This window comes from Cryptomeria japonica, chromosome 3 (genome assembly GCF_030272615.1).
Source record: "Cryptomeria japonica chromosome 3, Sugi_1.0, whole genome shotgun sequence".
Taxonomy (NCBI): Eukaryota; Viridiplantae; Streptophyta; class Pinopsida; order Cupressales; family Cupressaceae; genus Cryptomeria; species Cryptomeria japonica.
This window is the reverse complement of record NC_081407.1, coordinates 759,722,281-759,794,369: the sequence shown is the minus strand read 5'-3', so window position 1 is coordinate 759,794,369 and position 72,089 is coordinate 759,722,281. Positions and strand designations below refer to the sequence as shown.

Genomic DNA, 72,089 nt, shown 5'->3' with positions numbered 1-72,089 from the left:
ATAATGGTAAATAATTTATTTATAAATAAAATTTGATAGATTCAATAGAAAGGAATGATATTAAATGTAATATTACAGCTCCATAGACTTCTGAAAACATAGAGTTGTAGAGGAAATGAGTAATTTGCTAAGGGAAAGGATGATAAGTATGTTTAGTGGGGGCTAGTTTAGAATAGGGAGAGGTGATTAGTACTACATGCTACTTTATTAGTGGGTCCCATATATTAGCAATTATTAATGAAACCAACATTGTGGTTTGGATAAGAGGAAGGAGAACAATTAAATATCCTTTAGTATTTGGTTGTGATGCATATGTACTTGTGTGCTAATAAAGAAGAGGTCAAAATTGTAATATAAAGTAGTAAAGTGTATATTTTTTAGTTATGGTAAAGATAAAATAATACAAGTTATAATTGACATAATGTGAAATTTATTATATAGCTAGAATATGATCTTGAGAGAGATTGGGTATTCTTCTATAGTTGAGCAACTAGATGGGAGTGTTAATTCTACAATGCAATGATAACCAAAGGCCAAGATAATTATACTTGAAGGTGAAACAAAAGGTTTGGATGTAATTTATGAGAATGGTAGTATAAAGAGATTAAAGAAATTAAAATATAAAAATAAAATATTAATTATGGTGAAAATATTTTATAACTATATTCCTTTATAAGGGGACAACCACCTAAAACAACTTGGATTTGGATAGCTCCAACATGCTTTAACAAGAACATACTACTTCACATGATGATAATAAGTAACCTATACCTCCTATATGCACCTTACTTATGTCTTGGATGACATCCAAGATAACTTTGATATGTTCTTATAACCCATAGGACAATCTAAATAGCTATATATGATTATAATAATGATTATATAAATTTGAAGAGCTAAAGTAGCTACAAGATAAATATTCATAACCTAATACATGCTATAAGGAGAGAAGAGTTATGGGAAGGACAAATAGAAGATACAAAGTATAAGGAGTTATAATGGACTGCAATTAATGCATTGAGATATAAATATAGGATACTTGGTTGTCAAGCCCAATATTGTGTATTATGTTTTCTTTCTATTCAAGTACCTAAAATAGATCCAAAATAAATTTCAAAATTACTTCTATAGAAGTAACTTTAGGGTTATTAGACTACAATTGTAGTCTAAACCCTTTGAGAAAAAAACTCTAGCCTATCTCCTTTAGATTTCTTGCTACTATTAGTTTCATTGCTAGAAAATTGGTTAGGTTGTGTTAGGGTTTCTTCTAGGAATAAAGTTTTCAAATTCTAACCATTACCAATCAAAAAGAGAGCAAGAGATAAAGGACGACAAACAAGGGTGCGTGTTAAGGAAATTAGGCCAAAGCAACATCCATAAATATTTAAAGAGTTAAGGGAAAAGATGGATGAAGAGATGAAAGACATCACCCTTGATAAGGGAAGAAGATTTCTGCAAGGGGAAGGGGTTTCAATTTTACCTGGATGGATAACTAATGCAGCCATAGTATTTGATAATTTGAGATCCAAATGGAATATCTGGGTCAAACTAAATGCATATGTTGCTGATTAAATTTTGACTAGATCAAGATTTAATATTGATGATAAATCTCTATTTGTATGTCCTTTATACCAAATACGAAAAAGGCCACTAACAATATATGATCCAAGTAATATTTATGGACAACTTCTTGTCCAAATAATTAAGGACACAAATCTAGTGGATGCAGATAACTTGATAATTAATGCAACAAATTTTACTAAAGCTCATGTGGAAAAATTAATAAAGTAAAACACATGGTGCAAGGCAAATAATTAATATTTGAGAGAAGAAAATATGTAGCTAAGGGATAAGTTAGGATCTTCTTCAAGGCCTCTCCCATTGCCATCAGTTGATGCATCCAATTATTCTAGAGATCACTCTTAGAAGTCTCTATAGAAAAAAATCATTTGAAAAGAGAGACTGAGAAGCTTAGAGAAAGAGAAAAACAACTAAGCATGGAGTTAAAGACATCTAAATCTAACATGGTCATAGAATTAGTGAAATTGAGATTTAAAAAAATGTTGGCAAATGTCAAGAACTTTTGGATAATATATGTTGGGACTAGGAAGGATTTTGATGAGTAGAAGAGGTAAGAAATGAAATTAAGGTGCTTAACAAAAAAGTTGAAATAAAAAATGAGACCTTTGACTATTTTAGATGTAATGCTCAAAACAAAGGGAAGAAACAATAAAGAGGTGCATGAAAAGATTACAAATGTAACTATCAGTAGCATGAAGAAGATAGACAAATAGATGCAACAACAAAAAAGTTTCATGATAAGCCTGTAAGGAGCTCAAAAGATATGACCAGATAAAGGATTCATTGATCCCTTCATTCCTCAAGAAAGACACAAGACTACTAAAAGAAACCGGAGCTTGTAGCTGAGATTGTAGAATGGCAAGCATGTTGTGTTTTAGATGCTTTAGATAATTTATTAAACATGGTATGGAAATGAAATGTGATGTCTTACTCCATTTAGTACATTAATATGAAATGCTAAATTGCAAAGTTTATTATATTACGTTCTATTCATTCTTATGTTGCTGCTCGAAATTTCTTTACTGTATGTTCTATACTATTATTCATTTATCTATACTTGGCATGTAGCTGTTATAGACAAAATTTATTTTCGCCATATCATCATGTCATCGGATAGTTAATAATTGACGTTGTTGAGATAGATTCAATATAAGATAAATTCACCAAAGGAAATATATTTAAGTCAGTTCAATTAATAAAACTTCAAAGTTCTAGCATTTTTTATAGCTAGCATATGTTCCAGACACTTGAGATTATTTACAAATTTCAAGAACTACTAAGCTCGTGCAGAATGGGGAACCCCATTGGCGATTGTTGGCATTGTGATCCCTACTGGGTTAATAACAGAAAGAGACTAGCCAACTGTACTATCAGATTCGACAAAAATGCCATCAGAGGTAAGAATGGGAGATTTAATATAGTTATGGATCCAAACAACGATGACCCGGTCAATCCTCGACCTGGCACTCTGCAACACACTGTTATTCAAACCGAGCCTCGCTAGATTATTTTCCAAAGAGATATGGTTATTTAGCTCAAGGAGGAGCTTATCATGAACAATTACAAGACAATCGATGGTAGAGGCGCCAATATTTAGATAGCAAATGGACCTTGCATTACAATACAATATGTGACCAATATCATCATACATGGCATCCATATCCATGACTATAAGCCTGCAGGAAAGAAAAATGTGAGGAGCTCCCCGACTCATTATGGGTACAAAATCAGGAGTGATGGAGATGGAATTTATATCTTTGGAGGAAGTGCAATTTGGGTTGATCACTGTTCGCTGTCAAGCTATGCAGATGGACTGATCAATGCCATAATGGGTGCCACTGCTATAACCATTTCAAACAACTTTTTCACTCACCATAACAAGGTGATTTAAACTGCTTGTTTGGTCTGCCATAAATTTACTTTATTTATAAAAGGTTTCACTATTATACTTTTATGACATGGATCTTAGAGTAGGGTACTAAAAGGCAAGTATTAGACAGAAACATAAACAAATGTTAGTATTAATAAACTTGTTGATAGAGTGCTATTTCTCAAGTCAGCTATATATATTATTTTTGTAGGTGATGCTTCTTGGACACAACGATGCCTATACCCAAGACATCAAAATGCAAGTAACAATTGCATTCAACCACTTTGGAGAAGGGCTTGTTTAGTGTATGCCCAGGTTTGAATAAAATTTTATAACTACTGTGTATTCCTTTTACGAAGAACACGATACAACTTGCTGACGTTTATTTGTTTAAGTTTAAGAAATGGATGTTATGATGCAGATGCAGATGCCGACATGGATACTTCCATGTGGTGAACAATGATTACACCCACTAGGAAATGTATGCAATTGGAAGAAGTGCAAACCCCACCATTAACAACCAAGGCAATAGATTCCTTGCTCCTCATAATCGATTCCAGAAGGAGGTAAAAGATCCTTACAACTCATGTCTCTTATGTATTTGGTATTCAAAGGATGTAGAATAGTTATGGTATGGGTAATGTGCAAGTGACAAAGCAAAAAGATTCAACAAAAGGTAATTGGAGATCAGTGGGAGATCTGATGTTAAATGGGGCATTCTTCACAGCATCAGGGGTTGGAGCATCCTTAAACTATGCCAAAGCTTTGAGTATGGAAGCAAGACCTTCCTCTATTGTGGGCTCTATAACTGCAAATTCAGGTGTTCTCACCTGCACTCCGATCACTAATTACTAAAGGGGAATATATTAGTAATCTTATTCTGAAATTTGAACCATAGTGGTGGAACGTTAAGTGAATATAGTTTTTATTATTTTGATTGCCACTAAAAATAATTTTTAAGCTATGATTCACAAGGATTGCGGTATATAGACGTGAATAGTTGAATTTATGTCTATACCAGTATTTCAGAAAACTAATTTGTGTGAGTTTATTTTTTAACTATTAACACGCCTTGTACAATTGCACACGACACAACTAAATAAATTCACTCTAATGAGACTTGTATTGACCTTTCGAGTTTCATTTCTCTATTACTATTTTATTCAATATAAAATAGAGTATAATTAACTCATAGAAAGTGAGATATTTTAGAGTAGAGGCGCCTTTCCATTTTGGTTAATTAAAAAATAAATATAATTAATTTTTAATATATTAATTTAGATTAAACAGATTGAAAGTTGACAAAAATAAATGGTGTAAATTGATTTTTTTAAAGAAACCTAAGGGTATGGATATTTACTTATTACGCTAATGTAGAAGATAATATTCATGCAGTGTATAGTCCACTCACTTCTATATCAAAAATAGATGATTTGAAAATTTTCATTGTCAAAGATTGTATACAAAATTTTAATTGAACTTAAGTTAATTATGTGATTGAAGATTAATTTTATATTATGCATGTCTAATTTGTAACTCTAAACCTTATCTATCACAATATATACTTTTTCTCTTTGATTTGCTAGATTCTATACTCCTCATCGATTGTTAAGGACTTGGAGGAAACTCTCAATTCAGAAAAACGTCGGAGTAAACATTCTAAGAAACGTGCATTACCACCGTAGTAATCGCACTGAGATAACGTGCATACAACCATATTTTCAAACGGCGGGGTCAAGATTCCCCCTTCGCTACAGATTTTGCACATGATGATTTTGTATATAATACTATTCTTGTAACTGTAGTTGGTATGTAGCAGTTATAGAACAAATTTCTATCACCCATATCATCATGCCATTGGATAATTAACAATTGTCGTCGTTGAGACAGATTCAATGAAAGAAAATTCACTACAGAAAAGATATTTAAGTCAGTTCAATTAAGAGAATTTCGAAGTCCTAGCATTTTTTTATAGCTAGCATATATTACAGACAGTTGAGATTATTTACTTCAAGAACTATTGTGCAGGAGTTTAAATAATTCGAAAAGAAAGCTGAGCTCGTGCGAAACGGGGAACCCCATCGATGACTGTTGGCGTTGTGATCCTAACTGGGTTAACAACCGAAAGAGACTGGCTGATTGTGCCATCGGATTTGGCAAAAACGCCATTGGAGGTAAGAATGGAAGATATTATATAGTTACAGATCCAAATGACGATGACCCGGTCAATCCTCGACCTGGCACTCTGCGGCACGCTGTTATTCAAACCGAACCTCTCTGGATTATTCAGCTCAAGGAGGAGCTTATCATGAACAGTTATAAGACTATTGATGGTAGAGGTGCCAATGTTCATATAGCAAATGGAGCTTGCATTACAATTCAGTATGTGACCAATATTATCATTCATGGAGTTCATATCCACGACTGTAAACCTGCGGGAAATACAAATGTTAGGAGCTCCCCGACACATTATGGGTTTAGAGCCAAGAGTGATGGAGATGGGATTTCCATCTTTGGATCAAGCGCGATTTGGGTTGACCACTGTTCATTGTCAAGTTGCGCAGATGGATTGATCGACGCCATCATGGGTTCCACTGCTATAACCATTTCAAACAGCTTTTTCACTCACCATGACAAGGTGCTCAAAACTGCTTTTTTGGTCTACCATAAATATACTTTTCTTTGAAATTAGGTTTCACAATTGTATTTTTTATCCGAGGATTTTAGGGTAGGGTATTAAAAGCCTATTACTAGACTTGAACGAAAAAAATGTGAGTATTTATTAAATTGTCGATAGAATGCTGTTTCTCAAGTCCAATATTTATTGGCTTTTTCCAGGTGATGCTCCTAGGACACAGCAACGCCTACATCAAGGACGTCAAAATGCAAGTAACAGTTGCTTTCAACCACTTTGGATAAGGGCTTGTTCAATGTATGCCCAGGTGTGAATAAAATTTTGTAACAAATTGTATTCCTTGCACAAAGACCACGAATATACAACTTGCTGAAGTTTATTTGCTCAAGTCTTTAAGATATTATCGTTATGATGCAGATGTCGACATAGATACTTTCATGTGGTGAACAATGATTACACCCATTGGGAAATGTATGCAATCTGGGGAAGTGCAAACCCCACCATTAACAGCCAAGGCAACAGATTCCTTGCTCCTGATTATCGTTTCCACAAGGAGGTAAAAGACCTGTACAAGTCATGTCTCTTATATCTTTGGTATTCAATGGTTGTTGTATAGTTATAGTATGGGTAATGTGCAAGTTACAAAGCACCAAGATTCAACAGAAGGCAACTGGAGATCAGTGGGAGATCTTATGTTAAATGGAGCATTCTTCACAACATTAGGGGCTAAAGCATCGAGTATGGCGGCAAGACCTTCCTCTATTGTGGGCTCTATCACTGCAAGTTCGAGTGTTCTCACCTGCAGAAAAGGTTCCAGCTGTTAGACCAAATGTGTGCATTATAGACAATTTTTTAGGATTCCCTCAATTTTGTTACTTTGCAAGCATGAGCACACGGAATGAGGCTTCTTAGTTATCACTAAAGACGAATATATGGAAAATATCAAATAATATTTTTCTCAAATTTGAAGCGTAGTGTTAGAACATCAAGCCAGTGTTTGTTTATATTTTCTTGATTGTAACTTAAAAGCATTTCTTAGGTAAATCTCACAAGAACTGCAATATATAGATAGGAAATAGTTGAATTTATGTTCATACCAGTAATTCAAAAAACTAATTTATGCGAATGTTTCTTGAAACTATGAACACACCTGGTGTAATTGCATACGACGCAACTAAATATATTCACTTGCATGGGGAATTATTAACCTTTTACATTTGACTGCTCCTATAAGAATTTTATTTAATATAAAATAGAGTATAACAAACTCACAAGAATGTGAGACATTGTAACGTAGAATAGCCTTTCAATTTAGAGTAATTAAATAAATTTAAACAATTTATTATATATTAGTTTATATTAAATAAATTTAAATTAGTAGTTGAAAAAAAAAATGTGTGTAAATTTATGCTATTTTAGGAAATTAAATGTATAAGTGTATGGATATTTTATTAATATACTTAATGATTCAGATAATATTGCTGCACTGTAGATTCTACTCACTTTCATATCAAAAAATACATAATTTGGAAACAGTCAATGTCAAAAATTGTATACAAAATCTTAATTGATCTTAGGTTTATTATGTGATTGTAGATTGATTTTACTCTACACATATCTAATCTGTAATCCTGCACCTTTTCTATTATTATGTAGACTTTTTCTCTCCAATTTTACTATATTCTCTACTCCTCATTGATTGTTTTGATTAGATAAAGTAGGAGAGGGCCCGAACCTTTACATATAAACCTACCAAGCAACACAGAGGGATCTCATGAGTGAGAAAACCAACCAAATTGAGAAGGTCTAAATCCAACACATGCTGCCCAAAAAAGAAAAGCTAAAAACTATAAAAAGGCAAACTAAAAAGCGTAAGAAGGGACATAAGGGGAACAAGGCTACAAGCAACCTTAAGGAGATGGGAAAGTCCCAGACGTTTGAATCCAAACTCAATTCACGACCCCATGAGAGGAGTAGGTTGAGAAGAAGTAACAGAATTTTGCAAAGAATGTCTCCAATGATCCACAACAAGATTTCTCTTACCCTTACAAGATGAACCCAAGACAAAGGGAAAAATGTCAATCTTTTTCCTAATGATGCCTATCAAAGAGAACCCAATAGTAGGAGACAACAAAGGGCCTTGCACCATAAAGGGGAAATAAAAATAATTAAGATCCTTGGAGAAAGATGAAGAAATCTACACCAAACTAGCTAGTTGAGGAAGAACATTCACTAACTTCTAAACTGCATTATAGGGATTGATCTCATGAGAATTGATGAAATTCATAGAGAAAACTCCCATATAGTGGAAATGACACAAATGAGAGTGATCAAAAAGAAAATATTAATCTCAAACTCTCAATCTAGAAGACAGCTTTATGGAATTAGGCAACCTAAAACCCTCCTCCACACAAACACAAAATCTAGCAGAGCAATATCCTGATTTAGATTTAGTGATCTCATCCATAAAACTGAGCTAACCAAAATCTTTAGTATTTCCATGAAAAATATAGTCATCCTAGTACTCCAAAGGGAATTCTGGGAGCTTGATCCAAATAGGAAGTGAATTGAACATGGAAGGATCAAACCCAACAACCCATCTTTTCAAATTTAGGAACACCTTGTAAGAGAACCAAGGACCTCCTAGAAGAACCCTCTTACTATCCTCCAAATAATTTATGAAAATAATAGACAACCATGTGAAAGACCCATTACCACATGAACAATAATAGACTAATGAATAGAAACCCATTCACATATAGTCTCTATGTTAGGTCTTGGCCTCAAGAACTTACCAATGAGAGTAACCTGCAACCTATAAAAAGCCTTATCCACCCATTGACTAGGGATAGAAGGGAAAAGGCATTGTGGGACTAGAGGAAGAGGCTTCAAACATTGAGTATAGTTAGCGGAGAGAGCCATCCTCTAAAGATCTACCTGACAAAATTTGTGGAGAAAAACTTAATCTTTAGCAATGGTAGCATCAAAAGGGGATAATTGAAGGGCACCTAAAGTCCTCCACCAACAAAGAGAGAGAGAGGAAGTAGGGGGAATAAAACCATCTAGAGGAGAGGTGGTTGGAGGGACATTAAAGACAAGCACAGCATCTAGAGGAGAGTTGGAAGGAAGGACATCAAAGACACTCACATGCATAGTGACATTAGCCACAACAGGACTAGAAAAAAGTCCCTACGTAGTCAAAGATTAGAGGAGGGAGCATCACAGTAGGAGCCTGGCATAGGCTCAGGGAAAGAGCCAGCACCAAGGAGCCAATTATCATATGGATGGAAATTTATTGTTGTATACACCTAAAAATGGTCTGAAGATAATTAATTAAATAAGCAATTATTTAATTAATCCTCCTTCCTAATTTAATTGAATTCAATAAGTAATTTGATTAAATTTTCACTTTCATCTACTTATTAATAAATCTAAAAATTTATTAAATAGGTTCATTTCACCCCTTTAATTAATTAATTCCCTCCATCCAAATTCATTTCTTCTAAATCCTAATTAATTAAAACAAATCAAATCCATGAGCTGTTGAAATTAATTATCCCTTTTCATATTATTTGAATTTTTAAATTCAAATTCTCCTAACTTCTACCACTCCTAAACCTAACCACGCCTAAACCTAACCCATTCTACCTACCACCATGTCCCTTTTCATCCAACATCTTCTAGAACGTTGCAACACTTGTCACTAAGTGTTCCCTTTCATCCAACCCTTCTAGAAGCCTGTTGACACTTGTCACCATAGAGATGACAAATGTTCCCTTTAATCCAACCACCTTTTCCATCCTCCTCCAATTTAACCATTGATATCTTCAGATCAGTCTTGACCGTTGATTCTTGCCACATCACCCCTAGCCTTGAAAATTCTATAAATATAGCTCATTTTGGAGCTCAAAGGGTCCCAATATCGATGGTCCCAATTTCATATCATTTGATCCCATCTCATTCTCATCTTATGCATTGTTACTATAGGCATCTATCTTATAGTTTATCCATTTTTGCAATGTTATCATGCTCAATTTTAGCTTAAATCTTAGCTTAATCATGCTAGATCAATCATTCATGTAGCTTAATCATGCTATTCTTGCTAGATCATGCATTTTCAGCATTCAAATCCTCCATCTAAGTGTAGTCAAAACACTGGAATTTGCATAATCAGATTTGAGAGCATTTTCATACTCACATTTACTAGGAGGCAATAAGTCGATTAGCTATGGTTTTGTCTTTCTTTGATTTAAATCTTCTAACCATGCTTGTAACGATTTATTGAGTGCATTGTGTTTGCAGGTACAACTACACTTCACAGAGCATGACAATTGTTTACAACTTTCTTTCAAGTATTATTTTGCCAAATTCTAACACTCAAGGAAAAAATTATGCATTTTTCTTAAAATTGCAAATTTGTCATACGAGAACAACTCTTCTGACAAATATATCTACTTTTGATGTAATTTATACAAAATTTGTGAAATATATGCAAATATACTAGATAGGTTTTTTTTAGTGTAGGAATTAAACGTAGATTTTTTTTTTCTTTCCATTGAGAGGAAGATGAGTTTCTAATACAAAATTAAAAAATAGTTCCATAAAAGATTTCAAATTTTAAACTTTCATTTGTAACTTTGTCCCCTAATCTTTGATTTTGGTGAAATAAAAGTCAATTATGACTTTTGCAGACCATTTGGATGCTTTGGAAATGCTAAAAAAACTTCCAATATTACCAAAATGCTACAATCAACCAAATCTCATAGGAACATAAATATGCAAACTAGAGTACATAGATGCTTAGTTTTCCTTTAAATTGTCCCGATTCTCTAAGTCATTCATGGATATAGTAGAAGAGAATACTAGATTTTGTAAAAAATATAGCTACCTATTAGTCTAAAATCTCTCAAAAAATCATATAATAAAATGAACTATAGTAGACACCAAGCTTTGATACCATGTTTATGATTATGCGAAAACAGGTTTTCAGGGGACCTGAAACCCCTTACAACAAGGTTTGAAGGGACCCAAAACCCTCAGATTTTACTAGGATCTGGAACCCACAAAACAACGCTTCCCCAGAAATCAAACCTTGAAACCATCAACCCTTACACAGTTGAGCTGACAAAAGCCAGTCCAACACCAGCATTGCCATAGGCAGAAAGATCTAGCCAGACACTTAAGATATGATCAAGACAAAAAAAAATTGCCACACCGAAAAGGCTACAACCTTAACCTTAAGTAATAGTGATGAGGGTTAACAAGCACCCTTAGCTAAACAACAGTGATATTCACGGCTCCCTTAACCTGAGATAAAGACTCCAGACACAAAAAAACCAACCTAGGCCATAACCAAAAACAACCACTGCCTAAACTGGGCCCTTGAAAACTATCAGCTTCCAGCCAAACAAAATTAAACATAAAAGACAAAACATGCTGAAAAGAAACACGGACATTTTCAAAGGCTTCCTTAACCTTAGACTTGGGTTTTAAAATGGTTCCCAAAAAGACAAAAAATGGTTTTGAAGTGTCTCCCTCAACCACCTTGGATCGAAATAGAGGCCTTAAAATAACAACATCCAATCAAACAAGCAACACCAAAAACTCCACATCTATAGGAGAAGACAAAATAGAGCTTAAAAGCGTGGATCCATCAACCAAAAAATTGTCTGCCTCAAGAAAAAGCAGGGTTCCACAACCTAAAGAGATGCATTTAGTAGTAGCACTCATAACCACCAGCGTGAACCCAGTAAGAAGAACAATTTCCTATTGAAGAACAAAGTCCAAAAACTTAAGAAAAAACCCATTTCGCTTAGCTGGAACAAAGGGTTTTGGCAGGCCCCCATAACCAAAAGATCCAAGAGAAAGATCTCCTTTAGAACCTCAGTAATCTAGAAAGAGGACAACACCAACCATTTGCTAGCACCACCCAACCTCCATGGAGGCACTCAACTCCATCTCTATAGGAGAGAAGTTTTCTCCAACACCGTCCTTCTTCGCCTCTGAATAAGGAAGGGCCACCTCAATAAGGCAAGCTGGAGAAAAACCCAGGTTGCACAGAGAGGGTGTACCAATAGAATTTGTAAACAAAAGCATGCCTAGGCTGAAGAGAACAACCCCTCAACAAATCTTCAACAAAGATTAAGGGAGCATAAAACACTCCCACCCTCAGGGCCTTGAGCCAAAGTTCCAAAAAGAACATCTCCCGCTTGGCAGAAAAAAGAGCAGCACTGGGAAAAAAAACACTAAGTCCCAAAACATTAGAAGCCAAAACCTCATCAAGGAGGAGAGAACAAAAAGAGAAGGGGGCTTCCCTAGCCTCGAGATCGTCTGGGGACACATCATTGTAGGGAACCCTAGAAACACTGCGGGGAGCCACCATCACCACAATCCACCAAATGACAAAATGATTATGGCTGACGACAGGCAAAGAATGGCAGGCAAACACCATTTCCACGAAACCCTCACAGCACCCTCTCCGGTTTGAAACCACCAACCACTCTGCCAAAGCATAGAGCAGAGAAAGGGGAAAAGGTACGACAGTAGGCTCGTGAAGGAACCCACAACATCCTTCCCACCATCTAGGTCGCCTTCTTCCTCCTCCCCTGTAGCTTTGATACCATGTTAAATTCTTCCAAAAGTGCCAATTAGGTTAGGATTGTATGTCAATTATATATCACATGCAAATCCTTTCAACAGATGATCAAAGATCAAAATTTCAGAGTAGAGATAAAATATAAAATATAAAATGAAAGGACAATAGAGATAATGCAATATAATTTGAGAATACTCTTGATACTCTCATTGAGCTATCACCAATTAGTGAAGGTGAGAAAAGAGTGTTGTATACATAGAAAAATAACGGCATATATAACCAATAGTTAAATTAACTTCTAAGAACCATAAAAGATGGAAACTTTTACCTACTTGATAAATGCCATTTAAACATGTGGCGTAGACTCCTTAAGTGTAGATAGAGAAGAAGTTATGAGAGGTGGCACATTAAGCTAAAATAGGGTGAGAAACCCAAGTACCTCAGAACCTACTCATGTAAGGACAAATTCATGGTTATAAGAGGTGGTACAGCAAAGAAAAAGAGGGTGTGTGACACAGTTACCCATTTGTGGGAGAGAGTGACACATCTAGCTTATATATTTTACCATATGCCTTCATATTAACCACTCCTAATAAACCTAAACAAACTTAAATAATATGTGTAAGAAAAATAAATACCCCCTAATATAAGGAAATGAAAAACTCACAATAACAAGCGCTATGTGGTAAATTGTAAGGATTCATTTGTGTATAAATTGAAGAAATATCTTTATGGTCTCAAGCAATCTCAAAAAATTTGGTGTCAAAAGTTTGATTCATTTTGAAGTCAGAATCTATACTTGCTACAAACCATATCATTTTATATAGTTTAACTGTATGGTAATCAATTTCTTGTTACCAATTTATGTATAAATTATATGTTGATATTTGGTGACAATAAATGGATGACTAGAAATATAATATATCAATGTTCACTAAAATTCCACATAGAAAATTTGGGGTTGCTAAGTGCATCTTGGGTATTGAAAAAGGAGAGAAAATAGAAAGCTTCGGTTCAGATAGGCTAAGAATGTGAATTTATGTTAGAATATTTAAGTATGAAAAAATATATACTAGTAAATATTCCTATTTTGGTGGGGACTATGTTATTAGTTAAATAATGTATTTGTCTTCAGCTATAATGATGGAGTATAGAATTCATGTTGCTTACACTAGTTTTGTTCACAGTCTAATGTATGCTATGTTTTACATAAAGCTAGACATTGCCAATATAGTAGGAGCCCAAATTTATTATATGGCTAATATTGGTATAAAGAAATGCACACCACTGAATAGAGACTTTATGTGAATGTGAAACACTACAAACTATTATATTTTCTACTTTTGGGATTACTCACAAACCTTCGAGATCCAAGGTTTTGTCAACTTAGATTGGATAGTAGATCTCAATCAAAAAATATCTACTAGTGGCTATTTCTTTAAATTATTTAATGTTGTTATTAGTTGAATGAGCAAGTGATAGGTTTTAGTCATTTATCCATTATAGAGGCAAAGCACGTGACAATTATTAAAAATTTATAAGGAGACAATTTAGTTTAGATTTTTTTTTTCAATTATTAGGCTAACTCAAGGTGTAGTTTAGATTGGATGTGAGAGTCAAAGTGTCATTATCTTCGAAAAACCCAACTTTTCATATGTAGGTGGTGCATATAGATGCACAATATCATTATTCTCATGACATGGTGGAGGATAGTGGATGATGATTGAAAACACTAACTCTTTGGTGAGTATTTTAGATGATTTGATGAAGCATGTGAGCATAAATAACTTTAGATTGTGTAGTAAATATAATGGCCTCGTAGTCCTTAATAGCTAGATTGATCATTTTGGAAGGTGTTTTAAATAAGTGTGAGAACATTGGAAAATTATTCTCTTAAACTCTTTTTTGTAATGTTCATGTCTAATTATTCAATGGTTAATCTTCACATCTATTTCTCTCATCACTGGTTAGTGTAGGGCATGCTTCTACTATCTTCTTCCTTTGAGACAGGTGCTAGCCACCTCGAATTGGATATGATCTCACCTTAAAGTCCTATATCTATGAGAAAATCAGCTAAATTAAATCATCCCAATGAAAATTCTAAATTGTAGACAACTAGGTAACCTTGATTCATTGGCAAATAATCTTAATGAAGTAGTACCATTATTTAAGTTTTCACTTGAAGAATGTGCCATCATGCTCACCAATTTTTTCTCATTTAATTCAACTACAACCATTTGGTATGTGTTCTCTTTAGCTACCTTTTTAATCCATTCCCTCTTAATCTTAATAAATAAATGAAATAATTTGACATAATTAATCTTATTAAATAAATAAATATAAAAAATAATTACTAAATAGAGACTACTTCTCTAAACTAACTATCGATGGGCGTATCATATCTAAAACCAGACGTATATCTTCAAAACTAAGAGTTGCTTTTGCACATGTTCACGAGGAATTTATATCCATTTGCAATATTGAATTTCTATTCTAGTTGTCAAATCATGAACACAAATTATGCCAGTTGCTTTGCACAGAGGGTATATTAACTTCAATGGCCTTCAGACTAGTCCCTAATTTTGAACTTTTACCAAATAAGGGAGTACCAACAATCAAAATTTTACAAACTTGGGCATCTTGATTATTTCATTGCGCACGCCCGCCTTCCATCCCCACAAAAGAACTAACAACTATATGCAAATTGGAGGGCGTACATGAATTTATTCATGAGATATCATGGGCTACATTTTTTGATACTCGTCGTGCATTTGACTATTATTTTTACTCCTTTCTTCTCACATACTTTGGTCAGTATTTTATCTTGTTTTGAAAACAATGCCGTAGTAGCCTTTCAGCTTAGAAATGATGTAATGGCCCTGTGTATATTTGTTTGGCTGCAAAACCTTTTTTTGGTTTTTATTTAAAACCTATATTTAGATTTGAGATTAAAAAATAATAATTTTCGTTTATTAGTAATGGATCAGGAGGCCACCAGCTATAAGGAAAAGTGGATCCAACATCCCACAAAGAGCCATGACTTCTAAAAGAAGTCAAGAGCTATGCTACATAAACATCGAATCCCGCGGGTGGGTTCTTGTCAAAATCTGCTGGCTACCCCATGTGATATATGAATTTCATTTTGATCTTGTATCGTCAGATAATATAGGAAAAATGACCACGAGGAGAGATCGTTGGAAAATCCATGTGCATTTTTTCTATACGAGAGAGAAATTTGTTGCGTATCTATGAAAATCATGCATATAATCTTCAGGTTCTCACACATAGTGGAGAATCAGCTTCAGTCTAAGATTGACATAGATGAATGGTGTCTTATACCCATCTTAATTACAATGACTTGGATTATTGGCCACAACGTCGGGAGTTCGGTATTGAATTTACTTGTAGTTTATCCAATTCAATAAATAGAGATTAGACTTGAATTTAATTTAGTTGACGCATTATAGTTCACACAGGTTGTAGTTGAGCTAGTGATGCCTGGCAGAATCTTGAGCCCAGCGGTAGTAATGGGACTGCTTATCTATTTGAGAGGCATGATATCCATGCAATTCTTATGGTTCCTAGGAGAGGGAGATTGTTTCAATTGGCTTTGCAAACGTAACCGGCTTTTCAGTTATTTTCAGACTGGTTATGGGAATGGAACCTCTATGCTATTTGGCACAATTGGTTAGAGATTTATGGAAAGCATTCCTTAAAAGTAAAACATTACCTATGTAGGACGAATATTGGGTTGTGTTAGATAGGAAATTTAGTAGTCTTGTTTGGTTTTGTTTGGGGAATTTAGTGCTCCTAAATGTTGTAGATGAATCTTCTGCCAACCTTTTGAGAAATGATTAGAAAGTTGTACCAGACCAAATCATTGGTGAACAAGCATCTTCTATGGAAGTAGTATTTTTTTAGGGTAGGTGATAAGGATTAGGTTATTGAACAATGCATTTAATACTATTGTATACTAACTATAATTTTTCTTGTAAAGATGGAGGAAGAAGATATATGCATGGTCCTGTTATGGTTTTTATTGGTAGACTTATGAGACAATCTAGCAATGGCCATTTGATGCACTAATTCAATTTTTTTTCTTTTGTTTGCATGATGAGGTAGTGGACTCTCTTGTCCCAAATGATGTAAGTTGGAAAGATTATAAATTGGATGGTCTAAGGAAAAGAAAAGAAGGATAAGAAAACAAGACTAGATCTAAGTCTCAAGGGAGATCCGAGTCTGCTAGAAAATAAAAGGAAGTATGTTGGAGATGTTGTAAGAAAGCTAGAAACAAGAAGGAATGCAAGTAGAACTAGAAATGAAAGAATGAATTAAATGGGGAATTATATTTTAAATCCTTTTAGGCTGAATTAAAAATGTGTTATAGATTTTCTTACACATGCATGTGAGGATGAATGGAAGATTTTTTTTGGGTGCTTCTTTCTACATGACTTCTCCCAACGAGTGATTTTATAACTATGAGAAATTTGATGGTAGAAATATCTTTCTCAGTGTCAAAGTGTTTCTAAGTATTGTTGTGCATAGTTAAGTCAATATTAGATCTTTTGATAGGAGGATACAATTTATTTTGGGAGCTTTGCACATTCCAAGTTTGGCACAAGACGTATTAGCTAGTAGTAATATAAATGATGTGAGTGTGTAATTAGTGTTCATTGAGTGATGTTTTTGGCAAAGGGACTTTTGTTTAGAACTCTTTTCCACCTTTAAGTTAGCACCCATATTAGTTTAGTGATACCTCTTAATATATGCTTACAAGATCATGAATTATAGAAAAGGGAATTTAGGAATTGTAGTAAAGGCACACATGTCAAAGACCTGTGGTAATGTTGAATGTTGCATGGGTTCACATGTTCTCACCTTAGAAGCCAAGCTACTAGCTAAGAGGAATATGTTGTGGCATGGCCACAGGGGCCACATTAGTGTAAAGGATCTTAGGAATTAAAACACAAATCTTTTATAAGAGTTAACTAATTGTTTTCTTGATTAAACTATTGTGAATATAAAATTTATTGAAAAAAAATAATGTTCAACTTTATTCAAGTTACTTAAGTCTAGTGTGATTTTTGATGTTATTCATAGTGATGTGTCAAGTCTTGTAGACATGCTTGATTGGAAAAGACCATGTATTGTTTTACTTTAATTGATGATATCTCAATCAAGATGTGGGTCTATTTTATAAAGAATCAATCCAAGGTCTTCATTAAATTTGAAGAGTGTAAAGATCCTTTAGAAAATTAGGCAAGTAAAACGATCAAACCATTGAAAATAAATAATGGTAAATAATTTATTTATAAGTAAAATTTCATAGATTCAATAAAAAGGAACGATATTAAATGTAATATTACAACTCCATAGACTTCTAAAAAAATAGAGCTGTAGAGGACATGAGTAATTTGCTAAGGGAAAGGATGATAAGTATGTTTAGTGGGGGCTAGTTTAGAATAGGGAGAGGTGATTAGTACTACATGTTACTTAATCAGTGGGTCCCATTCATTAGCAATTATCGATGAAACCAACATTGTGGTTTGGATAAGAAGAAAGAGCACAATTAAATATCCTTTAGTATTTGGTTGTGATGCATATGTACTTGTGTGCTCGTAAAGAAGAGGTCAAATATGTAATATAAAGTAGTAAAGTGTATATTTTTTAGTTATGGTAAAGATAAAATAATACAAGTTATGATTGACATAATGTGAAATTTATTATATAGCTAGAATATGATCTTGAGAGAGATTGGGTATTCTTCTATAGTGGAGCAACTAGATGGGAGTGTTAATTCTACAATGCAATGATAACCAAAGGCCAATTACGCTTGAAGGTGAGACAAAAGGTTTGGATGTAATTTATGAGGATGCTAGTATAAAGAGATTAAAGAAATTAAAATATAAAAATAAAATATTAATTATGGTGAAAATATTTTATAACAATATTGCTTTATAAGGGGACAACCACCTAAAACAACTTGGATTTCGATAGCTCCAACAGGATTTAACAAGAACATACTACTTCACATGATGATAATAACTAACATAGACCTCCTATATGCACCTTAATTATTTCTTGGATGACATCCAAGCTAACTTTGATATGTACTTATAACCCATACGACAATCTAAATAGCTATATATGATTATAATAATGATTATATAATTTTGAAGAGCTAAAGTAGCTACAAGATAAATATTCATAACCTAATATATGCTATAAGGAGAGAAGAGTTATGGGAAGGATAAATAGAAGATACAAAGTATAAGGAGTTACAATGGACTGAAATTAATGCATTGAGATATAAATATAGGATACATGGTTATCAAGCCCAATATTGTGTATTATGTTTTCTTTCTATTTAAGTACCTAAAATAGATCCAAAATAAATTTTAAAATTACTTCTATAGAACTAAGTTTGGGGTTATTAGACTAGAATTGTAGTCTAAACCCTTTGAGAAAAAAATTCTAGCCTATCTACTTTCAATTTCCTACTACTATTAGTTTCATTGCTAGGAAATTGGTTAGGTTGTGTTGGTGTTTCTTCTAGGAATAAATTTTTCAAATTCTAAACATTACCAATCAAGAAGAGAGAAAGAGATAAAGGAAGACAAACAAGGGTGCGTGTTAAGGAAATTAGGCCAAAGCAACATCCACAAATATTTAAAGAGTTAAGGGAAAAGATGGATTAAGAGATGAAAGACATCACCCTTGATAAGGGAAGAAGATTGCTAGAAGAGGAAGGGGTTTCAATTTTACCTGGATGGATAACTAATGCAGCCATAGTATTTGATAATTTGAGATCCAATTGGAATATCTAGGTCAAACTAAATGCATATGTTGCTGATTAAATTTAGACTAGATCAAGATTTAATATTGATGATAAATCTCTATTTGTATGTCCTTTATACCAAATACGAAAAAGGCCACTAACAATATATGATCCAAGTAATATTTATGGACAACTTCTTGTCCAAATAATTAAGGACACAAATCTAGTGGATGCAGATAACTTGATAATTAATGCAACAAATTTTACTAAAGCTCATGTGGAAAAATTAATAAAGTAAAACACATGGTGCAAGACAAATAATTAATACTTGACAGAAGAAAATATGTAGCTAAGGGATAAGTTGGGATCTTCTTCAAGGTCTCTCCCATTGCCATCAGTTGATGCATCCAATTATTCTAGAGAACACTCTTAGAAGTCTCTATAGAAAAAAAATCATTTGAAAAAAGAGACTGAGAAGCTTAGAGAAAGAGAAAAACAACTAAGCATGGAGTTAAAGACATCAAAATCTAACATGGTCATAGAATTAGTGAAATTGAGATTGAAAAAAATGTTGGCACATGTCGAGAAATTTTGGCTAATATTTGTTGGGACTAGGAAGGATTTTGATGAGTAGAAGAGGTAAGAAATAAAATTAAGGTGCTTCAGAAAAAACTTGAAATAAAAAATGGGACCTTTGACTATTTTAGATGTAATGCTCAAAAAAAAGGGAAGAAACAATAAAGAGGTGCATGAAAAGATTACAAATGTAACTATTGGTAGCATGAAGAAGATAGACAAATTGATGCAACAACAAAAAAGTTTCATGATAAGCCTATAAGGAGCTCAAAAGATATGACCAAATAAAGGATACATTGATCCCTTCATTCCTCAAGAAAGATACAAGACTACTAAAAGAAACCAGAGCTTGTAGCTGAGATTTTAGAATGGTAAGCATGTTGCGTTTCAGATTCTTTAGATAATTTATTAAAGGTGGTATGGAAATGAAATGTGATGTCTTACTCCATTCAGTACATTAATATGAAATGCTAAATCACAAAGTTTATTATAATACGTTCTATTCATTCTTATGATGTTGCTCGGAATTTTATTTACTGTATGTTCTATACTATTATTCATTTATTTGTACTAGGCACGTAGTTGTTATAGACAAAAAAAAATTTCACCATATCGTCATGTCATCGGATAGCTAATAATTGACATTGTTGAGATAGATTCAATATAAGATAAATAGACCAAAGAAAATATATTTAAGTCAGTTCAATTAATAAAACTTCAAAGTTCTAGCATTTTTTTTATAGCTAGCATATGTTACAGACACTTGAGATTATTTACAAATTTTCAAGAACTATTGAGTTCGTGTGGAACAGAGAACCCCATTGACAATTGTTGGCGTTGTGATCCCTACTGGGTTAATAATAGAAAGAGACTAGCTAACTGTGCTATCGGATTCGACAAAAATGCCATCAGAGGTAAGAATGGGAGATTTTATATAGTTACGAATCCAAATGACGATGACCCGATCAATCCTCGACATGGCACTCTGTGACACGCTATTATTCAAACCAAGCCTCACTGGATTATTTTCTAAAGAGATATGGTTATTTAGCAATTAAAAATTACAAGACAATCGATGGTAGTGGCACCAATGTTCATATAGCAAACAGACCTCGCATTACAATACAATATGTGACCAATATCATCAAACATGGCATCCATATCCATGACTATAAGCCTGCAGGAAATACAAATGTGAGGAGCTCCCTGACTCATTATGGGTACAAAACCAGGAGTGACCAAGATGGAATTTCTATCTTTGGAGGAAGTGCAATTTGGGTAGATCATTGTTTGCTATCAAACTGCGCAGATGGACTGATCGACGCCATAATGGGTCCCACTACTATAACCATTTCAAACAACTTTTTCACTCACCATAACAAGGTGCTTTAAACTACTTGTTTGGTCTGCCATAAATTTACTTTATTTATAAAAGGTTTCACTATTATACTTTTATCACCTGGATCTTAGAGTAGGGTACTAAAAGGCAATTATTAGACAGAAACATAAACAAATGTTAGTATTAATAAACTTGTCGATAGAGCGCTATTTCTCAAGTCAGGTATATATATTATTTTTGTAGATGATGCTTCTTGGACACAATGATGCCTATACCCAAGATGTCAAAATGCAAGTAAGAGTTGCATTCAACCACTCTGGACAAGGACTTGTTTAGCTAATGCCAAGGTTTGAATAAAATTTTATAACTACTGTGTATTTCTTTTACAAAGAACACAATACAACTTGCTGACGTTTATTTGTTTAAGTTTAAGAAATGAATTTTATAATGTAGATGTAGATGCCGACATGGATACTTCCATGTGGTGAACAATGATTACACCCATTGGGAAATCTATGCAATCGGGGGAAGTGCAAACCCCACCATTAATAGCCAAGTAAATAGATTCCTTGCTCCTCATAATCTATTCCAAAAGTAGGTAAAAGATCCTTACAACTCATGTGTCTTATATATTTGGTATTCAAGGGATGTAGAATAGTTATGGTATGGGTAATGTGCAAGTGACAATGCCCAAAGATTCAACAAAAGGTAATTGGAGATCAGTGGGAGATCTGATTTTAAATGGGGCATTCTTCATAGCATCAGGGGTTGGAGCATCCTCAAACTATGCCAAAGCTTCAAGTATGGAAGCAAGACCTTCCTCTATTGTGGGCTCTATAACTACAAATTCAGGTGTTCTCACCTGCACTCCGGTCATTAATTACTAAAGGGGAATATATCAATAATCTTATTCTGAAATTTGAAGCATAGTGGTGGAATGTTAAGTCAATATGGTTTTTATTATTTTGATTGCCACTAAAAGTAATTTTTAAACTATGCTTTACAAGGACTGCGGTATATGGACGTGAATAGTTGAATTTATGTCTATACCAGTATTTCAGAAAACTAATTTGTCTGAGTTTATTTTTTAACTATTAACACACCTTGTATAATTGCACATGACACAACTAAATAAATTCAGTCTAACGGGACTTGTATTGACCTTCCAAGTTTAATTTCTCTATTACTATTTTATTTAATATAAAATAGAGTATAATTAACTCATAGAAAGTGAGATATTCTAGAGTAGAGTCGCCTTTCCATTTAGGTTAATTAAAAAGTAAATATAATTAATTTTTAATATATTAATTTAGATTAAATAGATTGAAAGTTGACAAAAATAAATGGTGTAAATTGATTTTTTTTAAAGAAACCTAAGGGTATGGATATTTACTTATTACACTAATGTTGAAGATAATATTGATGCAATGTATAGTCCACTCACTTATATATCAAAAATAGATGATTTGAAAAATTTCATTGTCAAAGATTGTATACAAAATTTTAATTGAACTTAAGTTAATTATGTCTAATTTGTAACTCTAGACCTTCTCTATCACAATATATACTTTTTCTCTTTGATTTTCTACATTCTATACTCCTCATTGATTGTTAAGGACTTGGTATATTTATAACTACATCATAAAGATAGTGAAATAAACAATGGTCATGTTCTCCTACTCCCTTAATTAGAATAGTTTTTTGATTGTGATAAAGATACTTAAATACTTAGAATAGTTTTTTTATTGTGATAAAGATACTTAGATACTTAGATGTTGATAGTGAAATAAACAATGGTCATTATCTCGATTGTCACTTAAAAGTTAAAAGTATTTCTTAGGTAAATCTCACAAGAACTGCAATATATAGATAGGAAATAGTTGAATTTATGTTCATACTAGTAATTCAAAAAACTAATTTATGTGAATGTTTCTTGAAACTATGAACACACCCGGTGTAATTGCATACAACACAACTAAATATATTCACTTGCATGGGGAATTATTAACCTAAGGGTATGGATATTTACTTATTACACTAATGTTGAAGATAATATTGATGCAGTGTATAGTCCAATCACTTCTATATCAAAAATAGATGATTTGAAAACTTTCATTGTCAAAGATTGTATACAAAATATTAATTGAACTTAAGTTAATTATGTGATTCTATATTAATTTTATATTATACATGTCTAATTTGTAACTCTAGACCTTATCTATCACAATATATACTTTTTCTCTTTGATTTTCTAGATTCTATACTCCTCATTGACTGTTAAGGACTTGGTATATTTATAACTACATCATAAAGATAGTGAAATAATCAATGGTCATGTTCTCCTACTCCCTTAATTAGAATAGTTTTTTGATTGTGATAAAGATACTTAGATGTTGATTTTGATACAATATTTTTATTCCATTTAAAGTTCCAAATGAAAATGTTCATAAGTTCATTCTAGATACGAATAAGTCAATGATTGCTTAATGGTTAATCAATGTCTTTAAATTTGAACCTATGCTAGATAATTCCGTGTTTTACAAACTCAACTCCCAATGGCTATGAGGAAAGAGGAGAATTTTAAAATTTGAAACAAATTTAGTTTTCCTTAAAATTCAAGCCAAGAAAGATCAATCCTCAATGCTACAAAAAAATGGTCCATTGTAAAAAGATATATAATACAATGATCATGGGTAAATGTATGCAAATATAGGACAAAAAATAATGGGAATGCATGAATATAAATATAGATAGGATATAGATAAGAATGGATATATATTAATGTATGGAAATAGGAGTAGGAGAACATAGATTGAAATTAGGGAAGGTGCCAAACTTATTAAAAATGGTTTTTGCATGCCAAAAATATTTTTTCTTTCTAGTGACTGAAAAATGAGTTTCTAATGCAAAATTTAAAATGGCTCCTGTAAAAGTTTTTAAATTCTAACATTTGATTTGTAATTTTGTCCTCCAAGCTTTGATGTTTTTGAAAAAGAAGTCAATTGGGACTTTATCCAACCTTTTGGATGCTTTGGAAATGTTGAAAATTCTGCCAAAATTACCTAAATGCTACAATCAGACAAACCTCCCAAGAATATAACTATGCAAATTAGATTATAGGGATGCTTATTATTTTGTTAAGTTATACTTATTATTAGGGCTATGCAAGGATGTAGGAGAAGAGAATACTTGGTTTTTTAATATTATAGCTATCAGTTAGTCTCAAATCTATAAAAACTAGATATTAAAGTTAATTGTACTAGACAACAAGTTCCAATACCATGTTAGATTCTTTGGGAAGTGATAATCGGGCTAGAATCTCATGTCTGACCTAGATCATGTGCAACTACAATTAATAGATAATTGAATATCAAATAGTAGAGCCAAAATCTGAAATGAAAGAACAATATAGAGAATGCAAGAGAACTTGACAATACTCTTGATACGCTCAACAAGATACCAATAGGTGCATTAACTCCTACTACCCATAAAATATGGGAAGTTTTACCTACTTGATAAATGTCAAAATATGTAGCATAACCTCCTTAAGTGAAGATAGAAAAGAAGCTATAATTAGTGCAATAAAAGCCAAAACAGGGTGAGAAAATCAATTACCCTATAACCTACTAAAGTTAAGAACAAACTAGTGGTTATGGAAGGAGGCACAACAAGCCAAAAGAGGCTGTGTGACTCAATTACTCATGTGTTAGAAAGTGGTACATGTAGTTTATGTATTTTTCCATGTTAATTCACATTAACCACTCCTAATAAACCAAAGAAAGATTAAATAATATTTGTAGGAAAAAGAATAACCCCTAACAACTACTATGTGGTAAAAGGCAAGGATTCATTAGCATATAAATTGAAGCAATACTTATATGGTGTCCAATGATCTCCAAAATTATGGTTTCGAAAGTTTAATTCATATGCTTTGTATTATAATCTAGTGTATTTCCTAGTTGTGTTGGTTACCTATATAGTTGGTCGGATATTGGACTTTGGTTTTGGTGGGGTTGGTTGTATGTACTAGATGGTAGTCATCAGGGTGCCGATAATTGTTTCTTCTTTCCCCTATTTTTTGTGTTATGTTGTTTATAGACTTTACTTTCTACTGTATTGGGTGTTGGGCCCCTTAGCAACTATTTAATTACTAAAAATAAAACTTTATGATGGTAATCTTTCTCTATTTATCAATTTATGCATAGATCATATGTTCATATTTGGTAACAATGAATGGATGATTAGAGATATGGTATATCAAATTTCATTACATTTAAACATAAACAATTAGGGGTTCCTATATGCATCCTAGGCATTGAAAAGGGATAGAAATAAGAAATGTTTGATTGGGATAGACTATGTATGTTGAATTTGTGTTGTAATATTTTAGTATGGAGAATTATATAGTAGGAAATGTTTCTATTTTTTGGGTACTAAGTTATTAGTTAAGTAATATATACATCTTCACCGTTAAATGTAGAGTATATATTGCATGTTCCTTGTAGTAGTCTACTTCATATTCTAATTTATGTTATGTTTTACATAAAGCTATACATTGGTGATGTAATGGGAGCCTTCGGTTATTATATGGCTAATATTGGCATAGAGCATTGAGCAACAATTAAGAGAGACTTAAGGTGAATACAGAACACTATAAATTATTATATCTTCTACTATGGTGTTTACTCACAAGGGATTGTTGACTTAGATTGGATAGGAGATGTAGATCATAAAATATCTACTAGTGGCTATTTCTTTAGCCTATTTAGTGTTTCTATTACTTGAATGAGCAAGTGATGGGTTGTAGTCATTTATCCATTGTAGAGGTATAGTACATGACAATTAGTAATTCCTATAAGGAAGTGAGTTGGTTTTAGAGTTTTTGTTGAATTGTTGTCCTTATTCAAGCAGTAGTTTAAGTTCAATGGGAGAGTCAAGGTGTCGTTAGCTTGGCCAAAACCGAATTTTTTGTGTATAAATGAAGCATATAGATGCACGATACCATTTTTCTCATCACATGGTGCAGGATAGTGGATGATGATTGAAAATGTTGACTCTTTGCTGATTGTTTTAGATGATTTGATGAAGCATGTAAGCACAAATAACATTAGATGGTGTAATAAATATAATGGTCTCATAGTCCTTAATACTTATATGCTAATATTCCCTTTATGCTTTTGCAAGTTATTTGAAATAAGTGGGAGAATTCTAGAAAACCATTATCTCAACCATATTTTGTTCATATCTAATTATTTAATAATTAAATTTTACATGTATTTCTGTTATCACTGTTAGTGTGTAGTATGTTTCTACTATCATATTCATGTTAGTCATGTGCCATCCACTTAGAATTGGACAAGCTCTCACCTTATAGTTCTATATCAAAGGTAAAATCAGCTAAATTATGCAAGTCGCTTGGAAAAGAGGGGCATATTAACTTGAATGGCCTCCCTAAAGGTCCTTAATTTTGAAATTTTACCAAATAAGGGCGTACCAACAATCAAAATTTGACTACTTAAGCATCGTGATTATTTCATTGTTCATGCTTGCCTTCCATCCCCAACTAATAACTATACACAGATTGGAGGACGTGCATGAATTTACTCATGAGATTTCATGGTCTACATTATCATCACACACGGAGTGCATTTGACTATTATTTTTATTCTTTTAATTCTTCTAAGCATACTTTCGTCAAGATTTTATCTGCTTTTGGAAACGAGGTTGTAGTAGCCTTCCAGCTTACAAATAATGTAATGGCCCCATGCAAATTCATGTGGCTGCAAAAAATTTTCTTTCTTTTTATTTAAAAACTACATTTAGATTTGTGATACGAAAATAATTTTAGTACATGAGGGATGGAGGAGACCAGCAACTATAAGGAAATGTGGATCCCACGTCCCACAATGAAGTCAAAAGCTACATTTGCTATATGGAGTTTGTTATGATCTTTTATCATCGAACAACATAGCAAAAACAACCATGCAGAATAGATTGTTGTAAAATCCATGTGACTTATTTTCTACACATGAGAAATTGTTATTTGTGAAAAAGCATGGAGATACTCTTCAAGTGTGCACACATAACATCGAGAGTCGGCCTTAATTAAATTTTTACGTAGATGGTCAGTGTCTCATACCCATCTTGACTATGACCAGTTGAATTGTTGCAAAGCATGTTGTGAGGTCGGTATTAAGCTTCTTTGTATTTACCAAATTTAAAGAATATAAACTAGAGTTGGATTTAGTATACTTGGCGCATTATATTTTATGCAGGTTGTAGAGGAGCTGGTGATGTTTGGTAGAATATCAAGCCAGTGATAGTAATGGGACTACTTTTTCTACGTGAGACGCATGATATCCTTGTATTTCTTGGGATACCTTAGAGATCTGGACGTAGCAAGAGGTTCTCATTGAATTGGCCTTGAAAATGTAATAGGCTATTCAATTATTTATGGACTGGGTACGGGAATGGAACCTCTGTGCTATCAGCGTCAGTCGGTTTGAGATCTATGGAAAGATTTCACTAGAAGTAAAACAACAGGCATGAAGGATGAATACTGGATTGTCTTAGATAGGAAATATAGTAATCTTATTTGACTATGTCTAGGAAATTTATTGCTCCTGAATGTTGTACATGAATCCTCTACGACCCCTTTTTATAAAGTTTGGAAAGTTGTACCACACCATATCATTGGTGAACAAGCATCTTCTATCTAAGTAGTATTCTTTGAGGGTGGTTGATATGGATTTAGTTGTTGAGCACTTTAATTCATTTGACACTATTGTAAACAAAAGATGGAGGAAGAAGTTATAGGAATGGTCTTATGATCTATTCATAATTTTCTTTATTGGTGATAGCCTTATATCATGGTTGAGCTAAAATAAGGATTTCATATCTTAGTCTATGGTAGAAGCAAAATATATTGCAATAGTTTCTTGTTCCATTTAGGTTTTATAGATAAAAAAAGACATTGTAGCGGATAGAGACTGAATTTGAAGAACCCATGCCAATCCTTTGTTACAATACAAGTACTATATACATTTCAAATGATTGGGTAACACATTCACGGAAAAAACCATATCTCAATTAAGTATCACTATCTAAGAGAGAAGGTTGCAAGGAAATAAGTGAAGAGAGAATATGTTGAAACAAAGGAGAGATCATTACAAAACCTTTTCCAAAGGAGACAATTTAATATCTTGGCTAGAATTTGGTAGTGGTATCGCCCTCCTCTTAAATGAAGAGGAAGTTAGTATATGTTGAGGAGGAGTGTTGACTCCTCACTGCAAGTAGTCTTGGTGGTATTGTGAAAAAAATAACAAAAGGTATTGGTAGATTAATTTTTCCTCACAAAAGGAGCAAGAGTTGAAGACCAAGAATCAAAGTGGATATTTGTCATTGATGTCAAAGTGGGAGAAAGGAAGCCAAAATTCTACACCATTTGGGGAAGAAAGGATTGAGAGAGAGAGAGAGAGAGAGAGAGAGAGAGTCCAATTACAAGAGCACAAAGCCAAACTTGAGCAGAATGAAAGTCCAATTACAATGGAAGCAAATTTTCTACACAAGGGGAGCCCCTACTTTCCATTATAAGGAGTATTTTATTAGTAGCATTTTTTGTGTTTGGAACCAATGACAAAGGAGGAGATTGCTGAAATTTATATTTTCATTAATGTCAAAGGAGGTAGTTAAGGTTTTTGTATAAATTATCATTATGTTACCCTCAATATCCAATTTTCAAAAATTACTATAATTTTAATTAATATTATGTCATATCAAATAATTATTGATCTAGATAAATAGAGTCAAGTTATGTTAAATACATCATTCAATATAGTATGTCACTAGTATCATCTTAATCAATTTTTTATTATTGAAGGATTTGGAAGTATTTGTGATGTGTATATGAAGTTCATTCCTCAAAAACTATATCCACTAGCACAATATTTTGTACCACATTCTACCATAGTTATATTTTGAGGCTTGTATGTTGGAAGATAAATAAGGCTACACACAAAGAAAAATCTATTCAAGTTGCAAAGGTGGACTTCAATAACATGAAAAGTTAGGGTCAACATTATGCTCATAGAGATCACTTCACAATATATTATGAATTTTTTGATGACTAGGTCAAATTATTGCACTATGAACCAACAATAGGAAGCATGTGAAAGTGTACTAGGACCAACTAATTTTTTTTCGTAAAGAATAGCATCATCCAACTCTTGGAGTAGCATGTTGGATCTTGGTTTAAGCCTTTTACATGTTTGGTCTAAAGTATGCATGTGGCAAACGTGTGAATGTTGTAACTAAGTTATAACATGAGTTGTGATTATATATAACATAGGGATGCATAAGTGTAATTGGATTCATTTAAAGAGTAATTCTTGCTAGTAGAAGTAATAACCATGGCAAAAGTTATGTAAGTTGTCAACTAAATTTTAGGTTAAGTGGGCAAAATCAATTGAAGGTCTCATGCACTTTGAGAGGTTTGTCAAAAGTTGATTAGATCAAGGTGATGCTAAAGCTTCATCCTTGAAGATCTGCATATCATATCTTTCATGTACTATTATTGTATTTAAGATTGGTACCTCATGATTATAGTTGGTGTTCACTTCTTAGACTCGGGGATTGGTGTCTCCTATGGGTTGATGCATACAAAATATTATAAGTTTATTATTTAGTTTATGAGGCTAGATTTGCATATTAGATCCAAGAAGCTTTTCTCACCATGGTTTTCCCCTTAAGTTTCTACATAAATCTAGTATTATTTTGTGTTGATGTCCTCTTATCTTATCTTATCAGTTTCTATGATGTTTGGAGAAGTTATCAAGGGTAATTAATTTGGAATTGGTGTCTACTGATTACCATTCTCTTAGTGTCTACGTGTGATTAATGCACATAATATATGCATTCTATTAAGAAAAATAACCACTATTTCTTTTCTTTTCATTCAAAAGAACTATCTAGATTTCCTTGGATACGACCTTCTATTTATGTCACTTTGTGCAATCTTCCTTTAGTCATAATGTATCTTTGTTCAAGACAAAAATCAAATCCGTGTAGGAGTAACAAGTTATCCTATATTGTCTAACAATGTAAAATTTTATTGGTTATTTTGGATAGTTTAAAAATTTGGATTTATAAGTTTTGAATTTCATAAATACTTTTCCTTTGTAATAAATCTTTGTAAGTAATTTAGAATGATATTTTTGTATTAAAATTTAGCTATTAATGAATTGTAATTGAGTACATTAACTCACACTTTAATTATAATCATTCGCATATTATTACTCATGGATTTGTTTAGGTCAACCCAAGAGTATAGCTAGTAATCCTTAGCTTGACTAAATCCATCCATTGATTATTACCATTTATTTATAATTAGATTAGTAGTAGATCAATAAAATAGATATTTATTTATATATTAATAAATGCATAGAGTAGCATATATCAATATAAGAATGCAAGTAGTTATTAAGAGAATTTAAGTAAGAGGTGTAGAGATGTTATTAAAGCTTAAACTTTATTAAGTTATAACTTTAAAAGTATAGAAATAAATTCATTAGTCAACAATACTAAACTTTAATATATTCTTTCTGTATATCTTAAGATGAATAAGTTATTATTTGAATGCCTCTACAATACTTTGTTTAGATTAAAAATAGAAAGACTTTTTAAATTCACAAGACTAATATAAAAAATAGGATAATAAGGATAGTAATGAGAGAAATGGACTCTTGGGTCAAGGGTAAGATGTAAGCCCTTATCCCTTACCATATTGAAATAATAATTTTTTTATTTATTTTTTTGATTGTTGAACATTGAACTCTGACTTAGTGAAAACTCTAATGATAATATCATAGTTTGTTTTTTTAAATGTAACGGATAAGGGTGGAATTTCATATTAATCTAATGTTGACATGTTCGTATAGTTTCTTGACTAGATGATAGTTCCTTACCATTAAATGGTTAACCATCTCTAAAGTTTATGACTATATATATAAATATTAAATGGATTTGATCTTATATTTTGATTGTTTGATCATGATAACACTTTTTAATCAAAGGAGTGATTAGATGAATATGATATTGAATATTATAATCAAATCTAAGGTAGAAATTTTATTCTAAGATAGAAAATATCTTCTATTATCAAAATATTTGAACCAATTAGATTTAATGAATGAAACTACGTTATTAATGATAATCATTTCTTATCAATTTATAACATGTTAATGATACAATGTTAGTGAATTTATATATCATATAATAACTCATGAATTAGTTTTTAAGTATATCATTTAGAAGATTTAATAATGAATTAGCATTTAATATGTCTTGCATGATATCAGGTTAATTAGATAGATTGATAGTTACCTTTTCTTTTGTACTCTTATACATGTGCCTGTATGAGTTTTATAATCTCAAGATCATGTTTAGAGAAATCTTGTTATTGGTATTCTTATGTACTAATGTGTTTGAAATCAATTTTTATGCTAAATTTAATTATCAAGAAGATAATACTTGTTAGATGTTTCTATTTTCCTATGACTACTTTGTATACTTGTGCATTCAATTCTTGTTTGTTTAAATGGATGGTGCTAAACATAGAGAACCATATAAGGATTGAGTATCACCCTCTATATATCTATCAACAAATGACTTAAAAAGATGCATTGGGAAAAACATGTTTTTATCAAATTTTAATATTATACCATGCTACTACTTTTGATCATTTAGAACTCATACTATTTGTTATATTGTTATATAGTTTGAGGGGAGTGTAAAGATTTGTGGTTGGGTAGATAAGTTCTTCGATGATGCTCTCACCCAATGTGTGCTTGTTGGAGATAGTGTCTCGTGAGTTCCTGTTAGGGTTACCTTAATTTTTGTACTCTTTGTAATTGACCTTTTGATGCTATGTAAAGGAAATTGTTTCCTTATGATAGGGCTTGTCAATGGCTTTTGTACTTAGACATCATGTTTCCATTCTAATATATTTGAACATGTTATTTTAAATGTTTTAGAATAATGCTTATTTTATGCTATATCATTATTTTAATAATATGGAGGTCCTTATAGTTTGAAATTATTATTGTCTCAAAACATTAAAAAATATCAAAATTGACACATTACTAACTCATGTGAATGCACATTGATATATTCAAAGCAATTTCACTTGTATTTGGGTTTGTTTCATGTAAGATAAACAAATTTACCAAATATTTAATATATTTTCAATGTCAGTACATATAAGAGGCATTTTTATAATTTATTATTTTTGTATTTATAATTTAATAACAAGTCATCTAGTGTAAAAATGCTCTAATAATAAGAGGTGGTAGAAAATTTCGATAGAATTTATGATATAAGGACTCATGTTCAACTTTAATATTATTTTATGTGGCATGGAAAGTGACATGTCTACTTCTAAAAATGGTTTACAAATCCAATCACACAGAACTATTTGGACTTTTGTTGATGCTATTTAAATGATTTTTATTTGATAAAAAAATAAATCTCATATAATTAATTACTCCATCTAATAGTAAAAAAATATAAGTATTAGAAAGCCTTCTATTATTCACAACTCCTTTTTAAAAGTAAGATCTACACAATTACAAGTTCTAGAAACGAATGATCCTATTAGATCAAAATAAATAACAATTAGTTCACCATTCATACTTCTTACAAAAGCCTTCTCACTATTAAGCCGTGTGTGTCATACAATTCAATAGAATTAAAAGCTGAATTAATGCACAAAAATATTCCTATAGTATCATATGTCTTTATTATTTTTAAAAGTTGAATATTTGGTTTGATTAAATATATATTTCAGGTTGAGCTAGCCATCCAAAAGTAAAAACATAGAAGGATTCAACATATTATTTAAAAGTTCATATTATTAAATTGATATGATGTAGAATTAGAAATAATCAATCTTTATAAACTTATAACCTTAAATTAATATATAAATATGTCTATTATATCTAATTATCCTCGTGATCACACATAGCAAATAAAACTCCAATTATTTTCTCTTCGACCTATCTTTCTCTAACGTAATCATCCATTCATTATGTTTTATTGCGTTAACATAAAGAAGTTTATCCTACAAATATACATTTACAATCTATTAAGTTTCGATATGTTAGATTCTTTGTAATTCTAATTTTTTCCACGATAAAAAAAATGAAGAGCGCGGGAACCATGTGAGCGCGGGAACAACATGCGAGAATTTTATACCAAACTTGGTCGCCCATCCCCGTGCAAATTACGGAAGAGGAAAGTCATTTATAACCAAAGACAAATATACTTGTGGGCCATATCACCTTTGCCAATGTTTCTCATGTTTTAATGTGAAACCCAAAGAAGTGTTACTTCTGAATAACCCAAAGAAGTGTTACTTCTGAAAGCAGACACGGATAAAATGCCGCGTCCACCACATCCATGAAAGTTTCTATATCTATGTTTTTCAAATAGATTTGGAGAAAACTCTCAATTCAGAAAAACGTCGGAATAAACATTCTAAGAAACGTCACTATTGTTTATGAGTATAGGTAAGGTCAAGCGCTATAGTCATGTGCATTACCACCGTAATAATCGCACTGAGATAACGTGCATACAACCATATTTTCAAACGGCGGGGTGAAGATTCCCCCTTCGCTACAGATTTTGCACATTATGATTTTGTATATAACAGAGCCCAAAGCCATAGCATGTAATACAACCATTGCAGGTTTTCTCCTATCCAAAATGGCGAGCAGACAAGCCTTACAGCCATTGTTTCTTCTTCTTGCTGTCTTTTTCATCAAGTTAGTAATGGTGGAATCAATAAGAACCACCTTCAATATGACTAAGGCTGAGAATAGTGATAAATATCATGTTGAGAAGCCCGAGCTTGTAGTTCAAATGGTAGAAAGGTAATCATTTCTCCTTTCAGATGATTTAGACATTTTACAGAATTTATTTATGGTAGTATAGAAATGAAATCCAATATCTTAATGAATTTAGTACATTAGTATGAAATCTTAAATGACAAGGTTTATTATAAATGTTCTATTTATTCTTATGCTGTTCCTCGATGTTTTCTTCACTGTAATTTCTATAATACTATTCTTGTAACTGTAGTTGGCATGCAGCAGTTATAGAACAAATTTCTATCACTCATATCATCATGCCATTGGATAATTAACAATTGTCGTCGTTGAGACAGATTCAATGAAAGAAAATTCACTACAGAAAAGATATTTAAGTCAGTTCAATTAAGAGAATTTCAAAGTCCTAGCATTTTTTTATAGCTAGCATATATTACAGACAGTTGAGATTATTTACTTCAAGAACTATTGTGCAGGAGTTTAAATAATTCGAAAAGAAAGCTGAGCTCGTGCGAAACGGGGAACCCCATCGATGACTGTTGGCGTTGTGATCCTAACTGGGTTAACAACCGAAAGAGACTGGCTGATTGTGCCATCGGATTTGGCAAAAACGCCATTGGAGGTAAGAATTGCAGATTTTATATAGTTACAGATCCAAACGACGATGACCCGGTCAATCCTCGACCTGGCACTCTGCGGCACGCTGTTATTTAAACCGAACCTCTGTGGATTAATTTCCAAAGAGATATGGTTATTCAGCTCAAGGAGGAGCTTATCATGAACAGTTATAAGACTATTGATGGTAGAGGTGCCAATGTTCATATAGCAAATGGAGCTTGCATTACAATTCAGTATGTGACCAATATTATCATTCATGGAGTTCATATCCACGACTGTAAACCTGCGGGAAATACAAATGTTAGGAGCTCCCCGACACATTATGGGTTTAGAACCAAGAGTGATGGAGATGGGATTTCCATCTTTGGATCAAGCGCAATTTGGGTTGACCACTGTTCATTGTCAAGTTGCGCAGATGGATTGATCGACGCCATCATGGGTTCCACTGCTATAACCATTTCAAACAGCTTTTTCACTCACCATGACAAGGTGCTCAAAACTGCTTTTCTGGTCTACCATAAATATACTTTTCTTTGAAATTAGGTTTCACAATTGTATTTTTTATCCGAGGATTTTAGGGTAGGGTATTAAAAGCCTATTACTTGACTTGAACAAAAAAAATGTGAGTATTTATTAAATTGTCGATAGAACGCTATTTCTCAAGTCTAATATTTATTGGCTTTTTCTAGGTGATGCTCCTAGGACACAGCGACGCCTACACCGAGGATGTCAAAATGCAAGTAACAGTTGCTTTCAACCACTTTGGAGAAGGGCTTGTTCAACGCATGCCCAGGTGTGAATAGAATTTTGTAACAAACTGTATTCCTTGCACAAAGACCACGAATATACAACTTGCTGAAGTTTATTTGCTCAAGTCTTTAAGATATTAACGTTATGATGCAGATGTCGACATGGATAATTTCATGTGGTGAACAATGATTACACCCACTGGGAAATGTATGCAATCGGGGGAAGTGCAAACCCCACCATTAATAGCCAAGGCAACAGATTCCTTGCTTCTGATTATCGATTCCACAAGGAGGTAAAAGACCTGTACAACTCATGTCTCTTATATCTTTGGTATTCAACGGTTGTAGTATAGTTATAGTATGGGTAATGTGCAGGTTACAAAGCACCAAGATTCAACAGAAGGCAACTGGAGATCAGTGGGAGATCTTATGTTAAATGGGGCATTCTTCACAGCATCAGGGGCTAAAGAATCCTCAAGCTATGCCAAAGCTTTGAGTATGGTGGCAAGACCTTCCTCTATTGTGGGCTCTATCACTGCAGGTTTGGGTGTTCTCACCTGCAGAAAAGCTTCCAGCTGTTAGACCAAATGCGTGCATTATAGATAAATTCTTAGGAATCCCTCAATTCTGTTACTTTGCAAGCATGAGCACACGGAATGAGGCTTCTTAGTTATTTTAGTTTTGTTTGCCAAGACTCTCTTGTCATCTTTCACTAAAGACGAATATATGGAAAATATCGAATAATATTTTTTTCAAATTTGAAGCGTAGTGGTAGAACGTCAAGCAAGTGTTTGTTTATATTATCTTGATTCTCACTTAAAAACATTTCTTAGGTAAATCTCACAAGAACTGCAATATATAGATAGGAAATAGTTGAATTTATGTTCATACCAGTAATTCAAAAAACTAATTTATGCAAATGTTTCTTGAAACTATGAACACACCGGGTGTAATTGCATATGACGCAACTAAATATATTCACTTGCATAGGGAATTATTAACCTTTTAAGTTAATTATGTGATTGTAGATTAATTTTATATTATACATGTCTAATTTGTAACTCTAGACCTTATCTATCACAATATATACTTTTTCTCTTTGATTTGCTAGATTCTATACTACTCATTGATTATTAAGGACTTGGTATATTTATAACTACATCATAAAGATAGTGAAATAATCAATGGTCATGTAAATAATTATTCATCTTGGATATTATTACACTTACTTAAGTTTACTTAGGAAATGCATTTCATAGTAGTTTGGGTATGAGACACTTGGGTGTTTGTGCCACATTGGGATAGTGTGTGTAGGAGAAATTCCACCTTTTATGGTGTTGATCTTGTTGTTACACTCTACATTCAGTGGGTGATCCACCTCATGTGGACTATTATATTATTTCTCCTACCTACCCACACCTATTTCCTACCTACCCTTGTTTCTTATTGAGCCACATGTCATGTTTGTGTGCTCACATATCCCTAGCCTTGCCTAAATAAGCAAGCTCATCTACATTGTATGTAATTTTTGATATTATTGATCATTTTCTATTGATGAGAATACAGTTTATTCTTGTCCTATATTGTGTCTCTATTTTGTACATTTCATTGAGCTCTTGATCTTGGCAAAATATCACATGGTATCAGAGCCATTGGGGCTTCATTGATTCATCTTGAAGAGGCATTATTGCGACGTCAAGAGGTAGATCTGAGGAGCAACATCTTTTGGAGGTGTCCTAGACCAGATCTGACCCTGCCATTGCGTCCAGAAGGTCATTTCCATGAATTTTGGTTATAAAGTCGGCCTATTTTGGTGAGAAATTTTTTTTTGCCAATTTTGCTATTATTGTATGAATTTTTTTAAAAAATTAGTTTTTTTTGAAAAAAAAAAAATTCATCAAAAAATTTTCGAAAAAAAAAAAAAAAAAATTCGTCAAAATTTTTCGTAAAAGAAAATAATTCAAAAAAAAAAACAAAAAAAAAAAGTCTTTTTTGGATTGTTTGGGGGTCCGCGGACCCCCCGTACCCTGCATGTCCCGCAGCTTGTAGGTTGACCGTACCGCGCAGCAGGCGCTGAAGACTGTGCTGCTGCCTCGTTCTGCACGCCGCCGCAGAACGTCCCGCCGGTCGCACAGGACTTCGCTGGCCGCCTTGCTCCCACCGCCGGCCCGCTCAGCTCCCACCGTCGGCCACCTCGGCTCCCGTCCTGCCACCGGCCGCCTTGGCTTCCGGCCCGCCTTGGCTTCCGGCCTGCCTTGGCTTCTGGCCCACCTCCGGCGACTCCGGCAGCCTGCTCCTACCTCCGGCAACGCCATCCTCCTGTCGGCGGTTACAAAACCGATGGATCTGCACCAGCCACGTGGCAGGTAGCCACTGGCCCGCAGTCGACCTCCGTACACAATCACCGCACCACGTCATCCGTACGACCTGCACAGTCATCTGCCACATCAACCTGATCGTATAGTACGGATGCCACGCAGAGGGATGACATTTTCGCGACGGCCAGACGGGCGTCAAATTTAACCCTACAATTTGTTGATGTCAACATTTTTCAAAAATTTTGTAGGCCCCTCTCATTGAGCTTTTTGATTTTGCAGTTCAACTTCAAATGGCCATAACTTGCTCATTTTTGCTCCTTTTTGGGTGCAATTTGTTTTGAAATGGGATAGAATTTCATGTACTTTCATGTGGTGGAATTATTTTCTGATTTTGATGGACATATTTTTGATAACTCTCAATTTTTGGTGACTATACTTGTCCAATCCCCGTTTCTGCAACTTCCAGGTCTCCGTTCGGGCTCATACGAACTCCTTTTCAGGTGCTATTTTTTTTGAAAGTGCGTTATTTTTTGTCTACTCTCAGAATATGCTATTAGTTTGCAGCAATTGTGGGTATAAATTTTGCTTTCATCATATGGTCTTATTTGGCCAATTTGGCATTTGTATTGCATAGATCTATCTTCTGATCTTTTGCTTTGTAGTTCTCAGCCTATTGGGGTAGTTGTAAAACAAAATCAGAAGTCCACCTTGCCATTGTTTGCAAGTGGCCTATTGTACACGCACTACATATAAAGTGCCAAAACCATCATTTTTGGGGGGGTACTTTGATTGAGTGAATTTGGGGGGGTGTCTCTTGTGCTTTTGTGCTCTTGTGTTCCTTCCTTTTTTCTGCCATGGGTTCTTCTAAGTTTCTTCTCTTAACTCCTCATAATTATGCTACTTGGAAAATTGATGCATGGAGTAAACTTATGGAAAAAGGACTCACTCATTACATTGATGGAACTATTGTTGCTCCTGCTGATCCTAAGGTTGATCCAGTTGGTCACTTGGATTGGCTCACTAAAAATATCATGGCAATTGGTACCTTAAGAAAGTATGTATCAAAGGATCTCATTTTTCATATTGAGAAATGTACTCTAATCAAAGATGCTTGGAAAAAGTTTCAAGACTTGTATGGCCAAGTTGATGAGATTAGGGGATATCAAATTGATAGTGATCTCACCATGTTAGATCCCAAGAAATTTGATACTATACAAGATTATGTCACTAAGGCAAATGAGTTGAGGGCACAACTCAAAGATTGTGGCATTGATAAGAAGGATACTCAATTGATATTCAACTTGATAGGCAAGCTTCCACAAGAATATGCAGCATTGGTTTCTAGTTTCCAAACCCATAAGATGACAATGGGTTCAAACTACATAATGCCTACATTTGATGCTTTCAATGAAATGTTGATGATGGAACAAACTAAGTTGATAAGCATGGGCATTCTTAAGGCTTCTAAGTCTCAAGCATTAGTGACAAATCAAGGGAACAAAGGAAATCAAGGAAATGACAACTCAAACAAGAAGAAATGGCAATCAAAGCCTAAAGAAAAAGCACCATCTTCTCCACAACAAGGAGATTCATCCTCTTCCAAGAGAGATAATTCACCAAAGAGGGAGAGACCTACTTGTGCTTATTGTAAAAAGATTGGTCATGAGGAGCATCGTTGCCATTCTAAGAAGATTGATGAGCTCACACATATCATCAAAAAGCATAACATTGATTTGCCTAAAGTCTACAAGAAGGATGATTCATCAACTTCCACTTCCTCACATTCAAAAGGAAAAGGGCAAGCATTCATGGCTTCTACAAGTGGGAAGACTCACTCTTTTGGAACAAGAAAAGGAAAAGCTCTATGTGCTACTATTAGTCATAATTCAGAGAGATGGCTTCTAGATTCAGGGGCTTCTCATCATATGGCATCTTTGCAGTCTTTGTTCTCTACAATTGAGCTTTGCACCATGCCACAGATTTTGATGGGCAATCATACATACATGGATGTGATTGGGAAAGGATCTATTGACATTGGGGATAACTCCTTCAATGATGTGTTGTGTGTACCCCACTTGACAAACAATCTCCTTTCTATCTATCAAATCACACATGGCGCAACTAAGAGAGTTGTGGAGTTCACACCTGACTCAGTTTTCATTAGAGACTTGGAGACTAGAGCTATCATTGCGACTGGGGTGGTTGATCATGCATCTCAGTTATACTCCTTTTCAGATTTTGTTGATGATGATGATTTCACATTTAATGATTCTACACATGATGATCACACTTCTTGTGATGGTTCAGTTTTTGAGGAGAACTTTGGCCACTTGAACATGGGGATTCTCACATGTAACCCCGTTCTTGAGCCTTGTATTACATCTCCTCATATTGATATCACATCACCTATTGCACCTAATGATGCAGATAGTGTGATAGTTTTGCCTTCATGTGATTCAGTGCAGCAGGATATTCATTGTCTTCCAGCTTCAGATTCATGGGATGGTTACTTGACAGACATTGCAGGTTTATTTGTGGAATCCTACATTGCAGATTTGGGAGACATCATTGATGACATTCATCTTCTCTTTGATGAAGGTGATCCTTCTTTGATTGTTGCGAGGGCACACTCTGACCCTCTTGTTCATTCTCTACATGATCATTCTTTCAAGGTTGACATGATTGTGGATACTTATGTACAGCAGTTGGAGGAGGTCTCTTTATGTTTTGAGGAGACATGTGAGTCTTTGGGACATGTTCTACATCCATCTCCACTAGATCTTGGAGTGCCTTTTTCAGTAGTGTGGCACAATTTACCACCTTTGGAGGGGGTATCTTTCAGCATCAACATGGGGACACTTGAGCAGTTTTCAGAGATTCCATTCATCATGAGTTTTCTTCATACATCTTCCCTTCATGATTGGGGAGACTTCATGGATACACCTTTGGTTTTGTTTCTTCCTAAGGGGAGGAATGTTGTTCGATGTTTGTGGAGCAGTTTCTTCATACATCGAGCTTCTATCATTGGTGCATATTCCACATTAATGAGGGGCTTCCTAGCTTCTCTTCTTCTCTCATACGGGGGGGACTTTTTCCTCACATGGGGTTTTGTTCCTCACATTCTTCTATGAGAGTTCTCTTGTATGTTTTCATCTCTCTTTTGGGGGAGGGCTTTTTCCGATTGGGTTTTTCTCTTTTTCCCCACTTTGTGAGAGTTTTCATTGCATTGGTTTTCATGCATTTGCATTTGTACATGGGTACCTAACATGGACTAGTAGCCGGGACCCATCTTGCATTGCTTAGTTGCATTGTAGACTTAAGTGCATTCCCCTAAGTTGCACTTAAGGGGGGGTGTTGGTGTAAATAATTACTCATCTTGGATATTATTACACTTACTTAAGTTTACTTAGGAAATGCATTTCATAGTAGTTTGGGTATGAGACACTTGGGTGTTTGTGCCACATTGGGATAGTGTGTGTAGGAGAAATTCCACCTTTTATGGTGTTGATCTTGTTGTTACACTCCACATTCAGTGGGTGCTCCACCTCATGTGGACAATTATATTATTTCTCCTACCTACCCACACCTATTTCCTACCTACCCTTATTTTTTATTGAGCCACATGTCATGTTTGTGTGCTCACATATCCCAAGCCTTGCCTATATAAGCAAGCTCATCTACATTGTATGTAATTTTTGATATTATTGATCATTTTCTATTGATGAGAATACAGTTTATTCTTGTCCTATATTCTGTCTCTATTTTGTACATTTCATTGAGCTCTTGATCTTGGCAAAATCTCACAATAACTACATCATAAAGATAGTGAAATAATCAATGGTCATGTTCTCCTACTCCCTTAATTAGAATAGTTTTTTGATTGTGATAAAGATACTTAGATGTTGATTTTGATACAATAATTTTATTCTATTTAAAGTTCCAAATGAAAATGTTCGTAAGTTCATTCTATATATGAATAAGTCAATGATTGCTTAATGGTCAATTAATGTCTTTAAATTTGAAGCCATGCTAGATAATTCCATGTTTTACAAACTCAACTCCCAATGACTATGAGGAAAGAGGAGAATTTTAAAATTTGAAAAAAATTTAATTTTCCTTAAAATTGAAGCCAAGAAAGATCAATCCTCAATGCTACAAAAATGGTCCGTTGTAAAAAGATATATAATACAATGATCATGGGTAAATGTATGCAAATATAGGACAAAAAATAATGGGAATGCATGAATATAAATATAGGTAGGATATAGATAAGAATGGATATATATTGATGTATGGAAATAGGAGTAGGAGAACATAGATTGAAATTAGGGAAGGTGCCAAACTTATTAAAAATGGTTTTTGCATGCCAAAAATATTTTTTCTTTCTAGTGATTGAAAAATGAGTTTCTAATGCAAAATTTAAAATGGCTCCTATAAAATTTTTTAAATTTTAACATTTGATTTCTAATTTATTCCTCCAAGCTTTGATATTTTTGAAAAAAAGGTCAATTGTGACTTTATCCAACCTTTTGGATGCTTTGGAAATGTTGAAAATTCTGCCAAAATTACCTAAATGCTACAATCACGCAAACCTCCCAAGAATATAACTATGCAAAGTAGATTATAGGGATGCTTATTCTTTTGTTAAGTTGTACTTATTATTAGGGCTATGCAAGGATGTAGGAGAAGAGAATACTTGGTTTTTTAATATTATAGCTATCAGTTAGTCTCAAATCTATAAAAACAAGATATTAAAATTAACTGTACTAGACAACAAGTTCCAATACCATGTTAGATTCTTTGGGAAGTGATAATCAGGCTAGAATCTCATGTCTGACCTAGATCATGTGCAACTATATTTAATAGATAATCGAATATCAAATAGTAGAGCCAAAATCTGAAATGAAAGAACAATATAGACAATGCAAGAGAACTTGAGAATACTCTTGATACGCTCACCGAGCTACCAATAGGTGCATTAACTCCTACTACCCATAAAATATGGGAAGTTTTACCTACTTGATAAATGTCAAAATATGTATCATAACCTCCTTAAGTGAAGATAGAAAAGAAGTTATAATTAGTGGCATAAAAGCCAAAAGAGGGTGAGAAAATTAATTACCCTATAACCTACTAAAGGTAAGAACAAACTAGTGGTTATGGAAGGAGGCACAACAAGCCAAAAGAGGGTGTGTGACTCAATTACTCATGTGTTAGAAAGTGGTACATGTAGATTATGTATTTTTCCATGTTTATTCACATTAACCACTCCTAATAAACCAAAGAAAGATTAAATAATATTTGTAGGAAAAAGAATAACCCCTAACAACTACTATGTGGTAAAAGGCAACGTTTCATTAGCATATAAATTGAAGAAATACTTATATGGTGTCCAATGATCTCCAAAATTATGGTTTCAAAAGTTTAATTCATATGCTTTGTATTATAATCTAGTGTATTTCCTAATTATGTTGGTTGCCTATATAGTTGGTCAGATATTGGACTTTGGTTTTGGTGGGGTTGGTTTTATGTACTAGATGGTAGTCATCGGGGTGCCGATAATTGTTTCTTTTTTCCCCTATTTTTTGTGTTATGTTGTTTATAGACTTTACTTTCTACTATATTGGGTGTTGGGCCCCTTAGAAACTATTTAATTATTAAAAATAAAACTTTATGATGGTAATCAATCTCTTTTTATCAATTTATGCATAGATCATTTGTTGATATTTGGTAACAATGAATGGATGATTAGAGATACGGTATATAAAATTTCATTACATTTCAACATAAACAATTAGGGGTTCCTATATGCATCCTAGGCATTGAAAAGAGAGAGAAATAAGAAATGTTTGATTGGGATAGACTAAGTATGTTGAGTTTCTGTTGTAATATTTTAGTATGCAGAATTATATACTACTAAATGTTTCTATTTTTTTGGGTACTAAGTTATTAGTTAAGTAATATATACGTCTTCCCCATTAAATGTAGAGTATATATTGCATGTTCCTTACACTAGTCTACTTCGTATTCTAATTTATGTTATATTTTACATAAAGCTAGACATTGGGGATGTAATGCGAGCCTTGGGGTTATTATATGGCTAATATTGGCATAGAGCATTGAACAACAATTAAGAGAGACTTAAGGTGAATGCAGAACACTATAAATTATTATATCTTCTACTATGGTTATTACTCACAAGGGATTGTTGACTTAGATTTGACAGGAGATGTAGATCATAAAATATCTACTAGTGGCTATTTCTTTCGCCTATTTAGTGTTTCCATTACTTGAATGAGCAAGTGATGGGTTGTAGTCATTTATCCATTGTAGAGGTATAGTACATGACAATTAGTAATGCCTGTAAGGAGGCGAGTCGGTTTTAGAGTTTTTGTTGAATTGTTGGCCTTATTCAAGCAGTAATTTAAATTCAATGTGAGAGTCAAGGTGTCATTAGCTTGGCCAAAACCCAATTTTGTATTTGAAATAAGTGGGAGAATTCTAGAAAACCATTGTCTCAACCATATTTTGTTCATATCTAATTATTTAATAATTAAATTTTACATGTATTTTTGTTATCACTGTTAGTGTGTGGTATGTTTCTACTATAATATTCATGTTAGACTTGTACCATCCACTTAGAATTGGACAAGATCTCACCTTATAGTTCTATATCAAAGGTAAAATCAGCTAAATTATGCAAGTTGCTTGGAAAAGAGGGGTATATTAACTTGAATGGCCTTCCTAAACATCCTTAATTTTGAACTTTTACCAAATAAGGGAGTACCAACAATCAAAATTTGACTACTTGAGAATCATAATTATTTCGTTGTGCATGCTTGCCTTCCATCCCCAACTAATAACTATACGCAGATTGGAGGACGTGCATGAATTTACTCATGAGATTTCATGGTCTACATTATCGTCACGCACGGAGTGCATTGGACTACTATTTTTATTCCTTTAATTCTTCTAAGCATACTTTAATCAAGATTTTATTTGCTTTTGGAAATGACGTTGTACTAGCCTTCTAGCTTACAAATAATGTAATGGCCCCATGCAAATTCGTGTGGCTGCAAAAACTTTTCTTTTTATTTAAAAACTACATTTAGATTTGTGATATGAAAATAATTTTAGTTGATGAGGGATGGAGGAGACCACCAACTATACGGAAATGTGGATCCCATGTCCCACAACGAAGTCAAAAGCTATGTGTGCTATATGGAGTTCGTTCTGATCTTTTATCATCGAACAACATAGAAAAAACAACCATGCGAAACAGATTGTTGTAAAATCCATGTGCGTTTTCTTCTACACACGAGAAATTTGTTATTTGTGAAAAAGCATGGAGATACTCTTCAAGTGTGCACACATAACATCGAGAGTCAGCCTTAATTAAAGTTTGACGTAGATGGTCAGTGTCTCATACCCATCTTCACTATGACCAGTTGAATTGTTGCAAAGCATGTTGTGAGGTCAATATTAAGCTTCTTTGTATTTACCAAATTTAAAGAATATAAAATAGAGTTGGATTTAGTATAGTTGGCGCGTTATATTTTATGGAGGTTGTAGAGGAGCTAGTGATGCTTGGTAGAATATCAGTCCAATGGTAGTAATGGGACTGCTTTTTCTACGTGAGACGCATGATATCCTTGTAGTTCTTGGGCTACCTTAGAGATCTGGAGGTGGCAAGAGGTTCTCGTTGAATTGGCCTTGAAAATGTAATAGGCTATTCAGTTATATATGGACTGGGTATGGCAATGGAACCTCTATACTATCAGGGTCAGTCGGTTTGAGATCTATGGAAAGATTTCACTAGAAGCAAAATAGTAGGCATGAAGGATGAATACTGGGTTGTCTTAGATAGGAAATATTTCTCATTGATGTCAAAGTGGGAGAAAGGAAGCCAAAATTCTACACCATTTGGGGAAGAAAGGATTGACACACACACACACACACCGAGAGAGAGAGAGAGAGAGAGAGAGAGAGAGAGAGAGAGAGAGAGAGAGAGAGAGAGAGAATGAAAGTCGAATTACAATGGAAGCAAATTTTCTACACAAGGGGAGCCCCTAATTTCCATTACAAGGAGTATTTTATTAGTAGCATTTTTGGTGTTTGGAACCAATGACAAAGGAGGAGATTGTTGAAATTTATATTTTCATTAATGTCAAAGGAGGTAGTTAAGGTTTTTGTATAAATTATCATTATGTCACTCTCAATATCTAGTTTTCAAAAATTACAATAATTTTAATTAATATTATGTCATATCAAATAATTATTGATCTAGATAAATAGAGTCAAGTTATGTTAAATACATCATTCAATATAGTATGTCACTAGTATCATTTTAATCAATTTTTATTGTTGAAGGATTTGGAAGTATTTGTGATGTGTATATGAAGTTCATTCCTCAAAAACTATATCCACTACCACAATATTTTATACCACATTCTACCATAGTTATATTTTGAGGCTTGTATGTTGGAAGATAAATAAGGCTACCCACAAAGACAAATCTATTCAAGTTGCAAAGGTGGACTTCAATAACATGAAAAGTTAGGGTCAACATTATGCTCATAGAGATCACTTCACAATATATTATGACTTTTTTTATGAATGGGTCAAATTATTGCACGATGAACCAACTATAGGAAGCATGTGAAATTGTACTAGGACCAACTAATTGTTTTTTGTAAAGAATAGCATCATCCAACTCTTGGAGTAGCATGTCGGATCTTGGTTTAAGCCTTTTATATGTTTGGTCTAAAGTATGCATGTGGCAAATGTGTGAATTTTATAAATAAGTTATAAGATGAGTTGTGATTATATATAATGTAGGGATGCATAAGTGTAATTGGATTCATTTAAAGAGTAATTCTTGCTAGTAGAACTAATAACCATTGCAAAAGTTATGTAAGTTGTCAACTAAATTTTAGGTTAAGTGGGAAAAATCAATTGAAGGTCTCATGCACTTTGAGAGGGTTGTCAAAAGTTGATTAGATCAAGGTGACGCTAAAGCTTCATCCTTGAAGATCTGCATATCATATCTTTCATCTACTATTATTGTATTTAAGGTTGGCGCCTCATGATTATAGTTGGTGTTCACTTCTTAGACTCGGGGATTGGTGTCTCCTATGGGTTGATGCATACAAAATATTGTAAGTTTATTATTTAGTTTATGAGGCTAGATTTGCATATTAGATCCAAGAAGCTTTTCTCACCATGGTTTTCCCCTTAAGTATCTACATAAATCTAGTATTATTTTGTGTTGATGTCCTCTTATCATATCTTATCAGTTTCTATTATGTTTGGAGAAGTTATCAAGGGTAATTAATTTGGAATTGGTGTCTACTGATTACCATTCTCTTAGTGTCTACGTGTGATTAACGCACATAATATATGCATTCTATTAAGAACAATAACCACTATTTCTTTTATTTTCATTCAAAAGAACTATCTAGATTTCCTTGGATACAACCTTCTATTTATGTCACTTTGTGCAGTATTCCTTTATTCATAATGTATCTTTGTTCAAGACAAAATTCAAATCTGTGTAGCAGTAACAATTTATCCTATATTGTCTAGCAATGTAAAAGTTTATTGGTTATTTTGGATAGTTTAAAAATTTGGATTTATATGTTTAGAATTTCTTAAATACTTTTCCTTTGTAATAAATCTTTTTAAGTAATTTAGAATGATATTTTGTATTAAAATTTAGCTATTAATGAATTGTAATTGAATACATTAACTCACACTTTAATTATAATCATTAGCATATTATTACTCATGGATTTGTTTAGGTCAACCCAAGAGTATAGCCAGTAATCCTTAGCTTGACTAAATCCATCCATTGATTATTACCATTTATTTATAATTAGATTAGTAGTAGATCAATAAAATAGATATTTATTTATATATTAATAAATGCATAGAGTAGCATTATCAATATAAGAATGCAAGTAGTTATTAAGAGAATTTAAGTAAGAGGTGTAGAGATGTTATTAAAGCTTAAACTTTATTAAGTTATTAAAGCTTTTTTGGTCTTCCATAAATATACTTTTCTTTGAAATTAGGTTTCACAATTGTATTTTTTATCCAAGGATTTTGGGGTAGGGTATTAAAAGCCTATTACTTGACTCGAATGAAAAAAATGTGAGTATTTATTAAATTGTCGATAGAACGCTATTTCTCAAGTCTAATATTTATTGGCTTTTTCCAGGTGATGCTCCTAGGACACAGCGATGCCTACATCGAGGACGTCAAAATGCAAGTAACAGTTGCTTTCAACCACTTTGGAGAAGGGCTTGTTCAACGTATGCCCAGGTGTGAATAGAATTTAGTAAGAAACTGTATTCCTTGCACAAAGGCCACGAATATACAACTTGCTGAAGTTTATTTGCTCAAGTATTTAAGATATTAATGTTATGATGCAGATGTCGACATGGATACTTTCATGTGGTGAACAATGATTACACCCACTAGGAAATGTATGCAATCGGGGGATGTGCAAACCCCACCATTAGCAGCCAAGGCAATAGATTCCTTGCTCCTGATTATCGATTCCACAAGGAGGTAAAAGACCTGTACAACTCATGTCTCTTATATCTTTAGTATTCAACGGTTGTACTATAGTTATAGTATGGGTAATGTGTAGGTTACAAAGCACCAAGATTCAACAAAAGGCAACTGGAGATCAGTGGGAGATCTTATGTTAAATGGGGCATTCTTCACAGCGTCGGAGGCTAAAGAATCCTCAAGCTATGCCAAAGCTTCGAGTATGGCGGCAAGACCTTCCTCTATTGTGGGCTCTATCACTGTAAGTTCGGGTGTTCTCACCTGCAGAAAAGGTTCCAGCTGTTAGACCAAATGCGTGCATTATAGACAAATTCGTAGGAATCCCTCAATTTTCTTACTTTGCAAGCATGAGCACACGGAATGAGGCTTCTTAGTTATTTTAGTTTTGTTTGCCGAGACTCTCTTGTCATCTTTCACTAAAGACGAATATATGGAAAATATTGAATAATATTTTTCTCAAATTTGAAGCGTAGTGGTAGAACGTCAAGCCAGTGTTTGTTTATATTATCTCGATTGTCACTTAAAAACATTTCTTAGGTAAATCTCACAAGAACTGCAATATATAGATAGGAATTAGTTGAATTTATGTTCATACTAGTAATTCGAAAAACTAATTTATGCAAATGTTTCTTGAAACTATGAACACCCCTGGTGTAATTGCATATGACGCAACTAAATATATTCACTTGCATGGGGAATTATTAACCTTTTAAGTTAATTATGTGATTGTAGATTAATTTTATATTATACATGTCTAATTAGTAACTCTACACCTTATCTATCACAATATATACTTTTTCTCTTTGATTTGCTAGATTCTATACTCCTCATTGATTATTAAGGACTTCGTATATTTATAACTACATCATAATGATAGTGAAATAATCAATGGTCATGTTCTCCTACTCCCTTAATTAGAATAGTTTTTTGATTGTGTTAAAGATACTCAGATGTTGATTTTGATACAATATTTTTATTCCATTTAAAGTTCCAAATGAAAATGTTCATAAGCTCATTCTAGATATGAATAAGTCAATGATTGCTTAATGGTCAATTAATGTCTTTAAATTTGAAGCCATGCTAGATAATTCCTTGTTTTACAAACTCAACTCCCAATGACTTTGAGGAAAGAGGAGACTTTTAAAATTTGAAACAAATTTATTTTTCCTTAAAATTCAAGCCAAGCAAGATCAATCCTCAATGCTACAAAAATGGTCCGTTGTAAAAAGATATATAATACAATGATCATGGGTAAATGTATGCAAATATAGGACAAAAAATAATGGGAATGCATGAATACAAATATAGGTAGGATATAGATAATAATGGATATATATTGATGTATGGAAATAGGAGTAGGAGAACATAGATTGAAATTAGGGAAGGTGCCAAACTTATTAAAAATGGTTTTTGCATGCCAAAAATATTTTTTCTTTCTAGTGACTGAAAAATGAGTTTCTAATGCAAAATTTAAAATGGCTCCTGTAACAGTTTTTAAATTTTAACATTTGATTTCTAATTTTGTCCTCCAAGCTTTGATGTTTTTGAAAAAAAAGTCAATTGTGACTTTATCCAACCTTTTGGATGCTTTGGAAATGTTGAAAATTCTACCAAAATTACCTAAATGCTACAATCACGCAAACCTCCCAAGAATATAACTATGCAAAGTAGATTATAGGGATGCTTATTCTTTTGTTAAGTTGTACTTATTATTAGGGCTATGCAAGGATGTAGGAGAAGAGAATAATTGGTTTTTTAATATTATAGCTATCAGTTAGTCTCAAATATATAAAAACCAGATATTAAAATTAACTGTACTAGACAACAAGTTCCAATACCATGTTAGATTCTTTGGGAAGTGATAATCGGGCTAGAACCTCATGTCTGACCTAGATCATGTGCAACTACAGTTAATAGATAATCAAATATCAAATAGCAGACCCAAAATCTGAAATGAAAGAACAATATAGACAATGAAAGAGAACTTGAGAATACTCTTGATACGCTAACCAAGCTACCAATAGGTGCATTAACTCCTACTACCCATAAAATATGGGAAGTTTTACCTACTTGATAAATGTCAAAATATGTAGCATAACCTCCTTAAGTGAAGATAGAAAAGAAGTTATAATTAGTGGCATAAAAGCCAAAAGAGGGTGAGAAAATTAATTACCCTATAACCTTCTAAAGGTAAGAACAATCTAGTGGTTATGGAAGGAGGCACAACAAGGCAAAAGAGGGTGTGTGACTAAATTACTCATGTGTTAGAAAGTGGTACATGTAGATTATGTATTTTTCCATGTTTATTCACATTAACCACTTCTAATAAACTAAAGAAAGATTAAATTATATTTGTAGGAAAAAGAATAACCCCTAACAACTACTATGTGGTAAAAGGCAAGGTTTCATTAGCATATAAATTGAAGCAATACTTATATGGTGTCCAATGATCTCCAAAATTATGGTTTCAAAAGTTTAATTCATATGCTTTGTATTATAATCTAGTGTATTTCCTAATTATGTTGGTTGCCTATAAAGTTGGTCAGATATTGGACTTTAGTTTTGGTGGGGTTGGTTTTATGTACTAGATGGTAGTCATCGAGGTGCCAATAATTGTTTCTTTTTTCCCCTATTTTTTGTGTTATGTTGTTTATAGACTTTACTTTCTACTTTACTGGGTGTTGGGCCCCTTAGCAACTATTTAACTATTAAAAATAAAACATTTTGATCTTAATCAATCTCTTTTTATCAATTTATGCATAGATCATTTGTTGATATTTGGTAACAATGAATGGATGATTAGAGATATGGCATACAAAATTATATGCATCCTAGGCATTGAAAAGAGAGAGAAATAAGTATGTTGAGTTTCTGTTGTAATCTTTTAGTATGCAGAATTATATACTAGTACATGTTTCTATTTTTTCGGGTACTAAGTTATTAGTTAAGTATTATATACGTCTTCACCATTAAATGTAGAGTATATATTGCATGTTCCTTACACTAGTCTACTTCGTATTCTAATTTATGTTATATTTTACATAAAGCTAGACATTGGTGATGTAATGGGAGCCTTGGGTTATTATATGGCTAATATTGGCATAGATCATTGAACAACAATTAAGAGAGACTTAAGGTGAATGCAGAATACTATAAATTATTATATCTTCTACTATGGTGATTACTCACAAGGGATTGTTGACTTAGATTTGACAGGAGATGTAGATCATAAAATATCTACTAGTGGCTATTTCTTTAGCCTATTTAGTGTTTCTATTACTTGAATGAGCAAGTGATGGGTTGTAGTCATTTATCCATTGTAAAGGTATAGTACATGACAATTAGTAATGCCTGTAAGGAGGCGAGTTGGTTTTAGAGTTTTTGTTGAATTGTTGGCCTTATTCAAGTAGTAGTTTAAATTCAATGTGAGAGTCAAGGTGTCATTAGCTTTGCCAAAACCCAATTTTTTTTCTATAAATGAAGCATATAGATGCACAATACCATTTTTCTCATCACATGGTGGAGGATAGTGGATGATGATTGAAAATGTTGACTCTTTGGTGATTGTTTTAGATGATTTGATGAAGCATGTAAGCACAAATAACATTAGATGGTGTAATAAATATAATGGCCTCATAGTCCTTAATACTTAGATGCTAATATTCCCTTTATTCTTTTGCAAGGTATTTGAAATAAGTGGGAGGATTCTAGAAAACCATTGTCTCAACCATATTTTGTTCATATCCAATTATTTAATAATTAAATTTTACATGTATTTTTGTTATCACTGTTAGTGTGTGGTATGTCTCTACTATCATATTCGAGTTAGACTTGTACCAGCCACTTAGAATTGGACAAGATCTCACCTTATAGTTCTATATCAAAGGTAAAATCAGCTAAATTATGCAAGTCGCTTGGAAAAGAGGGGTATATTAACTTGAATGGCCTTCCTAAAGGTCCTGAATTTTGAACTTTTACCAAATAAGGGAGTACCAACAATCAAAATTTGACTACTTGAGCATCGTGATTATTTCATTGTGCATGCTTGCCTTCCATCCCCAGCTAATAACTATATGCAGATTGGAGGACGTGCATGAATTTACTCATGAGATTTCATAGTCTACATTATCGTCACGCACGGAGTGCATTGGACTATTATTTTTATTCCTTTAATTCTTCTAAGCATAATTTCATCAAGATTTTATTTGCTTTTGGAAACGAGGTTGTACTAGCCTTCCAGCTTACAAATAATGTAATGGCCCCATGCAAATTCGTGTGGCTGCAAAAACTTTTCTTTTTATTTAAAAACTACATTTAGATTTGTGATATGAAAATAATTTTAGTTGATGAGGGATGGAGAAGACCACCAACTATAAGGAAATGTGGATACCATGTCCCACGACGAAGTCAAAAGCTACATGTGCTATATGGAGTTCGTTCTGATCTTTTATCATCGAACAACGTAGCAAAAAGAACCATGCAGACAGATTGTTGTAAAATCTATGTTCCTTTTTTTCTACACACGAGAAATTTGTTATTTGTGAAAAAGCATGGAGATACTCTTCAAGTGTGCACACATAACATCGAGAGTCAGCCTTAATTAAAGTTTGACGTAGATGGTCAGTGTCTCATACCCACCTTGACTATGACCAGTTAAATTGTTGCAAAGCATGTTGTGAGGTCGGTATTAAGCTTCTTCGTATTTACCCAATTTAAAGAATATAAACTAGAGTTGGATTTAGTATAGTTGGTGCGTTATATTTTATGGAGGTTGTAGAGGAGCTGGTGATGCTTGGTGGAATATCAGGCTAGTGGTAGTAATGGGACTGCTTTTTCTACATGAGACGCATGATATGCTTGTAGTTCTTGGGCTACCGTAGAGATCTGGAGGTGGCAAGATGTTCTCATTGAATTGGCCTTGAAAATGTAACAGGCTATTTAGTTATATATGGACTGGGTACGGGAATGGAACCTCTATGCTATCAGCGTCAGTCAGTTTGAGATCTATGGAAAGATTTCACTAGAAGTAAAACAGCAGGCATGAAGGATGAATACTGGGTTGTCTTAGATAGGAAATATAGTATTCTTATTTGGCTATGTCTGGGAAATTTATTGCTCCTGAATCTTGTACGTGAATCCTCTGTGACCCCTTTTATAAAGTTAGGAAAGTTGTACCAGACCATATCGTTGGTGAACAAGCATCTTCTATGTAAGTAGTATTCTTTGAGGGTGGTTCATATGGATTAAGTTGTTGAGCACTTTAATTCATTTAACACTAGTGTAAACAAAAGATGGAGGAAGAAGTTATAGGAATGGTCTTATGATGTTCTTTTCTACACATATGGAGCAATCTATTGATGAACATTTGAAGCACTACTTTAAATTTTGTGCTTGATGAGGTAATGTCTTCTCTTCTCCCAAATGGTCTTTCATAGAAAGAATAGTATAAGTGGCATAGCTTTCTTTATTGGTGATATCCGTATATCATGGTTGAGCTAAAATAAGGATTTCATATCTTAGTCTATGATAGAAGCAAAATATATTGCAATAGTTTCTTGTTGCATTTAGGTTTTATAGATAAAAAAAGATATTGTAGTGGATGGAGATTGAATTTGAAGAACCCATGCCAATCCTTTGTTACAATACAAGTACTATAAACATTTCAAATGATAGGGTAACACATTCACGGAAAAAACCATATCTCAATTAAGTATCACTATCTAAGAGAGAAGGTTGCAAGGAAATAAGTGAAGATAGAATATGTTGAAACAAAGGAGAGATCATTACAAAACCTTTTCGAAAGGAGACAATTTAATATCTTGGCTAGAATTTGGTAGTGGTATCGCCCCCCTCTTAAATGAAGAGGAAGTTAGTATATGTTGAGGAGGAGTGTTGACTCCTCACTGCAAGTAGTCTTGGTGGTATTGCGAAAAAAACTACAAAAGGTATTAGTAGATTAATTTTTCCTCACAAAAGGAGCAAGAGTTGAAGACCAAGAATCAAAGTGAATATTTGTCATTGATGTCCAAGTCAGAGAAAGGAAGCCAAAATTCTACACCATTTGGGGAAGAAAGGATTGTGTGTGTGTGTGTGTGTGTGTGTGTGTGTGTGTGTGTGTGTGTGTGTGTGTGTGTGTGTGTGTGTGTGTGTGTGTGTGTGTGTGTGAGTGAGAGAGAGAGAGAGAGAGAGAGAGAGAGAGAGAGAGAGAGAGAGAGAGAGAGAGAGAGAGAGAGAGAGAGAGAGAGAGAGAGAGAGAAAGTCCAATTACAAGAGCACAAAGCCAAAATTGAGCATAATGAAAGTCCAATTACAATGGAAGCAAATTTTCTACACAAGGGGAGCCCCTAATTTCCATTACAAGGAGTATTTTGTTAGTAGCATTTTTCGTCTTTGGAACCAATGACAAAGGAGGAGATTGTTGAAATTTATATTTTCGTTAATGTCAAAGGAGGTAGTTAAGGTTTTTGTATAAATTATCATTATGTTACCCTCAATATCCAGTTTTCAAAAAGTACAATAATTTTAATTAATATTATGTCATATCAAATAATTATTGATCTAGATAAATAGAGTCAAGTTATGTTAAATACATCATTCAATATAGTATGTCACTAGTATCATCTTAATCAATTTTTTATTGTTGAAGGATTTGGAAGTATTTGTGATGTGTATATGAAGTTCATTCCTCAAAAACTATATCCACTACCACAATATTTTATACCACATTCTACCATAGTTATATTTTGAGGCTTGTATGTTGGAAGATAAATAAGGCTACACACAAAGACAAATCTATTCAAGTTGCAAAGGTGGACTTCAATAACATGAAAAGTTAGGGTCAACATTATGCTCATAGAGATCACTTCACAATATATTATGACTTTTTTGATGAATGGGTCAAATTATTTCATTATGAACCAACTATAGGAAGCATGTGAAAGTGTACTAGGACCAACTGATTTTTTTTCGTAAAGAATAGCATCATCCAACTCTTGGAGTAGCATGTTGGATCTTGGTTTAAGCCTTTTACATGTTTGGTCTAAAGTATGCATGTGGCAAATGTGTGAATGTTGTAAATAAGTTATAAGATGAGTTGTGATTATATATAATGTAGGGATGCATAAGTGTAATTGGATTCATTTAAAGAGTAATTCTTGCTAGTAGAACTAATAAACATGGCAAAATTTATGTAAGTTGTCAACTAAATTTTAGGTTAAGTGGGCAAAATCAACTGAAGGTCTCATGCACTTTGAGAGGGTTGTCAAAAGTTGATTAGATCAAGATGACGCTAAAGCTTCATCCTTAAAGATCTGCATATCATATCTTTCATGTTCTATTATTGTATTTAAGGTTGGCACCTCATGATTATAGTTGGTGTTCACTTCTTAGACTCGGGGATTGGTGTCTCCTATGGGTTGATGCATACAAAATATTATAAGTTTAATATTTAGTTTATGAGGCTAGATTTGCATATTAGATCCAAGAAGCTTTTCTCACCATGGTTTTCCCCTTAAGTTTCTACATGAATCTAGTATTATTTTCTGTTGATGTCCTCTTATCTTATCTTATCAGTTTCTATAATGTTTGGAGAAGTTATCAAGGGTAATTAATTTGGAATTGGTGTCTACTGATTACCATTCTCTTAGTGTCTATGTGTGATTAATGAACATAATATATGCATTCTATTAAGAACAATAACCACTATTTCTTTTATTTTCATTCAAAAGAACTATCTAGATTTCCTTGGATATGACATTCTATTTATGTCACATTGTGCAATCTTCCTTTATTCATAATGTATCTTTGTTCAAGACAAAATTCAAATCCATGTAGCGGTAACAATTTATCCTATATTGTCTAACAATGTAAAAGTTTATTGGTTATTTTGGATAGTTTAAAAATTTGGATTTATAAGTTTTGAATTTCATAAATACTTTTCCTTTGTAATAAATCTTTGTAAGTAATTTAGAATGATATTTTTGTACTAAAATTTAGCTATTAATGAATTGTAATTGAATACATTAACTCACACTTTAATTATAATCATTAGCATATTATTACTTATGGATTTGTTTAGGTCAACCCAAGAGTATAGCCAGTAATCCTTAGCTTGACTAAATCCATCCATTGATTATTACCATTTATTTATAATTAGATTAGTAGTAGATCAATAAAATAAATATATATTTATATATTAATAAATCCATAGAGTAGCATATATCAATATAAGAATGCAAGTAGTTATTAAGAGAATTTAAGTAAGAGGTGTAGAGCTGTTATTAAAGCTTAAACTTTATTAAGTTATAACTTTAAACGTATAGAAATAAATTCATTAGTCAACAATATTAAACTTGAATATATTCTTTCTGTATATCTTAAGATGAATAAGTTATTATTTGAATGCCTCTACAATACTTTGTTTAGATTAAAAATAGAAAGACTTTTTAAAATCACAAGACTAATATATAAAATAGGATAATAAGGATAGTAATGAAAGAAATGGACTCTTGGGTCAAGGGTAAGATGTAAGCCCTTATCCCTTACCATATAGAAATAATAAATTTTGTTTTTTATTTTGTGATTGTTGAATATTGAACTCTGACTTAGTGAAAACTCTAATGATAATATCATAGTTTGTTTTTTTAAATGTAAAGGATAAGGGTGGAATTTCATATTAATCTCATGTTGACATGTTTGGATAGTTTCTTGACTAGATGATAGTTCCTTACCATTAAATGGTTAACCAGCTCTAAAGTTTATGACTATATATATAAATATTAGATGGATTTGATCTTATATTTTGATTGTTTGATCATGATAACTTTATAATCAAAGGAGTGATTAGATGAATATGATAATGAATATTATAATCAAATCTAAGGTAGAAATTTTATTCTAAGATAGAAAATATCTTCTATTATCAAAATATTTGAACCAATTAGATTTAATGAATGAAACTAAGTTATTTATGATCATCATTTCTTATCAATTTATAACATGTTAATGATATAATGTTAGTGAATTTATCCATCATATAATAACTCATGAATTAGTTTTTAAGTATATCATTTAGAAGATTTAATAATGAATTAGCATTTAATATGTCTTGCATGATATCAGGTTAATTAGATACATTCAAAGTTACCTTTTCTTTTGTACTCTTATACATGTGTCTGTATGAGTTTTATACTCTCAAGATCATGTTTAGACAAATCTTGTTATTGGTATTCTTATGTACTAATGTGTTTGAAATCAATTTTTATGCTAAATTTAATTATCAAGAAGATAATACCTATTAGATGGTTCTATTTTCACTTTGTATACTTGTGCATTCAATTCTTGTTTGTGTAAATGGATGGTGCTAAACATGGAGAACCATATAAGGATTGAGTATCACCCTCTATATATCTATCAACAAATGACTTAAAAAATGCATTGGGAAAAACATGTTTTATCAAATTTTAATATTATACCATGCTACTACTTTTGATCATTTAGAACTCATACTCTTTGGCATATCATAATATTGTTATATTAGCGTGTGTGTGCGCGCGCGCACACAGACACACACAACACACACACACACACACACACACACACACACACACACACACACACACACACACACACACACACACACACACACACACACACAGAGAGAGAGAGAGAGAGAGAGAGAGAGAGAGAGAGAGAGAGAGTATATCATGCTACATAGATTCCATCACTCCTACTTGTTTAAGATTTCTCGACATCTTTGCGTTGGGCCAGTTATTCTTCATGCCAAGAAGAGTTTGAGGGGAGTGTAAAGATTTGTGGTTGGGTAGATAAGTTTTTTGATGATGCTCTCACCCAATGTGTGCTTGTTGGAGATAGTGTCTCGTGAGTTCCTGTTAGGGTTACCTTAATTTTTGTACTCTTTGTAATTGACCTTTTGATGCTATGTAAAGGAAATTGTTTCCTTATGATTGGGCTTGTCAATGGCTTTTGTACTTAGACATCATGTTTCCATTCTAATATATTTGAACATGTTATTTTAAATGTTTTAGAATAATGCTTATTTTATGCTATATCATTATTTTAATAATATGGAGGTCCTTATAGTTTGAAATTATTATTGTCTCAAAACATTAAAAAATATCAAAATTGACACATTACTAACTCATGTGAATGCACATTGATATATTCAAAGCAATTTCACTTGTATTTGGGTTTGTTTCATGTAAGATAAACAAATTTACAAAATATTTAATATATTTTCCATGTCAGTACATATAAGAGGCATTTTTATAATTTATTATTTTTGTATTTATAATTTAATAACAAGTCATCTAGTGTAAAAATGCTCTAATAATAAGAGGTGGTAGAAAATTTCGATAGAATTTATGATATAAGGACTCATGTTCAACTTTAATATTATTTTATGTGGCATGGAAAGTGAGATGTCTACTTCTAAAAATGGTTTACAAATCTAATCACATAGAACTATTTGGACTTTCGTTGATGCTATTTAAATGATTTTTATTTGATAAAAAAATAAATCTCACATAATTAATTACTCCATCTAATAGTAAAAAAATATAAGTATTAAAAAGCCTTCTATTATTCACAGCTCCTTTTTATAAGTAAGATCTACACAATTAGAAGTTCTAGAAATGAATGATCCTATTAGATCAAAATAAATAACAATTAGTTCACCATTCATACTTGTTACAAAAGCCTTCTCACTATTAAGTTGTGTGTGTCATACAATTCAATAGAATTAAAAGCTGAATTAATGCACAAAAATGTTCCAATAGTATCATATGTCTTTATTATTTTTAAAAGTTGAATATTTGGTTTGATTAAATATATATTTCAGGTTGAGCTAGCCATCCAAACTAAAAACATAGAAGGATTCAACATATTATTTAAAAGTTCATATTATTAAATTGATATGATGTAGAATTAGAAATAATCAATCTTTATAAACTTATAACCTTAAATTAATATATAAATATGTCTATTATACCTAATTATCCTCGTGACGTCACACATAGCAAATAAAACTCCAATTATTTTCACTTCGACCTATCTTTCTCTAATGTAATCATCCGTTCATTATGTTTTATTGCGTTAACATAAAGAAGTTTATCCTACAAATATACATTTACAATCTATTAAGTTTCGATATGTTAGATTCTTTGGAATTCTAATTTTTTCCACGATAAAAAAAATGAAGAGCGCGGGAACCATGTGAGCGCGGGAACAATATGCGAGAATTTTATACCAAACTTGGTCACCCATCCCCGTGCAAATTACGGAAGAGGAAAGTCATTTATAACCAAAGACAAATATACTTGTGGGCCATATCACCTTTGCCAATGTTTCTCATGTTTTAATGTGAAACCCAAAGAAGTGTTACTTGTGAATAACTCAATGGAGTCACCATGGAAAGCAGACACGGGTAAAATGCCGCGTCCACCACATCCATGAAAGTTTCTATATCTATGTTTTTCAAATAAATTTGGAGAAAACTCTGAATTCAGAAAAACGTCGGAATAAACATTCTAAGAAACGTTGGAGGAATGCTCTATCACATCATTACTGACTATTGTTTATGAGTATAGGTAAGGTCAAGCGCTATAGTCATGTGCATTACCACCGTAATAATCGCACTGAGATAACGTGCATACAACCATATTTTCAAACCGCGGGGTCAAGATTCCCCCTTCCCTACAGATTTTGCACATGATGATTTTGTATATAAGCGAGCCCAAAGCCATAGCATGTAATACAACCATTGCAGGTTTTCTCCTATCCAAAATGGCGAGCAGACAAGCGTTACAGCCATTGTTTCTTCTTCTTCCTGTCTTTTTCATCAAGTTAGTAATGGTGGAATCAATAAGAACCCCCTTCAATATGACTAAGGCTGAGAATAGTGATAAATATCATGTTGAGAAGCCGGAGCTTGTAGTTCAAATGGTAGAAAGGTAACCATTTCGACTTTCAGATGATTTAGACATTTTAGAGAATTTATTTATGGTAGTATAGAAATGAAATCCAATATCTTATTGAATTTACTACATTAGTATGAAATCTTAAATGACGAGGTTTATTATAAATGTTCTATTTATTCTTATGTTGTTCCTCGACGTTTTCTTCACTGTAATTTCTATAATACTATTCTTGTAACTGTAGTTGGTATGCAGCAGTTATAGAACAAATTTCTATCACCCATATCATCATTGTTGAGAAACATGTGTCTCAACCTTGCAGTCTTTTTCTGGAAAATTCCAAAATTTGTTTGAGGTAGTTTTCCACATGTTTATGCATTGGAAAATGGTTAGTGAGTTGTTAAAAATGAGTCTTGTCTATAGTAGAATATAGGTGGGCCATTTTTAGAGCCTTAATGACTCATTTTGTGACTTTTAAGAGGGTCTAAGCTAGGGGACAAAATTATGGACGGGATTACTATTTTAACCTAGTTGTTTTTCCATTTTGGAAATGTAAATGTGAAAAATGGGCACCATGTGGCATGGTGGTTAAGCCCATGGTTTTGTAAAACCACAAGTGGTTTCTAGGTTGTAAAATCACTATAAAAGGAGGGCTTGGGGAGGAGTTTGATAATTGAGTTTTTTTTGCAAGACTGGATGCTAGAAGGAGTCTCTCTGAGTTCGAGTTGTGGTGATGCGCTCCAGTAAGAACTTGCATTGCAAGTGTATTGTAATCAACTTGATTTGATAATACATTGTGCGAGTTTTGGAAGGTGGGGTTTTTCTCCCAGAAGGGTTTCCCCACGGTAATCACTGTGTTATGTGTTCATTGCTATTTTGTTTATGCTTTATTGTGCATTTCTTGATATCTTAGTAATATTTAAGTTGAAAGTTGCATATTGCTTTCTTACAAGTGGTATCAGAGCCTGGCCAGTTTTGGTTCTATTTGTTGGGTACAGGGTTTCTTGAGCTAATCAAGGTTTGAGTGGAAGCTTGTGCAGAGTATTTCATTTCTGTATTTCAAGATCGTAAAGATGGCAAGTATATCAGGGAGGATTGATGTAGAGAAGTTTTCTGGCACAAACTTTGAAATGTGGAAGCTGAAGATGGAAGATCTGTTGATTGATTGAGATCTATGGGATGCAGTTGATGAGAATAAGTTGAGGCTCACAGATCTGACTTTAGCTGCACAATATGATGTAATGGATAGAAAAGCTAAAGGTCTCATAAGATTGTGCCTTGCAGACTCAATTTTGATTAATGTCTACGAAGAATCTACTGCGAAGAAGCTTTGGAAGAAGCTAAATGAGTTCTACCAAGCAAAATCACTTGTGAATAAAATTTTCTTGAGGAAGAAGTTGCATTCCTTGAGAATGGAAGAAGGTGGACGAATTTCTGAGCATCTGGAAAGCTTTAATATGTTGGTAACTCAGTTTACCTCTGTTGGGGTGTCAATGGATGAAGAAGAAAGGTGCCAAATCCTGGTATGTTCGTTGCCAGACTCATGGGACAGCCTTGTGATGGCCATAGGGAGCATTGCAGTCATCTTGAAGATGGAGGATGTTGTTGGTTCTCTACTTTCTGAGGAGATGAAAAGGAAGGTTTCTCTGAATGCCAAAGAGGCTTTGAGTGTTTGAGGAAGACCAAAAGAAAGAGGCAAGAATGAAAAGCAGCATGGCCGTTCTAAGTCCAAGAATAAGGGGAGATCAAAATCTCCTGCGAAGTCCAAGGGAATCTGCTGGAACTATGGCAAACCCGGACATTTCCGAAAGGACTGTAAAGAAGAAAAGAAGAAAAAGAAGAAGAAGCAAGATTCTGATTCTGAGTCTGAGAAGGAAGATGGAGATGCTTTTATTGCAGCCTTGGCCACTTCTGCAGGTGACAATGCATGTTTAATAGACTCAGGTGCATCTTTCCACATGACTCCTAATAGAAACTAGTTTAGTAAGTATGAAAATTTTGATGGTGGTAAGGTATATTTGGGTGATAACTCAGTACTTGATATTGTTGGTCATGGAAGTATTCATGTGAAATTTTCTGATGGTAGAATTAGAAGATTTGATGGTGTCTTGCATATCCCGGGACTAGCAAGGAATTTGTTATCTGTTAGCAAGCTAATAGATGCGGGTGTGCATGTATAGTTTTCTGAAGCAGGTGTGAAAATGGTAAGAGGTGCTATGGTGATAGAAAGAGGAAGCAGATTGGGTACATTGTACCAGCTTGATGCATGTACAGTTGAGTGCAATAGTACTTCTGATAAGATTGTGAAAAAGACAACTCAGTTGGAAAAGGAGAGGGTTTCTCTTTCAACAGATGGCCATGGTTTTTGGGTACCCAAGGGTGCTCTGTCTACCGAATCAAAGTTGCCTGCAGAGAAGACCATGTTATGGCACCTGAGACTCGGCCACATAGGTGAGAAGGGTCTACAAACTTTGAAAAATAAGAACCTTGTTAATGGGTTGAATGATTGCAATCTTGAATTTGATTTTTGTGACCATTGTATTTATGGAAAACAAAACCGTATTCAGTTTTACTCCAGTTCTTATAAGTCTTCAAGTATTTTGGATCTAATCCATTTGGATGTATTTGGTCCAGTTGATGTTCCTTCTATTGGTAGATCAGTTTATTATGTTTCTTTCATTGATGATTTTAGTAGAAGAACATGGGTTTATTTTCTTAGGAGTAAAACTGAAGTTTTCAGTCGTTTCAAAGAATTTAAAGCAATGGTTGAGTTGCAGACTGGAAAGAAAATAAAATGTTTGAGAACTGATAATGGTAGTGAATTTTGCTCCAATGATTTTGACACATTTTGTAAAGATTGTGGTATTAAAACAAAGAAGACAACTCCGTATTCTCCACAACAGAATGGAGTTGCAGAAAGAATGAACAGGACCTTGATGGAGAAGGCTAGGAGTATGCTGAGTGGAGCTAGACTAGAACAAAAGTTCTGGGCTGAAGCTGTAGCCACTGCCTACTACCTGATAAACAGGTCTCCTACATCAGCTCTTGTTGCTAAGACACCAATGGAAGCGTGGTCGGGCCACAAGCCTTCACTTAGACATCTGAGAGTGTTCATTTGCAAAGCATATGCTCATGTGCCAAAGGAGAAGCAGACAAAATTGGACAACAAAGCTATTAAATGTATTTTCATCAGATACAGTTATGGTGTAAAAGGATACAAGCTTTGGAATCCTGTTGAACAAAACGTATTTTATTCAAGAAGTGTTATTTTTAGAGAAACTAAGCCTTCTTCTATTACAATGCAGTCAGAACAAATAGAACAAAAGAAAGATGTGATTCAACTACCTGCTACATCCGAGAAAGTTGAATCGAGGCCCTTAGAAAGACAAGAAGTCGATGAGAGCTCTATGAGTTCTGAATCATCAGAGGAAGAAGAGGTACCTGAAGCTGAACCTGAAGCTGAACTTGAACCAGATCTTGCTCGAAGGTCTACTAGACAAAGGAAACCACATGAAAGGTATGGGTATTCTCCTAGTGATTGGAGATGCATATTTGCATTGAATGCTAACATTGATGAACCGAGATCTGTAGAAGAGGATCTTGGTATGAATGATTTAGAGTCCTAAAAAATAGCCATGGATTGAAGAAATGGCAGCTCTTAAGAGGAATGAAACATGGGACCTTGTACCATTGCTTGAAAGACGAAAGCCTGTTGGTTGTAAATGGGTGTTCAAGAAGAAGATGGGTTCAGATGGAAGGATTGAGAAGTATAAAGCACGTTTGGTTGCAAAAGGTTACTCTTAGGTTGAGGGAGTAGATTATGGTGAGATTTTTTCTCCAGTAGCCAAAATGACATCCATTAGATTTTTACTTTCTATTCCAGCAGCCTATGATCTAGAAATCGAGCAAATGGATGTGAAAATAGCTTTCCTTCATGGAGATTTGGAGGAAGAAATTTACATGACACAGCTAGAGCACTATGTGATGAAAGGTAAAAGTCATTTGGTCTATAAGTAGAAGAAATCCTTGTATGGTTTAAAACAGAGTCCTAAGATGTGGTACCAGAAGTTTGATACATATGTGTTGAGTTTGGGATTTGTGCGATCTAAATCTGATCACTGTATATATTTTAAATCTAATGGTGATCGTTTCTTGGTCATTGCCCTATATGTCGATGACATGTTGTTTATTGGCAAAGGAAAAGCTTTGATTGCAGAGTTAAAATCTCAGCTCTCGATAAAGTTTGAAATGAAAGATCTTGGTGTAGCTAGGCACATTCTGGGAATGGAGATTGTAAGAGATATACAAAACAGAAAGCTTTGGCTAGGCCAGAGCAAGTATGTTGGTACTATTTTGAAAAGATTCAATATGCAGGATTCAAGACCATTGAGTGTTCCTATTACAATGGGAACAAAGCTTTCTAGTTCACAGTGTCCTACATCCCCATTGGAGATGGAAGAGATGAGTCGAGTACCATATCAGAGTGTTGTTGGAAGTTTGATGTATGCTATGGTCTGTACAAGACCAGACATTGCCCAAGCAATGGGAGTTCTTTCTCGTTATATGTCTAATCCAGGAAGAGCACATTGGGATGCAGTAAAAAGAGTTTTCAGAAACTTGAGGGGTACTTCAGAGTACTCGATATGTTTTCATGGAATAGGAAATGAGCATTCCTTAGATATTCGAGGCTATGTGGATTCAGACTGGGCTGGTGATGTTGATAGAAGAAGATCCACCAGTGCATATGTGTTTACATTATTCGGTGGTGTAATTAGTTGAATGAGCAAGTGACAGGCTGTGGTCGCTTTGTCCACTACTGAGGCAGAATATATGGCAGCTACTCATGCCTGTAAGGAAGCCATCTGGCTAAAGAGATTGTGTTCAGATATAGAGTTCAAACAGGGTGCAGTGACAATTTATAGTGACAGTCAGAGTGCAATCTGCCTAGCGAAGAACTCTACTTTTCATGCCAGGACCAAGCACATTGATGTACAATATCATTTTGTGAGAGATATGATTGAGGATGGCAAGGTGAAGCTGGAAAAGGTAGAAACTCTGGTGAATGTTGTTGATGCATTAACTAAGCCCGTGAGCACAGAGAAATTCAGATGGTGTTCAGAGTCTATGGGCCTCTTGGCCCCTAGCAATTAAGTCCATGATATTTTGGATCCCCTGACTCTTGCAAGGTGTCTGACAAGTGAGAGAATGTTGAGAAACATGTGTCTCAACCTTGCAGTCTTTTTCTAGAAAATTCCAGACTTTGTTTCAGGTAGTTTTCCACATGTTTATGCATTGGAAAATGGTTAGTGAGTTGTTAAAATTGAGTCTTATCCATAGTAGAATATAGGTGGGCCATTTTTAGAGCCTTAATGACTCATTTTGTGACTTTTAAGAGGGTCTAAGTTAGGGGACAAAATTATGGACGGGATTACTATTTTAACCTGGTTGTTTTTCCATTTTGGAAATGTAAATGTCAAAAATGGGCACCATGTGGCATGGTGGTTAAGCCCATGGTTTTGTAAAACCACAAGTGGTTTCCAGGTTGCAAAATCACTATAAAAGGAGGGCTTGGGGAGGAGTTTGATAATTGAGTTTTTTTTGCAAGACTGGATGCTAGAAGGAGTCTCTCTGAGTTTAAGTTGTGGTGATGCGCTCCTGTAAGAACTTCCATTGCAAGTGTATTGTAATCAACTTGATTTGATAATACATTGTATGAGTTTAGGAGGGTGGGATTTTTCTCCCAGAAGGGTTTCCCCATAGTAATCACTGTGTTATGTGTTCATTGCTATTTTGTTTATGCTTTATTATGCATTTCTTGATATCTTAGTAATATTTAAGTTGAAAGTTGCATAACCATCCTCTCAAGATTAGCGTAGGAAGCGTTTCTGCACACCTTTGCTTCCTTACAATCATGCCATTGGATAATTAACAATTGTCGTCGTTGAGACAGATTCAATGAAAGAAAATTCACTACAGAAAAGATATTTAAGTCAGTTCAATTAAGAGAATTTCAAAGTCCTAGTATTTTTTTATAGCTAGCATATATTACAAACAGTTGAGATTATTTACTTCAAGAACTATTGTGCAGGAGTTTAAATAATTCGAAAAGAAAGTTGAGCTCGTGTGAAATGGGGAACCCCATCGATGATTGTTGGCATTGTGATCCTAACTGGGTTAACAACCGAAAGAGACTAGCTGATTATGCCATCGGATTTGGCAAAAACGCCATTGGAGGTAAGACTGGCATATTTTATATAGTTACAGATCCAAATGATGATGACCTGGTTAATCCTCGACCTGGCACTCTGCGGCATGCTGTTATTCAAACCGAACCTCTTTGGATTATTTTCCAAAGAGATATGGTTATTCAACTCAAGGAGGAGCTTATCATGAATAGTTATAAGACTATTGATGGTAGAGGTGCCATTGTTCATATAGCAAATGGAGCTTGCATTACAATTCAGTATGTGACCAATATTATCATTCATGGAGTTCATATCCATGACTGTAACCCTGCGGGAAATACAAATGTTAGGAGCTCCCCGACACATTATGGGTTTAGAACCAAGAGTGATGGGGATGGGATTTCCATCTTTGGATCAAGCGCAATTTGGGTTGACCAATGTTCATTGTCAAGTTGCGCAATTGGATTGATCGACGCCATCATGGGTTCCACTGCTATAACCATTTCAAATAGCTTTTTCACTCACCATGACAAGGTGCTCAAAACTACTTTTTTGGTCTTCCATAAATATACATTTCTTTGAAATTAGGTTTCACAATTGTATTTTTTATCCGAGGATTTTAGGGTAGGGTATTACAAGCCTATTACTTGACTTGAACGAAAAAAATGTGAGTATTTATTAAATTGTCGATAGAAAGCTATTTCTCAAGTCCAATATTTATTGGCTTTTTCAAGCTGATGCTCCTAGGACACAATGACGCCTACACCGAGGATGTCAAAATGCAAGTAACAGTTGCTTTCAACCACTTTGGAGAAGGGCTTGTTCAACGTATGCCCACGTGTGAATAGAATTTTCTAACAAACTGTATTCCTTGCACAAAGACCACAAATATAGAACTTGCTATAGTTTATTTGCTCAAGTCTTTAAGATATTAATGTTATGATTCAGATGTCGAAATGGATACTTTCATGTGGTGAACAATGATTACACCCACTGGGAAATGTATGCAATCGGGGGAAGTGCAAACCCCACCATTAACAGCCAAGGCAACAGATTCCTTGCTCCTGATTATCGATTCCACAAGGAGGTAAAAGACCTGTACAACTCATGTCTCTTATATCTTTGGTATTCAACGGTTGTAGTATAGTTATAGTATGGGTAATGTGCAGGTTACAAAGCACCAAGATTCAACAGAAGGCAACTGGAGATCAGTGGGAGATCTTATGTTAAATGGGGCATTCTTCACAGCATCAGGGGCTAAAGAATCCTCAAGCTATGCCAAAGCTTCGAGTATGGCGGCAAGACCTTCCTCTATTGTGGGCTCTATCACTGCAAGTTCGGATGTTCTCACCTGCAGAAAAGGTTCCAGCAGTTAGACCAAATGTGTCCATTATAGACAAATTCTTAGGAATCCCTCAATTCTGTTACTTTGCAAGCATGAGCACACAGAATGAGGCTTCTTAGTTATTTTAGTTTTGTTTGCCGAGACTCTCTTGTCATCTTTCACTAAAGACGAATATATGGAAAATATCGAATAATATTTTTCTCAAATTTGAAGTGTAGTGGTAGAACGTCAAGCTAGTGTTTGTTTATATTATCTCGATTGTCACTTAAAAACATTTCTTAGGTAAATCTCACAAGAACTGCAATATATAGATAGGAAATAGTTGAATTTATGTTCATACCAGTAATTCAAAAAACTAATTTATGCAAATGTTTCTTGAAACTATGAACACACCCGGTGTAATTGTATACGACGCAACTAAATATATTCACTTGCATGGGGAATTATTAACCTTTTAAGTTAATTATGTGATTGTAGATTAATTTTATTTTATACATCTCTAATTTGTAACTCTAGACCTTATCTATCACAATATATACTTTTTCTCTTTGATTTGCTAGATTCTATACTCCTCATTGATTATTAAGGACTTGGTATATTTATAACTACATCATAAAGATAGTGAAATAATCAATGGTCATGTTCTCCTAATCCCTTAATTAGAATAGTTTTTTGATTGTGATAAAGATACTTAGATGTTGATTTTGATACAATATTTTTATTCTATTTAAAGTTCCAAATGAAAATGTTCATAAGTTCATTCTATATACGAATAAGTCAATGATTGCTTAATGGTCAATTAATGTCTTTAAATTTGAAGCCCTGCTAGATAATTCCATGTTTTACAAACTCAACTCCCAATGACTATGAGGAAAGAGGAGAATTTTAAAATTTGAAACAAATTTATTTTTCCTTAAAATTCAAGCCAAGCAAGATCAATCCTCAATGCTACAAAAATGGTCCGTTGTAAAAAGATATATAATACAATGATCATGGGTAAATGTATGCAAATATAGGACAAAAAATAATGGGAATGCATGAATATAAATATAGGTAGGATATAGATAAGGATGGATAAATATTGATGTATGCAAATAGGAGTAGGAGAACATAGATTGAAATTAGGGAAGGTGCTAAACTTATTAAAAATGGTTTTTGCATGCCAAAAATATTTTTTCTTTCTAGTGACTGAAAAATGAGTTTCTAATGCAAAATTTAAAATGGCTCCTGTAAAAGTTTTTAAATTTTAACATTTGATTTCTAATTTTGTCCTCCAAGCTTTGATGTTTTTGAAAAAAAAGTCAATTGTGACTTTATCCAACCTTTTGGATGCTTTGGAAATGTTGAAAATTCTGCCAAAATTACCTAAATGCTACAATCACGCAAACCTCCCAAGAATATAACTATGCAAAGTAGATTATAGGGATGCTTATTCTTTTGTTAAGTTGTACTTATTATTAGGGCTATGCAAGGATGTAGGAGAAGAGAATACTTGGGTTTTTAATATTATAGCTATAAGTTAGTCTCAAATCTATGAAAGCCAGATATTAAAATTAACTGTACTAGACAACAAGTTCCAGTACCATGTTAGATTCTTTGGGAAGTGACAATCGGGCTAGAATCTCGTGTCTGACCTAGATCATGTGCAACTACAGTTAATAGATAATCAAATATCAAATAGTAGAGCCAAAATCTGAAATGAAAGAACAATATAGACAATGCAAGAGAACTTGAGAATACTCTTGATACGCTCACCGAGCTACCAATAGGTGCATTAACTCCTACTACCCATAAAATATGGGAAGTTTTACCTACTTGATAAATGTCAAAATATGTAGCATAACCTCCTTAAGTGAAGATAGAAAAGAAGTTATAATTAGTGGCATAAAAGCCAAAAGAGGGTGAGAAAATTAATTACCCTATAACCTACTAAAGGTAAGAACAAACTCGTGGTTATGGAAGGAGGCACAACAAGCCAAAAGGGAGTGTGTGACTCAATTACTCATGTGTTAGAAAGTGGTACATGTAGATTATGTATTTTTCCATGTTTATTCACATTAACCACTCCTAATAAACCAAAGAAAGATTAAATAATATTTGTAGGAAAAAGAATAACGCCTAACAACTACTATGTGGTAAAAGGCAAGGTTTCATTAGCATATAAATTGAAGCAATACTTATATTGTGTCCAATGATCTCCAAAATTATGGTTTCAAAAGTTTAATTCATATGCTATGTATTATAATCTAGTGTATTTCCTAATTATGTTGGTTGCCTATATAGTTGGTCAAATATTTGACTTTGGTTTTGGTGGGGTTGGTTTTATGTACTAGATGGTAGTCATCGGGGTGCCGATAATTGTTTCTTTTTTCCCCTATTTTTTGTGTTATGTTGTTTATAGACTTTACTTTCTACTGTATTGGGCGTTGGGCCCCTTAGCAACTATTTAATTATTAAAAATTAAACTTTATGATGGTAATCAATCTCTTTTTATCAATTTATGCATAGATCATTTGTTGATATTTGGTAACAATGAATGGATGATTAGAGATATGGTATATAAAATTTCAATACATTTCAACATAAACAATTTGGGGTTCCTATATGCATCCTAGGCATTGAAAAGAGAGAGAAATAAGAAATGTTTGATTGGGATAGACTAAGTATGTTGAATTTGTGTTGTAATATTTTAGTATGCAGAATTATATGCTAGTAAATGTTTCTATTTTCTTGGGTACTAAGTTATTAGTTAAGTAATATATACGTCTTCACCGTTAAATGTAGAGTATATATTGCATGTTCCTTACACTAGTCTACTTCATATTCTAATTTATGTTATATTTTACATAAAGCTAGACATTGGTGATGTAATGGGAGCCTTGGGATTATTATATGGCTAATATTGGCATAGAGCATTGAACAACAATGAAGAGAGACTTAAGGTGAATGCAGAACACTATAAATTATTATATCTTCTATTATGGTGATTACTCACAAGGGATTGTTGACTTAGATTTGACAGGAGATGTAGATCATAAAATATCTACTAGTGGCTATTTCTTTAGCCTATTTAGTGTTTCTATTACTTGAATAAGCAAGTGATGGGTTGTAGTCATTTATCCATTGTAGAGGTATAGTACATGACAATTAGTAATGCCTGTAAGGAGGTGAGTTGGTTTTAGAGTTTTTGTTGAATTGTTGGCCTTATTCAAGCAATAGTTTAAACTCAATGTGAGAGTCAAGGTGTCATTAGCTTGGCCAAAACCCAATTTTTTGTGTATAAATGAAGCATATAGATGCACAATACCATTTTTCTCATCACATGGTGGAGGATAGTGGATGATGATTGAAAATGATGACTCTTTGGTGATTGTTTTAGATGATTTGATGAAGCATGTAAGCACAAATAACATTAGATGGTGTAATAAATATAATGGCCTCATAGTCCTTAGTACTTAGATGCTAATATTCCCTTTATGCTTTTGCAAGGTATTTGAAATAAGTGGGAGAATTCTAGAAAACCATTGTCTCAACCATATTTTGTTCATATCTAATTATTTAATAGTTAAATTTTACATGTATTTTTGTTATCACTGTTAGTGTGTGGTGTGTTTCTACTATCATATTCATGTTAGACTTGTACCAGCCACTTAGAATTGGACAAGATCTAACCTTATAGTTCTATATCAAAGGTAAAATCAGCTAAATTATGCAAGTCGCTTGGAAAAGAGGGGTATATTAACTTGAATGGCCTTCCTAAAGGTCCTTAATTTTGAACTTTTACCAAATAAGGGAGTACCAACAATCGAAATTTGACTACTTGAGCATCGTGATTATTTCATTGTGCATGCTTGCCTTCCATCCCCAACTAATAACTATATGCAGATTGGAGGACGTGCATGAATTTACTCATGAGATTTCATGGTATACATTACCGTCACGCACAGAGTGCATTGGACTATTATTTTTATTCCTTTAATTCTTCTAAGCATACTTTCATCAAGATTTTATTTGCTTTTGGAAACGAGGTTGTACTAGCCTTCCAGCGTACAAATAATGTAATGGCCCCATGCAAATTCGTGTGGCTGCAAAAACTTTTCTTTTTATTTAA

At 33.5% G+C, this 72,089-nt stretch overlaps 2 protein-coding genes and 4 pseudogenes across 2 annotated transcripts; all 6 read left to right on the top strand.

Moving 5' to 3' along the window:
• The first annotated feature begins 2,872 nt into the window (after positions 1 to 2,872).
• On the top strand, positions 2,873 to 4,306 carry LOC131058130 (probable pectate lyase 18; annotated as a pseudogene).
• Positions 4,307 to 4,762: 456 nt separating this feature from the next.
• Positions 4,763 to 6,910, top strand: LOC131058131 (probable pectate lyase 18; annotated as a pseudogene).
• An 8,609-nt stretch (positions 6,911 to 15,519) lies between these two features.
• LOC131058132 (probable pectate lyase 18) lies at positions 15,520 to 22,261 on the top strand (annotated as a pseudogene).
• An 11,872-nt stretch (positions 22,262 to 34,133) lies between these two features.
• On the top strand, positions 34,134 to 36,204 carry LOC131058133 (probable pectate lyase 18; annotated as a pseudogene).
• Positions 36,205 to 48,425: 12,221 nt separating this feature from the next.
• Positions 48,426 to 48,801, top strand: LOC131058134 (probable pectate lyase 18). The gene is made up of 2 exons (XM_057992124.1): positions 48,426 to 48,512; positions 48,595 to 48,801. Exons 1-2 carry the CDS (start codon positions 48,426 to 48,428, stop codon positions 48,799 to 48,801), a joined length of 294 nt encoding a protein of 97 aa, XP_057848107.1.
• Positions 48,802 to 62,649: 13,848 nt separating this feature from the next.
• Positions 62,650 to 68,009, top strand: LOC131874363 (probable pectate lyase 18). The gene is made up of 6 exons (XM_059217700.1): positions 62,650 to 62,899; positions 63,875 to 63,935; positions 66,537 to 67,167; positions 67,368 to 67,471; positions 67,582 to 67,720; positions 67,803 to 68,009. Exons 1-6 carry the CDS (start codon positions 62,650 to 62,652, stop codon positions 68,007 to 68,009), a joined length of 1,392 nt encoding a protein of 463 aa, XP_059073683.1.
• Positions 68,010 to 72,089: the final 4,080 nt, after the last annotated feature.

Coding starts and splice junctions, on each gene's coding strand:
- LOC131058134 (XM_057992124.1), top strand. CDS start 48,426: ATGTATGCAATCGGGGGATGTGCAAACCCCACCATTAGCAGCCAAGGC. Junction 48,513..48,594: donor ATTATCGATTCCACAAGGAG/GTAAAAGACCTG, acceptor GGTAATGTGTAG/GTTACAAAGCACCAAGATTC.
- LOC131874363 (XM_059217700.1), top strand. CDS start 62,650: ATGGTAAGAGGTGCTATGGTGATAGAAAGAGGAAGCAGATTGGGTACA. Junction 67,168..67,367: donor TTTTCACTCACCATGACAAG/GTGCTCAAAACT, acceptor GGCTTTTTCAAG/CTGATGCTCCTAGGACACAA. Junction 67,472..67,581: donor CTTGTTCAACGTATGCCCAC/GTGTGAATAGAA, acceptor GTTATGATTCAG/ATGTCGAAATGGATACTTTC.